The 72089-nt window shown below is 45.8% G+C and overlaps 1 long non-coding RNA gene across 1 annotated transcript; it reads right to left on the bottom strand.

The window, feature by feature from the left end:
- Positions 1–31380: 31380 nt before the first annotated feature.
- Positions 31381–58144, bottom strand: LOC126515280 (uncharacterized). The gene is made up of 2 exons (XR_007595811.1): positions 57888–58144; positions 31381–33276 (listed from the first exon to the last, which is right to left on the bottom strand). It is a non-coding gene; the product is annotated as an uncharacterized lncRNA (long non-coding RNA).
- Positions 58145–72089: the final 13945 nt, after the last annotated feature.

Genomic DNA, 72089 nt, shown 5'->3' with positions numbered 1-72089 from the left:
TTTAAAACATTGCCGCAGGGGTGGAGGGACAGCTTGTGGTGGAGCGCTTGCCCTGCGTGAGTGAGGCCCTCTGTCAGTCCTCCGTACTGCAAGACTGAACAGCAGAGCTTGCTACACGGCGTGTAAACTCTGCTTGCTTTTCACAACTTGGAGCGACCTGACAATAGGCATTCTGTGGCCGTGTCTGAGGTGGTGACATGCCTCCAGGGACTTCTTGCACAGTGGCGAGCCACCTTGGCATGCGGTAGCACCCTCATGTTCTTGACACCTGAGCTGGCAAAGCTCTTGGCCTGGGTCCTGGAGAACACAGAGACATGGCCATTGAGAAGGCAAAACCTGATGAAAATGGGGAATGAGGGGGAAGAGCGAACCCCCACAATAATCCAAAACACGGGTGTCCACTCACAGGACAGTGGTCAACAAACCTGCGTTCCTCATGTGTTCACATCTCCACAGCCAGACTTGGAAGCTTCCAGAAACCTGTGGAGAGGAGAGAGGCTGTCCTCAGGTCGAGGCTTCCAGGGCTCCCTTGGGATACCAGCAGTGGTGTTTTCAGTGGGGTCTGAGCCAGTCAGGTGTGGGCTCATGGCATCACCACGGGCAACACTCAGTGTGAGGAGTTACCATGACACCTTTAGGATTTTTAACTAATGTTTTCCGTAAAAGCCATTTCAAGAAAATATCAAATCAATATTCAATATTTTTTAATTTTATTTTTTCCCCACCATCTTTTCAGGTTTTGTTCTGGGAGCATTTCTGTCCCTTGTTGCAACATGTGTGAAGTGCTAACTGGGAAGGAAAAAATGAGGAGCAGAAAGAGGGAGCATTCAGCAAATTATCAGATGAACGGATCATTACTCCCAAGGCAGTATCTCCTGTCATTTCTGACCGCATGTCATTTTCATAGAGAGGCTCTTGGGAGCCAGTGTGGCTACCGGGGTCGTCGAGAGTGCCGAGCGTTGCCATGTGTTTAAGTCTGAGCCTTGGACTAACCCCCACATCAGCTTCGACTCTGCTCGAGAGAGTCCGAACCTCCTTGACGTGCCCTTGGGGGCTGTAACTTGAACAGATTATATTTAAGTTCGGTTTTGGAGAAGTTAGGTTACATATTGACTCCCAAGAACGCGAGTGCCCTTTCTCAGGTTTCCCTCTGGCTCGGAGAAACTGAGAGCAGCTGAGGCTATTTTTAGATATTACAGTTCACCGGAGACAGCGATCTACCGGGTCTGATGCCTCTTTTTATGACATCACCCCTGAAGCGCTGCATACTTGTATGCTTAGAAATGGCCTCTCGCTGTGCTGCGCACTATGAGGACCGTATCGTACCCCTCCGTTCCTCTGTAAATCACATGACGCCCCTTGTCTGACCTGGGGCCTCAGCTGTGGAGTGGATGTCACATGGTCTACCCTAGGCTCGTGAAAGTGGGAGGAGCTTATTCTAAGCCCCGCCCCCTGCACTGGAAGTCAGTCAGGAAGGTGGCTGGAGTGTAGGAATCACCCCAAATCCCTGTGCCTTCGGCTTTCTCCAACAGCTGGGCTCTCAGCAAGGCACGGTTTCCGCATGCCCAGTCATTACCGTGTGGATTCGCTCACAGAGCACAGAGCCAGCACGCTGTCCCATCTGTCCCCGGCTGGCACCATCCTCTCTGGGAGAGACCTCTGCTGTTGACCATTCATCCTCGAGCCTTCTTCTAACGGGAAGCAAAGAGCTCAGAGAATCAGCCTGAGCCTGTTGCCCATATGTTGGCAATATTTGAAAAAATTGGCAGCAGATTATTTTCCAATCAAAATCAAAGTCCACAGCCAAGGCTAAGGGATATGAGTGACAGACGCAAGGGCACTGTTGACTAATGACACTTAGAAAAGCGGACATGCCAGGTCATAAATTCGGAGTGGAAGTTCTGCAAAGTTGGCAAGAGTTGCTTTGATTTTCTATTCTTCCTCTTCCACATCCTCTTCTAGTCCTTCTCTCTTCTCCTGGGTATCAGACTACGGGATGACTCCATGTTCATTCCTCATCTCCTCCATTGCTACAGAACCCTCACTTTTAGCTGAGTTTTGTCTTGACCTTCACTGAATAAGTTGTGGCCATGAACAGGCTTAACGGGAGAGCACCTCTGGTATTTACCCTTGGTTGGGGTGGGTAGGGGGGCTTCTTGCCTTTCTTCCTCCTTTCCCTCTCCTCTGGTTAGAATGGGGAGGATGTGATGAGCTGTCTTGGGCCACAGAGATGAGAAAAACGCCCTACTGGGGTCAGAGCAGGGGTGGAAGAATCATGGGTCCCCAGTGCTGTGACATCTCTCTATCAGCCCAGGGCTATAGACACTCAGGGCACGTCGAAAAGAAACTCTAGCTTATGCCACTGCTGCATTGGGGTTCCTTGTTGTAACTGTCCTCATGGTCTATGCCCATTCCCCTCCTGGTCACCCATCCTCCTTCACCCCTCCTCCTTCTCCTGGTCACCCATCCTCCTTCACCCTCCTCCTCCTGCTCTCCTCCTGGTCACCCATCCTCCTTCACCCTCCTCCTCCTCCTGCTCTCCTCCTGGTCACCCATCCTCCTTCACCCTCCTCCTCCTGCTCTCCTCCTGGTCACCCATCTTCCTTCACCCCTCCTCCTCCTCCTGTTCCCTCCTCATTCTTTTCCTTCTCTGCTCTGAGATTGCACCATAGAGACCAGTGGCTTTCCAACTTTGATTTGAATAATAGGCCCTAAGATGGACCTTCTTAAAAAGCAGGTTCCAGGCCTTTCCTCTAAAGGTTGTGGCTTAGGGTATTTTAGGCGAGGTGCGAGGATTTGCATTTTTAGGAAGAGCCTCAGGTGACTTGGGCTGAGAAGCAGGGTTAGGATGCAGATTTCCCAACTTGCACTGAGCACTGGTTGCTGCACCTCAGTGGGGTCTGCAGGGCTGTATAGGTTGGACCTTTGTGGTACCTAAATAACTGCTCTGTTGACTGCTTCCTCCAGCTACCAGGTCTTGCAATAATTCAGGCAATGACAAGAGAAAACAACACTACCAAAGCATTCACTTAATACAGTGGAGAAAACAGACAGACGGCTTGACTACATTTTTCCTAATGGAGCCAGTTGCTTTTTTGATAGGTACATAGCACGAGAGGATTGATTCTTTTTGTTAGTTGTTTGGCTTTGGTTACTAACTCTCTATGGGATAGTCCTAGATTACCTGTGGTTTGTGGTTCACATCTATCTATCTATCTATCTATCTATCTATCTATCTATCTATCTATGATCTATCTATCATGTATCTACCTATCTATTATGTATGTCTGTATCTATCTATCTATCTATCTATCTATCTATCTATCTATCATCTATCTATCTATCTATCTATCTATCTATCATCTATCTATCTGTCTATCTATCTGTAGGTAGGGGTGTATGTATGATGTATGTGTGGGTGTGTCAGTGGTGGGCTGGTAGGGGAGGTAACACATGGCCCTCTGCATGCCTGTAAAGGTAAGAGGAAGGTGTCAGCTGCCCCATTTTGCTCTGTCACTTGTGACCGGCTCTATTCGCTGGAGCTGGAACTAGGCTGGTGGTCAGCAAGCTCCAGGAATGTTCCTGCCTCCACTCTCTACAGCTCTGGAGTTACTGGCACATACATGACCACACCTAGTTTATGGGTATATGCAAAATCTGCAAATTCAGGTCCTCATGTTTGTCCAGCCAGTGCTCTTCCCCGCTGAGCATCTGCTCAGCCCTCCTCAGCCTTTTAAACCATTCTTGAATGGGAGTTATGGTGAAATTCTGTGAATGGCATCTGTTCATTAAGACTACCCACGCCAGTTGGTACCTTATGTGACAAACTTTTGTAGGGTGGAGAGACCGAGGGATGAGAAGAGGACAAACTTGCATGGAGAGCAGATGGATAGACAGCCTGCTACCCAGCACGCTGAGGGAGACAGGATGGTCTGAGCCAGCCTGGGGTCTGAATGGAGGGACACAGGGTGGTGTCCTTTCATCTTTAGAATGAGTATCTTCTCTTTGGCCCGGGGGTTTATAGGCTGAGTCTTCAGCCTGGGTAATTCCTGTTTTGGGCAACTGTGCCGGTTGATGAGAAAGTTAAATAGGAAAGAATGATGTGGGTTGCCGAGGGCGGAGGGGACTTATTAGTGGCTCCAGTTTGTGCAGGGTTTGCCCATCCTGTGTGCTTGTTCAGAGATGGTGGCCATGATGGACACCCAGGCAGATGTTAGGCTCAGCATGTGCTTTGGAGCTGTGTAAATATGTAGGGGCAAGGGAAGCAGGAACTGAAGGACTCATAGCAAAAGGGTATTGGGTGAGAAGGGACAGAGGCACAGATGGTCTTGTTAGACAAACAACTGTCCCATGCTAGGGCTGCCGGGACTCCGACTGCCTTAGACTCGATATCTACATTTCTGAAAGATACTCCCCCCTCTGTGGAGTATTGTCACCACTGTCCCGGGGAGAGTGACACGGTCTTCTGGTCTTCTGTAATTGCTGTTTCCTTGGACACCTATGCTGTGTCCGCTGTGTCCTGAGCTGGAAAGTGCTGGGGTGGTGAGTGCCTTGATACATGGTTGTATTTTATTCTGCTTGTTTCCCGAAATGTAGGTCCCTGTGTCCCGTGCAAAGCATTCACACGATGATCCCCTGAGGGGAAGGACAGTTCAGTTGCTGTTTACTTACGGTCACTTCCTTCTTTCCACGATGGCCTCACGGTTGAGTTGTTTTAGCATTCATTTTCGTGAGTGTTTTACATATTTTTTCCTTTTTGAATTAATACAAAATAATCCGGAATGGAGTGATGGCTCAAAGGTCATCCGGGGTACTGTAGCAGACACGTGGCTGCAAACTCGAGAGTTCTGAGTGAATTAAGTGTGCTGGGATTGGCCCAGGCTGTGTAAGCAGAAGAGCTGCTGCTGCTCAGGTGTGAGGACCAGAGAGCAAGGATTCCAGTGGGGGGTCTCACAACTGCCTGTAGCTCCTGTCTCGAGGGATCTGATGCCCTCTTCTGTGCCCACACGTGCACATGCCGACATGTTACAAACACACAGATGTGTGCACATCAATAAATCCTAACTGCTCCGCGATGACATTTCAAGCGTATGTTCCTGTCTCTGTTCCTCCAGGTTCACACCCTTCGGGGGTAGGTTAAGCTTGGGTATCTTTCTCAAGAATGCTTTGTGGGCCTCCCCTTGTCATGGCCAATAGAATTTAAGACTTTGGAAACCCTCCCTCTTTTCACTTGTGACTGTTGACAAAACTGCCTTGGAAAGGCTGCTCCGGGAAAGGGTGAAATTAGCCAGCCTCTAGAGATGCTGATCTTGCCCAGTTGTTATCTGAAAGTGCCGAGACAAAACCCAAGAGCTGAGTCCGGGGCCAAGAACAAAAGCTGCTGTTTTCATTTGTGCTGAGCTTGGGTTTCGAAGCTGATTTTGTTTTTGTTGTAAATTGCTGGCAGCAGCTTGGCATCTGGTTCAGTGTATTTCTTACCCTTGCGTGATTATTCACGGTCCCTTAGAGAGGGATTTACCAACAAGTAGTTTCAAAAAAAAAAAAAAAACCCCAAACAAACCGGATGATCAATGAATAATCTTATTTTGAAAACTTGGCAGATAGACTTAGATTTCATTGTAAAACAACTCCTCAGAAAGAATTTGAAGACTGTGGATTCTATTTTGAGAAAACTTTGTATATTAGTGGCCTGGAGGCAGGAAAAAGCATCCTATTATGTAAATATTTTTGCATATTTTTGAGGCATTCTGGAGCTAATGTGGCATCTCCATCAAATTATGTTCTTAATTGGTCTGGATAAGGAAAACAGCTCACTTGTCTCTGAGTCACGGGATTTGGGAGTCAGTTCATTTACTGCCTGCTTTAGAGCCCTGCGGAGAGGTTTTTCTGCAGCCTGGGCCTGTCTCAGTGTAATCACTTCTGAGAATGAGGCCGTGGGTCTGCTCCGCAGCACCCCAGGTGACCTCTGGCCCTGTGCAGGACGACAACCCCTGCTTGGCACGGTAGCTGTGAGGACTGAGAAAGGAAGCACGAGTGGGGGAAAAGTACCTTCAGGGAGTACGGAAGAGCATCTACAGCCACCCTCAGTGTGAAGACAGGGGACAGGATCCCCTTCCAAGGAGCAGTGGCGCCCAGCACTGGGGGACGAGGTGGACTCCCTATGTGGCAGCTGTGGAAAGACCACAGCCGTGGTCTGTGGTGGTAGACAAAGCGGTCTACATCTGCACTGTGACTTGTTCAGTGTCTCTGTGACCATCTCCAGAGAGGAGCATAGGAAGCAAGAGCGTGTGGTTCAGCCCCATCCTGGAGCCCAACTCAAAGAGAGCTCAATAGGCCCCTCTTTATATCTGGCGGCCACGGAAGTGTCGGGTTAGCTTGTATCACAGATGAGCCACACACTGAGGGCCTGAAATGATTGTATTTCTGTTGCTGTGACAAATACCTGACCCCAAAATATCAACACAGAGGAGGAGGAGTTTATTGTGACTCACAGTTCACGGTTCCAGGTTATAGTTCATCTTTTGAGGAAGTTAAAGAAGGAATTCAGACAGCTGGTCATTCACATTTACAGCCAAGCAGAGAGACGCGAATCCACTCACACTGCCTGCTTCCTTCACTCTTCCACAGGTCAGGGCCCAGCCTCGGGAATGGTGTTACCCACAGTGGGCTGGATCAGTTCATAATCAAGACAATCCCGGATAGACATGCCAATAGGCCAACCTGATCTGGATAATTCCTCGATCGAGACTCGCTCTCAAGGTGGTTCTAGATTAACAAATGGCATTCAAAACCGACCATCAGAAGAAGGCCTGGTCGCACAGGGCCACTGGCACATTCTCTCACTGTCTCAAGTCTCTCTGAAGAAAGAAGGGCGATGGCTGTCACCCAGTGCTGCTACTTACATCAGAGTGACTTCACTACCACAAGATCTTGCCTTCTCAGATCCAGGAGACAAAACAATCAACATGGCACATGCTCTTGTGAACACAGTTCTCATTTCCAGAGGGAGTGGTTGTGGATCTATCTATTTTATTTGAAGTGCGGCCACTCTGAAGGGTCCAACTTAGTATGAACTAGTCAGGCACCCCTGTGATATTGTATCTAAGGCTAATGTCCGAGCAGATGTGAGCTCTCCTCCTCCGTGAGATTCTCTCAAGAATACAGGATCTCAGCACTGATATCTGGAGCTGAAGAGTCGCGTCTCTCTTTGCCCCAGACTGTGGTCAGACACAGCATGGCATGGTTCTTCACTGTCACATTTCTCCCAAAGTAGGCAGAGTCCAACAAAATAAAGAGGTAGTTAGCAGCAGGCCTCTCAACAATGGAAAGAAGCACGGGATGTTTTACCTAGGAAAGATAGGAAAGAAAGTTCTGGAGACAAGGTCTTAGTGAGCATCTCATGGGGAGCTGTCGTGTAAGTGGGAGCCACAGGTAGCAGAAATTAGTGTAAAAATGCAGGCATCGTGGTAGGCACCACCTCTGTGTAGTGTGGGTGTGAAGAAGCAAAGGAAGCTGTGGGTATAGAAAGGAAAGGGAAACTAAAAGCTCCAGCATTTCAAAGTGTGGCCTCTGTCTTTTCCTTTTTGTACTGCTGTAAGAGAATAACTCAAAGTGAACAGGTTATTAAAAACAACAATCGAGAATTACTTTTAGCCCAGGGTTCCAGAATTTCAAAAGTCCCCAAATCAAGGACACATCTGTGAAGGCCTTCTCGCTCCATCATCCCATGGCAGAAAGGCAGGGCGTGAGAACATGTGTCCATGTGAGGTGGTCTTTGACAGCGACATTAACCATCCCCCAGTATGGAGCCCTGAGACTTAAATACCTCTCAGTGTTCTTCTCAGGATGCTCCAAGTTCCTCCCTCCCTCCCTTCCTTCCTCCCTCTCTTTTTCCCTTCCCTCTCTCTCTCCCTCCCTCCCTCTCTCTTTCTCTCTCTCTCTTCCTTCCTTCCTTCCCTCCCTCCCCTCTCTCTCTCTCTTTCCCCTCCCTCTTTTTTTCTTCCTTCCTTCCTTCCTTCCTTCCTTCCTTCCTTCCTTCCTTCCTTCCTTCCTTCCCTCCCTCCCTCCTTCCCTCCCTCCCCCCTTTCTTTGCTGAAACTCAATATGTAGCGAGCCTACCCTGGAACTCACCATGTAGCCCAGGCTACCCTGTGACTCAAGCTTTTCCTACTGTAGGCTCCCAAGTGTGGGTTTGCAGGCCAGGGATGCCATGCCCTGCTAGGCCTGACACTTCCCGTCGACACTTCTCTTTCTGGCGCTCGTGACTGTTACCCAACTTGTGACTTTGCCTGTGCTGGGCCTCGGGTGAAAGGTGAGTTGCCAGGGCACTGAAGCCGTTGAAATGTCTTCTGAGAGTTCTCCGTGTCCAGATGGCAAAAGGCCAAGCTCTCACCGTATTCATATCTAATTAAAATGTAGAATTTCATGTCAGCAGTTGTAGCATCTTGGGATTCTGTAATTCATTTAACTTCACGAAATGAATGCTGTCAATCAGGATTCAGAGGGAGCAAGCAGATGCAATGGGACACGAAGTGGTTGCCAGGTGATTTGGAGCGTGCAATGGTGAAGCTTTTTCTGAAGAAGTTTAAGTCGTGCCGTTCGTGACTCTGTGGAACGAGTCAACCATCACTTCTCTCCAGCCCCTAGGGGCCCCATTGAGGTCATGATTATGCCCAGCCATTCCTTGTTAGACTATACACAGGGCACAAGATGAGATACAAATGAGACACATTTTGTACGCTTTGACTTCAGCTCAGTGCGGGTCTGAGTCTAGTGCTCATGTCTTGGGACATTCTCCTCGAGAGGCATGGGCTGCCCAAATCAGGAATGACCATTTATAGCGTAGACCTTTCATGGAGGCATGAGCAAGGTCAGACAGGACAGAGGACGGATGGATTCCTGGTGGCAGAGTCTCCTGTCACCAAGCATTCTTAGCAACACCTTGGACTGTTTGTTTATTGCAATATTTTATGGCTCAAACAGTCTTCTAGAACCTTCTTTAGAACCAGGAAACACAGCGTCTGTAAATCACACCAGTCTTCTTAGTCATCATATAGCACTTTGAAAGTCACAGTGTTCCAGTATCACTTCCTTTTGATCTTTGTAAAAAGGAGAATTGGTTTTAAAAAAGATATGAAGACAAGCCCTCATCACCAGCATGAACACATGTATTTACACAGAATCTTGCACAAAAGAACACATGGAAAATATTATAATTCTCCCTCTTCTAAAAATATTGACTTCATTAGTAAAATGGAGATTTTGTTTTTAGTTGCAAGAAAAAAAATAATCCTCTCAGCTGAAAATGGGAAAGAATTCACTAAGTTTGAATAGCTAAAAATATCTGCTGGGCCTTCGTCCCCATCTTTAGAGGAATTTACCTGATAGTGCTATTACAGGACATTCCGAAAGCGTGAACGTCCCTGGTTTTCCATAAAATCAAAGACTGTGCTTTGTCTGAGACAGGTAAGAACACAGTTCTGCTTTGAGTGCACGACCCTGCCCGGTAGGAGCCATGACACCGGGGTTTCGTGTGAAAGACGGAGAGAGAAAGCACGTCAGCATTCCCAGAAGAGTGACAGAATCCCGCACACCCTACATCTCCAGCACGATTGGAGTCCACGGTAAGCCGTGGCCGCAGAGGTAGACGTGATGCCCACTTACAGTCCTTACTGTTGGTCTTTCTTGGGCCCCAGCTTTTAGTTCATTACAGAATAACCCTTGGCTAATAACAGTGAACTGTTATGACAATTGTCGAAAGCCCACGCACTTGCTAACAGATAAGCCAAATGCTGCGCAGGGGAGAAGCTGCTCAGTTGTCCTAGGACAGCCAGGCCAAAGTTTGGCCAAGAGCACTTGGTCCCTTATGCATGTTGCTTATTAACTGCTGTGTGTGGGTATGTGGTCCTTTGGTGTGCCAGCCTCACACTCATGCAGAACATGGATGCTGAAAACACGCCCTTGGTGTAGAATGTTTTCAGACCACAAGCCTGAATTTCCAAGTTTCATGGCCTTCAAGGACCCCTAACAATTCCATTTTGGTATATAGCGAGTATTTTGACTACGCTGTGAGTTTCTGGAAAGGTAAATTAGACAGAGAAACAAATCCTTCGGTTCTCAGGAGTTTTACATGATCCGCACCAAGGGTCATGCTAACCCGAAAGACACCCTGTTCATGGGAAAAGCCCGGCCCATTTGCTTCAGTGTTATTTAGCTGTGTCTGAGAGTAGATTGGCCATGTGAACTCATTAAGGCCCACAATACCGTGGGTATCAGATTCTTACCCCACAGCTGCGGCTCAGTGCACATTGAACAATGGCTTTGGGCTGTTGGGCCGCGTGAATCATTCTGCCCCAAATGAAAGCCCGCATTGAGAAAGACGGTATTGCTTTGCTAACGTGGGCATCTACTGAGCACCCAATGCCACCCTTCCCTCTGATATGGTAATCCGTTATCTCGATCTGATTATGGAGGGTGAAGTTGCTGGGCACCTGATGGAAATTTTTAAGTCCTTTCACGCTGGGTTGGCTGTCTTTTCAGATCAATCTTCCGGCTAACGACAGCCAATACTTTCATATGTGATTACGGGCTCGTTCCATCTTTTCATAAGCAGAGACTCTTTGGAATCATATGTATTGATCTTTTTAATAGAAGTCAGGAAAAATAAAATTACTCTGGCTTCTTGCGGCAAAACGATGATAAATGAGAACCTAGAAACTTATGGGAGAAATTTTTCCTGCCCTGGATTATTTTAATCACTAAAAATGATGGTCTTTTTAATAATATTTGCTTTCCATTATGCTCATTTGCAGCCTAGCCAAAAGTGGTTTCTGTATTGCTCGTGTGACCGCACTGAGGCAGAGGCCACGGGTGTTCCCGTACCTGCTGGTGATGCAGGTACAATGGCCCCTAAAAGGGGGCAAGGAGCCAAGTTCATGGTCTCTGCAGTAATTTCAGGATGGGTTTCAGTATGAGACCTTTGGTGACCGAAAAAAAATGTGCTGTGCACTTCTTACTCCATTGTTCGAACGTCCCTTGATCACACTGTTGTCTTAGATTTGAGCTTTTGTTTCTCTAATCACTCCCCCTTTATGTCTCATTTGACCAAGTCTAATTACTTTCTGATTTTTTAATGCTTTTTGTAAGATAAGGCATAGATGATTCCTTCTCTGTGGCCTTGGTTACTCACTGTGTGTTCCTGGAAGCAGTAAGTGTTACCTTTCTGAGATTAGATGTCAAGCATGTTGGTTTGGGTTGTTGTTCTAACTATCTTTTCCCACAAAGCTGTGACCATAGGTCTCAGGTTGTCTCTTGTGTTGGATGATGGGGTTCTTGTTTTCCCCTGTGCAAGTGTGAGGACCAAGTTTAAGTCCAGAACTCAGATAAAGATGGTCATGGTAACAGTTCTGGAATCCCTGGCTCCTATAGGAGATGGGAGGAGGAGATGAGAGAGTCCCAGGAGGCTCCCAGGCTAGCCAGCTCACATGTACAGCAACAGACAAGGGATTCTGTCTCAAAGTAAGTGGAGAGTGAGGGCTGTCACTCCAGGTTCTCCTCTGACCTCCACACAAGCACTGTGGCATACATATGCCTTTGTTCATGAGCACGCATGCATACACACACACACACACACACACACAGTCTGTGTGCTCACTCTCACACGCTCCATCTGATTAGAGGAAAGACTGGATAGTTCTGTGGTGAACTAGACATAGGCATGAGTTCCCTTAAAACTGGCCAGTTGTGTGCTCATGTGTAAAAAGCAAAATATCAAGGGGAAATGGCTGAAGTACTAAGAAATAAATATTTGGGATATATATATCTAAAGTTGAGGTAAAATATACCTTTAACATGTATTTCTTTGGAAATTCGTTCACCATGAAGAATTTATTACAGTGTTCTTAACTATATCTGCTGTTGCATTTCAAGCCTAACCTCCCAACTCCACATCATAAAGATGTTTATTTCTTATGAAAACAAAGATGTGTATTGGTTTTCGTTCTTTGGAAGCTTGATAATAAAAAAAATTAGAAATTACAGATTCAACCCTTACAATATCTGTTCTCAGTTTGGGGCATTGGATGGGACAGTAGAATACCGAGCAATTGATAAAGCCATGTAAGCCCTGCGCTGCCCCAGGAGCCTTTCTGTGGCCTCCGTCAGCTCTGTGGCTTTTCTGAACCTCGGTCTTCCTATTAGGGAGTGCCAACTGGTCTTGGTCGTAGTGAGCATGGCAGGCCTTTGTAACAGTTTGGATAACGCGAAGCAGATGACTAAAACAGGATTAGCTAGGGGTAAGCAGTGAGGGGGAAGGCTTTGGCTCAACAGAATCAGGAGTTCTGGAGATAAGTCAGAGGACTGTTGTGTTGTAATTCATGTACCTTCCATAGGCCAGTCTGTGACTTCATCCTTTGTGGATACGATAGCCTCAGTAAGAAGACTCCAGAACCTTGGGCAGTGTGTCAGCCTGTTTGTAGGGCAAAGAACAGTGGAAAGCAGAACTTAGTATCTCACATCTCCATGTCCACAGTCAATAAACTAAAACACTCCTAAGGAAAAGTACCTTCCCCACCTGCCGTTTATCACTCATTAGACAGCTCCCGGCTGCTCAGTCCCTGTGAAATCTAATGGCGAGCTTTCTGTTTATCATCTATGGGAAGAGGCTCCTACGATCAGACTGCGTGAAGTTCCCTCAGTGGTGTGAAGTGTCTTTGGGTGTGAAGTGTCTTTGGGTGTGAAGTGTTGAGCCTGTGTGCGTGCAGATGATTGTATTGGATGACCTTGGGCACAGACGTGTGACGTATCCAGTCCTCCCATTCCTGAACCCAGTGAAAGAGGCAGAATCTGAAGGTGTAAATCGGATGCGTGGCCGCTGGCAAGAGAGGAACGACTCTAATTTGTTTGCCTCTGGAACTCGACGACTGCTAATTCTTCATGAGCCTGGCCACTGCCAAGCATCCATTGTGTGTTCTCTGATAGGGAATTCATATTGTTAAACTCTATGTGAACTCAAGGTATTAATGCACAGGGCTTACTAGCAAAAATGACTTTCAAATGTCAAATAAAATTAAATAACACGGCTTAATAAAATAAGCTTGTTTCCGAAAACCTGTTCTTCATATTTGTGAAGGAGTTATCTGTCCAGTTATTCAAGCCAAGATATTGCCAGCACAGGGAAAAGAGACACTCTTTTATCAATTATCAAGAGGGCCATTGATTTCACAAAGCCAATTAGAGCAGATCTGGAAGGACAAATAAACATTAGTTTTAGAAGCATTTCTTTTTAAGAAGCAATTCAGTTAACTAGAGTTAGTTACTAAATAAAAATAAGACATCTTGTTTGTACCCAGAGGCACACTTTGCCATGGGTCATGCTGGGAGGAAGCTCGCTTTCAGATACTGTCAGCTAAATGACTTCTCACAGACACCCTGCACGTGATTTGTCCATGAAGTATAGGTTCAGATTTCGTGGTCACTGAGAAACAATCTGGAACAGGCAAACATCCCATTGTTGACCAGATATTTGGTCGACAAAGAACAAATGGTCAAAAGCACAGGTCTGAGCCCTAGTCATCCTCTCTGGACGGTACTCGTGGCCTCTACTGCTCACTCCGTTGGCACAGATGTGAACCATCATTTCTCACAACTTCTTGTCCAGTGTTAAGTCCATCTGAGGAGCCTTTTCTGGTGGTCTCCAGAAGCAGAACACCTCCGACACAGCAATGAAGAACAGGCTATAAACAGGTGCGCAGGATCTGGGAACTACGGGACAGGCAGCTTGCTTCTGAAACCCGTTTGTTCCCACGTAGGTGTTTTAGGCAGGGCACACTAGGCTGCTTTCTGTTATTTGTAACAAAGCACTTGAGATAATTAACAAAGGAAGAGGAAAAGTTTCCTTTGATTACAGTTGATGTCTGCCCTGTTGCTTTGGGCCTGTGGCGAGGCTGTCCAGCATGGCGCGAGCGCGCTGTGGAGTTGAGTTGCTCCCCTTCTGGTTACTGGGAAGCAAAAGAGAGTGGGAGACCAGAGTCCCAGAATCCCCTTCAGGGGACTCTTTAGTGATCTATGACCCCTCACTAGGCTCTACTACATGAAGTAGTACCAAGCTGAGGCCCAAGCCTCAACACATGGGGCCTTTTGGGGAACATTCTAGATCTACTCTAAAGCAGAATTCTGGATGGCTTGGTAATGTGGGGGTGTTTGTTTCCTGGAGTCCTATTCCTCTTAAGCAATGCTCACTTGGCCTGTGATGCTGAAGAGAGAGTTTTCTTGGTAGGATGGTCCTAATGGTGACTCTAGCTAGGGCAGAACAGAATGGGCCCTGACAACCCATCTGTAATGAGGAGTGGCCCTAGTGTTCTGTCTTTGTTCAGAGCAGACTCCCTCAGAACTAGGTACCCTTAAGATTGCTATTGTGGGTGAAGACCTCAGTCTGTCCTCTTGGAGGCTGTGATAGCAACTTCAGGACAAAGACCCCACTGACAAAGATCTTTCTTATTGTCTTGTCATCTCCCACAGATCTCAAGTCGCTCTGTCTGCCGGAGCACCGCAAATGCCATAATCTCACTCGCCAGATGCACAAGGCTGACATGAATCTCACAGATTTTAATTTTAAGATGGTTAGATCTTCTCTTGCCTCATTTCAGATATGCTATAAAAAGGGATTCACCGGTGTTTGGTAAAGAGCCAGCACCAGCTGGGAATGCAAGAACAAATGTGGATAAACCTTAGTTTTCCAGTGGTTCCTCCCTTCAGCAGACTCTAGTTGCGCAGACATTGTTTCATACCCCTGTGATATGATCACATAAAACATGTCTGTGGCGTGTGAAACTGGGCATCCTGGGAATGAGTCTCCCCTTCTTTGAGTTCTAACTGAGCGCCGTCTCCCTCCTTCTCTCCAGCTCCTTCTAGAGCCCTGGCTGGTCTGGAACTCCCTTCTGTAGCTGGGGGGGGGGGGGCGGACCTTGAACTTCTGACCCCTTTTGCCACCTCCAGAAATGACAGGCAAACATATCCCTGGCCCCTGATATTTATTTTATGATGTTTTTATCTACTCAATCCAGAATTCAAGTTTCAATGACAGATTTGATTTTCAATCAAAAAATCTAATTAAACATGATTTTAATAATACTTGTATACATCAATAAGAGATGACCCTCTGTGCTGAGGCCCTGCCGTCTGCCCTGGCTGTCACAGGGAATAGAGAGCGCTCGGGTTGGCCGCCCTTCGTGTCTTACTCTTGTAGCTCTGGCAGAGAACTCAGATATGTACTTCCTGCCTTGGTGGCCTCAGTGACAGGACACTAAGGGTGACCAATGTCTAGGATGGACATGTTTCCATCCTAGAGCTGTCATCCGGGGACAGGCTTTAGGCTTCCGCAATGGTTTCTTGCATGTCCCCAGTTGACTGGATTAGGGCAGCTGCGAAAGCAGGGGTTGGCGCGAGGGTGACTGATGGACCACTCTGCTGCCCCAATCCTGCTCTTTCCCCTGGGTTTCCTTTTCTCTTCCCACTTCAGTGTTGCTTTCTCTGCCTGGGGCAGGGCCATCCCCCCACTTGTCAGTCATTTCTCATCGTTGTAACACACACGTAGAGAAGGCACAGGGGTTTATTTTGGCTCATGGTTCTGGAGGTTTGGTCCAGGGCCAGCTGGCTCCAGTGCTGTGGGCCTGGGGCCTGAGGCTGAGCAGTAGAGGCCAGAACATAGAGTAGAGAAAAACAGCCTCACAGTCGACAGGAGAGAGAGCGGGGCAGGGCAAGGGGTAGGGCTGCCAGCGATGCGCCTACAGTGACTGCATTCCTCCAATGAGGCCCCTTTATGAGAGTGTCCTTCATTTCTCTGCAGCATCAAAATCTTAACCTCTCAGCAGATGAACATGGCAGAAGGCTGATGGTCTATCTAGTTGTCTCTCAATGGTGGGGTCACCAGGTAGGGACCAAGTATTCAACACGTGAGTCTTTGAGGGACACTTCAAACCCAAACCATACCAGCCGTACTTCATGTCTTCACAATCTCTTGCTGGTTTTATAATCTTTATGCCCCAAGCTGTGTGTGTATGCCTATGTGCGCTTGTATGTATGTCTGTGTATGCGTGTATATGTGTGTAATGTATGTATGTATGTGTATATGAATGTGCAAATATGTATGCATTTATGCACACAGCATAGGTATCTTCATGACAATGTAAATAGACAATTTACTATTACTAATAAGAATAAAACAGTTGATATAACTCATTGAACTCACATCATGGCCATGGATATTTCTTTTCTTTTCTTTTCTTTTTTTTTTTTTTTTCCGAGACAGGGTTTCTCTGTAGCTTTGGTGCCTGTCCCGGAACTAGCTCTTGTAGACCAGGCTGGCCTCGAACTCACAGAGATCCGCCTGCCTCTGCCTCCCAAGTGCTGGGATTAAAGGCGTGCACCACCACCCGGCAGCCATGGGTATTTCATAGGCTCCGACATATGTGTTGTGAGGAATAGACTAGACTGGAGACGAGGGAACGCTGTGGGATCAGGGGTCAAAGGGCAAAGACAGAATGAGAGAGTGGTTTGTGTTCTCCCATCACCCATGTTGCCAATACAGCTGGGTGCTTGATTCTCTGCCTGTGACCCACAGACACAAACCAGACAGCTCACTTTCCTGAAGCATTTATGAACCAAGGGTTCCTGTGTTAGGAGCTTAGCCCCAGAGTGTCACTGTCTGAGGTGTGGGAATTGGCAGGGCCACTTGAATTTGGAAGAGATTAAGATAATTCTTGTTAACTTTGACTTATTCATATGTTAGCTGTTTCTTAAAGATTCCATTTTCATTTGGTGTGTGTGTGTGTGTGTGTGTGTGTGTGTGTGTGTGTACATGTCTGTGTGCAGTCTGTGTGCATGAGCCACTGTGCACCTATGGTGTTCAGAGGAAAATCCATGGGAATTGAATTCAGTGTGTGTGCATGTATATGTGTGTGTGTGTGTATGCGTGTCTGTGTGTGTCTGTGTATGTGTGTCTGTGTGTGCGTGTTTGTGCAGTCTGTGTGCATGAGCCACTGTGCACCTATGGTGTTCAGAGGAAAATCCATGGGAATTAAATTCAGTGTGTGTGCATGTATATGTGTGTGTGTGTGTGCGTGTCTGTGTGTGTGTGTATGTGTGTCTGTGTCTGTGAAGTCTGTGTGCATGAGCCACTGTGCACCTGTGATATTCAGAGGATAATCTATGGGAGTTGGATTCAGTTCTTTCCTCTCATCTTGTCTGTCCCAGAATAGAACTTGAGATGTCAGACTTGGTGGCAAGCCCCTTTACCAACTGAGCCTTCTTGCCTGCCCTCTGACTTATTTCTTAAGAGAGACCTATTATTAAAAAAGAAGCGAAGGGGCACCCTAGCCTCTTACTTCCCTCTGGCCTCTTACTTGGCTGCGTGAGCTTTCTTGGGGTTCCTTGCTGGAACAATGCCAGCTCTCGGAAAACTCAGACTGGACAGTCGTTGTATCTGGATTCTCTAAGCTAAGCCTGGGACACTGCTCTGTCCTCCATCTCATCAGAGGAAGGTCTCAGTTTCTTTCCTTAATGTTACAATGTTTCCTCCTGTCTCCCTCTCTGTCAGACATCCAAGGACTTCCTGGATTTCTTACTCTACATTTCCTTCTAGACTCCATGTGTCTATGTATGTATGTATGTATATATGTATATATGTATGTACACATGTATATATATGTATATGTATATATGTATGTATATATGTATATATGTATGTATGTATATATGTATGTATGTGTGTATGTATGTATGTATGTATGTATGTATTATTGGCTGATTGATTTAGGATGTGTGTACTTGTGTATGTGTGCCATACACAAGCATGGAGGTCAGGGGCAACTTGTGGGAGTTGGTTCTCTCCAACCATGGGATAGAAGGAATTGAATCCAGGTCCTCAGGCTTGGCAGAGCCTTTACCCTCCGAGTCAACTCACTGCACACCGACTATGTTATTGTCATGTAGAATGAGAACTGGAACTCACGCTGGCCTCTGCCTTTACTGGCATCCCTGAAATTCTCTCTGCCCCGCTATGTCTCCTTGCCCAGTACAACTCCCTCTTCTCGGTCCTGAGCGTAGCTCCATATTCCATCCGTTCCCCAGTCTCCAGCCTGCTCTGTGAGCATCCAGCCATGCCCCTGCCCCAGCGCATCAAGTCACCCACTCACCCAGTGTCATCTCCCCCATCCTAATGTCAGTGGCCTTTTAAAACCCAACCCTGGATTCCTCAGCTTTCCACCACTTAGTGGCTTCCTATTCCCTCCGTAACAGACACGAGGGAGGCTCACTTGAGGTCCTGGCTGCTTCCTTTGGCCCCGACTGCCTCTGATCCCACCGTGCTCTCCCAGGCACCATCCCTGTCATCCACGCCCCATTCCTCAGGGTTCCTTGTATGCCACCCTGTCTCCTGGACCTGCTTGCTTTCTGTCTCATCACCCTTCCTGTTTCAGCCGGATTCCAGGGACCAGCTTCGTCTCATCACACACACCTGTGGCTCCCTGGATTTATGCGTTGCACATTTTTCAATATTTGCCACTCCATTGCCCATGCTGCTCCCCGCCAACCCAGTCACGGGTTTTTGGTGGTGGGAGTGGCCAGGGCTAAGGTGCTCCCCACTCGGTGCTCCCCTCCCTCATCCTTCACAGTACGTGGGAACCAGAAACGTATTATCGGTTATTCACTGCCTGGATGATTCTCCTAAAGCTGCTGAATTGCCCATCTCAAGTTCAGTGTTCTTGGAGGATGCTAAGAAAATTCACCTTTGAGATGTAATTGTGGTGTGGCCGCGTCTCCTCCTCCCTCACCATGCCTGTTGAAGTGGCTCTTTGGGTCAACTACGGTGTTTTCTGAAGCAGCTACAGGACTGCCTGAGGCTTGCATTCCAACGATTTCCTCATGTCTCGAATGTTTCCTTCGAGCCAAGTCTGCGCCTCCATCCTGCAGGAGTGATTTCTCATCTGCTGCTTGTACTAGATAACACCGTATTAGTCTTGAACGAATGTGATGGATTTCTAGCCAAATCCATCATTGCAGGAGAAGGCAAAGCTGAGGATTTCAATCAAGGGGGGGAGAGAGATAAAGAGGCTGCGCAGACTTTATTTATGAGTTGTGTGCTCCCAGGGCTACAGCCTACAACGGCTCAAATAAAATAATGAGGCTATCATCTCTCTCCACGTCGGAATAGATCCAGGTCTGTCTTCTCTAGACAATAGAGACAGGAAATCCAATAAGCAAAAAGGCCTTTCTTATCAGATCCATCGGGAGGGAGGAATGTTCTAGTTAATGGCGCCACCAGCCACTTTGGCTTGAGCCAAAAGTAGAAGTCACTCTTGATCCCCCTACCTTTTCTCAAAGTCTGTATTTAAAAATGGCCTAAACCTCTCCTCTCTGCAGAGCCCTGTGAGCTTCCCTGGCTCCGCCTCGCTGATGAAGTTGCTTCCTTGTTTCCCTCCACAGCTTCTCTGGCCTCCAGAAAATGCACTCACTTCTCAGGAGCCAGAGATTTTTCAAAACTCAATCAGATTGTAGCACCCCGATGCTTAAAAACTTCCTAAAGTTTCCAGCAACTTACAAAAATTAGTCAGAATTTATTTTTTGACTTATAAGGCAAATGGCTTCTCTTGAGGGAGAGGGCCACACGGTGCCCTCTGGGAAGAGACAGCTCCCACTGGGACTTCTTTTTTGTGCCTCACCTTACTTCCCTTCAGAGGACTCTTTGTCACCTGACATTGTTCTGGGCATCTGCTTGTTTGTTTGTTTTCTGTTCCGCTCATTGGAATAGCAACTCCAAGTGTAGGAACTCCACAGATCTTGCCGACAGTCTGAAAAGGACACGCCCCCTTAGGGACTCGTGCTGGTTGCTTTGTCCCTAGCTGGTGGCCCTCTTTGGATGGGGTCTGGGACTTGGAGGGAATAGGTCACTGAAGGCCTGCTTGTGGATTTATTTTCAGTTATGAGTCCATCTGTGCATGTATGTGTGGGTGTGAGCATGTGAGTGCAATGCCCACAGAGGCCATAAGAGGGCATCAGATACCCCTGGAGCTGGGGTGTCAGGCAGTTTTGAGCCACTCAACATGGGTGCTGGGATCTCTGGTCTTCTGCGGGAACAGTGCATGCTCTAAACCATTGAACCATCTCTCCTGCTCGCTAGGACATGCCTTTGAAGACTATATCTGACCCCTGGCTGTTTCTTTGTCCTCTGTTTCCTGTCTACCACAGAGTGAAGAATTTCCTTCACCATGTGCACTCATTGTCATGGTGTTGGGAACCCTTGACCAAAGATGAATGTTTCTGTAAGCAATGGATACACCATTGACTGCTGCAGACCCGGCACCTGTAAGTACGAGCTGCAAAGTCAGGACTCTGAAATTTGCTTGTTCAATGGATGAATGACTTAGATCCAGCCTTCCTCATGTCCCTTCCCTGCAACTTCACTGAAAATCTCCCTAATCCAAAGGATGTGAGAATGGAACCACAGTGTTCCTGTGGCTGCTGCTTTCTTGTGGCTGCCATTGCTTTTGGAGGACTCGGAGGGGATGCCTCCTGTGTGCCTCGCCCCCATTGGTGTAGGAGGACCTGGAGAGGAAGCTTCCTGTGTCCCGCATTGGTGTAGGAGGACCCGGAGAGGAAGCTTCCTGTGTCCCCCATTGGTGTAGGAGGACCTGGAGAGGAAGCTTCCTGTGTCCCCCATTGGTGCAGAAGGACCCAGAGAGGATGCTTTCTGTGTCCCGTGCTGCAAATATGGAGCGAGGCTGGTCTTTCTAGTGTGACTCTGCCATCAGAGCAGACCTGAGCTCAGGCTCCTTCTGCTTGTTTCTGGCTGTGGATGGAGCTATTAGACAAATGTAAATGTTTCTCTGCTCCTCGGGACTGCCTCTTTAGTAAGCAGGGGTTACACTGACTCAGACCATGGGGACATAAGCCAGGGTTTTGCAAATGTGCATATTGAAAGGGTCCACAAGAAAGGTTTGACTTTTAGTGATAAAAATAGTGGATTTCTTTGTAGACAAGGTTACCAGGCTTCTGTTCAGTATTTGCGCGGTGTCATTTTTCTTTCTTTTTCCTCTCATGAATTATCTTGGTGGTCTAACATCGAGTCTTCTATTTTTTCCCAATGCCATTACCAACTGAAAATCTGCTTTTGTCATAGAGTGTCACATAGCCTGAAGTTCTGTGGTTTACACAGTGAATCTGGGGGATGGTGACTGTGACCAGCCTCAGTATTGGTTTCCTCCTGGGGAAACCATGGGTTGGGTCCACTCAGAGAGGAGTCTTTGGCAGGAGGGATCCTCACAGAGAGACCTTGGGTTGTAAACAACAACAATGGAGGTGGCGGTGATTGGAGCAGAATATGAGTCACAGCTTCCCTCAGCCCACGGGGGTCACCCTTCATGGTTTCTCCTGGAGCAGAGCTGGCCAGGCCTCTATGTGTCTTTATGATGAGCCAGGGGGAGCATGCTACAGGCTGTGGAGACATCAGTGCACACACCAATAGGCAGCCGCTCAGGGCCACACACAGCCAGTCTTTTACGGAAGGGGTCTCCCCAGAGCATCATTGCCTCAGGGCCACACGCAGCCAGTCCTTCACGGAAGGGGTCTCCCTAGAGCCTCATTGCCACGTCCACCACAAACAAGCTGCTGCCCGTCTCACCGTGCCTCAAGGAGACAGAAACTTCTATTGATTGGGAGAGACGAGGGCAAAGGCATTTATTGAATGTGTACCACGTGCCTCATTAAATACTTCCTTCCTGCAGGCACAGCAGCCTTTCAGCACCCCACCGTCTCATGTAAGAGGAGGGGGCAGCTGGCTTTCCCCAGCGCAGTTAAAAAACGTGGTGCGATAGCTCAGTGAAGGGTGGATTTGGCGTTAAATCCCATGCTGTTTTAATATAAAACCTGCATGCCTTTTTAAACCTCCCTTTTTTCTTCTTTTCACGTCTGTGTGTATGTTTACACGTATGTGGGCGCATGTGTATATGTGTGTGCATGTGTGTGTGTGTGTGCATAGGTGTGAGTGTGCATGTGTGTAGGCCTGAGCGATGTGAAGACTTTTCCTTCTTCTCCACCTTATTTGGGAGGATCGGACTCTCTCAGTCAAAAGAGGATTCACTGTCTTGTCTTCATGATCCACTTTGGTCGGGAGAATCACATGTCTCTGGCTTCCAAGGCTGGATTGCCGTAGTTGCCAGTCCCAGCCAGCATTTACATGGATTTTTGGAATCAGATCCTCTTTTTTGGCAAGCACTTTAGTCTCTGAGCATCTCCTTAGGGAAGAATCTAGTTTCTTGTCTGTTGTACCCAAATGCCATCAGCTTCTCTAGTAGAGTTTGATGAACTCTCTTTGTAAAAGGCCAAATTGTAAATATTTTTGACTTCATGGGTAGGGCTGGTTAGTTTTTATTGTTGATTTGATTCAACCTAGACTTCTCTGGGAATAAGGAACCTCAACCGAAGAACAGCCTTCAGCAGATTGACCCCATGACCTAGTCTGTGAGGAATTATCTTGATTGACGACTGATGTGGGAGGGCCCAGCCCACTTCAGGCAGCGCTATCCCTAGGCAGTTGGGTGTGCACTGTGTAAGACAGCTTGCATAGCAGGAACCTGGGAACAAGCCAGCTCGCTTCTCTCTTCCACGGTTTCCTCTCTAGTGGAGTGGGATGAAATCAACCCTTCCTCTCTGTGCTATGGTTGCAGTGTTATCAGAGCAGCTGAAAAGGGAAGCAGAGCAGCGGGTCACATGATCTTGGTCCCAGTCACTCAGCTCTGCCTTCATGAAGCTGAGGATGTCTTAACCTGCCACCACATGGGATTGCTGGCTCCTAACTGAGACTTCATAAAAACATGTGTCTGGTTGGGCTTGGCCCATACACTACCCTAGGATGTTGCGTTGAGAAACTGGGGTTGTCTTTCCATCTTCTGTTGAATTCTAACATCTCCTGTTCTCTGCAGGAGAGTTGCCATGCCCATTCCTCCAGAGTGCAGCTGTTTTATTGAAAATGTAACTGCCTCTGATGAAGAGAAACCTGAGGTGGGGCAGGAGGGGCACTTGGGAGCAGTGGAATTGAGAAGCCACGGGCTAGTTTATTGACCATGGACACACTTTCCTTCCCAAGCTGCAGCTTTCTTATTTGTTAAAAAGAACAGTGTTTATTGCTTCACAGTTTGTTATAAAAGCAAAATGAAGTGCGATGCAGTAATGCATCCAAAACACGCTTCAGTGTTTGAACAAGTGCGTGTTTGTGCTAATTGGTTTATTAAACATGCTCCCCGCGGGATTGCAGGGGAGAGCAGTGTCTCGGAAAGAGATGTTGTGTGGGTGAGGGTGAGGGCACAAGCAGGTGGACAGGGAGCTCCCTGGGATAAAGTACTTACTTTGTCTGCTGTTTAATATACGCTATGTCTAACCAGTCAAGGGCAGCTCTTGCTAAAGACAAAGATGCATCCGTTAGCCTTTGCTACAGAACAAGCAACTTCACAATTGAATGACCTAAACCAATATTCAAGTATTTAGCTCATTGTCCTGTTAGGTGTCTCTGTTGGTCTGATACGGGATTGGCGAACATTACCTCCGTACTTTTGAGTATGTGGTCATTTGGTGGGTTGGCCTATTGCTGTCAGGTGTTGGATCCTTTTATCCATATGATTGGTGAGGTGGTTGGTGGGGACCGTCTTCTGCCCCCAATTGGGATTTTGTTTCACCGTTCTCTAAGAACAGAGTGGGCAGATATCGTGGAGTCTAGACAGGAAGAGCTTTATTGTAATTGATGATTGATAATATTAAAGGGGACATAACAATAGCAAAGATTTTAATGAGACAGGTTCAAACTCTCCCTAAGACTCTCTGAGAGCCCATAAGGCCCCGAAAAGCATTGCAGTTCAAAGCTCTGACAGAGTGTTGAGATGCCAAGAAAGCGGGCAGACAGGAAAGCAGGCAGCTGGAAAATGCTGGACAGTGGATTTCTGGCCACAGCCAACATGTTAGTGTCAGAGGGAGACAAGAATCAGTCCCCTTGACCTATAGTCACTGGTGGAGAAAGCCCAACCTGAGGCAGAAGCCCTCATGCCCAAGGGCCTTCCGTCTCCAGTGACTCATCTCCAGAGAGTCTCGAAGGACTTTGTTGTCTCGCCACCTTCTCTTGTATGCTAATGTCCCCTGGGCTCTGAAGCCCAAATGTATATGGTGCCAGCTAACTGACCAAATGTGGACATGCAGATAGGGTGAAGATTAGGACCACTGAGGGATGAGTGGGCAGTCCTGGCTGGAAAGGTGAAGAACTCTGAGGTCACCAAAGCTTGCCAAAAGCTCGCAGTCCGTCTCTGCAGCTACCTAACACTGAGATGTTTTTGTCAGTCGCCTGGCTCTGCCACTTCTCCACTGCGTTCAGTTCGGGAACATCTGTTTCTCTCCTGGCTGCTGCTCAGGATGCAGCCGTCTGCTTTGGGGGATCAAGCCTGCTGACTGTCAGAAAATGATCAGAGAGCCCCATTGAGTCTCTACAGTCCCCTAACCATGGGGTGGTTGTGACAAAGGTGTCTCATTGTCAGTTGGCTGGTGTGTGTATGTGTGTCTGTGCTTGCGTGCGTGCGTGTGTGCGTGTGTGTGTGTGTGTGTGTGTGTGTGTGAGCGTTTGCATGGTGACAAGATTCTTAAAGCTGCAAGTGGGAGTTTACAAGATCTCTAAAGGACTAGAATACCCATAAACAAATCCCCAAACCCTGCTTTCCACTAATCCCTCATGCTCCCATATGGAATGTGCTGGGGCCCCCTCCAGGGAGATGCAGAGTTTAGCATGGGAATTCTGCAACATGCTGGTCATTCCTAACAGCCAGGAGGGGGTGCACGGGAGAGGATATCCCTTCTCCTACCCCTTTAAAAAGCAGCCCATCCACGGATTAGTACAGCTCTCACCCTCACCCATCCATGGATCAGTACAGCTCTCACCCTTCACCCATCCACGGATTAGTACAGCTCTCACCCTTCATCTAAGAAGCTTCTGCAGCAGTCAGAGATCATTTGCAGAAAGCTACAACTGGTCAAAATACAGAGAAAAAGTGGCTGTGTGGTTCCTGGTCCCAAATGATGTTTCTACAACACAACTTTTATTCTTAAAATTAGGGAACATGGCAGAAAGGTGGGACATAGATTGTAAGAGCCAGAGGACCAGATTTTACTGGGAGATTGTGCCTTCTGTCTAAGACAGGGAAGCTGCACTCATGAAAATCAACTTTGTGGTTGTCTAAAATAAGACCTGAATAGTGACCACACCAGTTGATATGCCACCATGTATGGGGACAGTCTCAAAAGACCCCACCTCTAGATGAAGAGCTACAGGCAATTCATGACTTCTGAGGGAGGGACAATTAGTTTACCCCCGGAATGAGACCCCCTAACTATGTATCCAGTCTTGAGTGGTCAGTCCCAAAATCATAGACATATGTGTAAACTAAATGGAACACATTGGGTTGTATGTATGTGTGTATGTATGCAGGTGTCCTAGGGTTTCCATTGCTGTGAAAAGACACCGTGACCACTGTTACTCTTATAAGGAAAACACTCAATTGAGGTGGCTCCCTTACAGTTTTAGAGGTTCAGTCCATTACAGTCACAGAGGGGACATGGCGACACGCAGGCAGGTGTGGTGCTGGAGAAGTAGCTAAGAGTCCTACATCTTGTAGGCAACAGAAAGTCGACCTTGACACTGGGCAGTATCCTGAGCATAGGAACCCTCAAAGCCTACCCCCACAGTGACACACTTCCTCCAACAAGGCCATAACCATTTCAACAAAGCCACACCTCTAAATGGTGTCACTCTCTATGAGATCATGGGGGCCAATTGCATTCAAACTACCATTGTCTGTCTGTCTGTCTGTATTATGTATGTATGTAACAAAAATAATTAAAGAAAAAGAAGCCATGAATTTGAGAGAGAATGGAAGGACATAGAGAGAGAAGAAGGAGGAAGGAGATGATACAAGTACAGTGCACATACATGATTTTAAAACATTTTTAAAATGCAGGGGCAGCCCTCAAGGCACTTGGAGGATGTGTTCGCTTGAGTGCTTGCTTTGCTTTTGCTCAGGCACGTTTCCTTTACCTACTAAATGGGCGATGACATTTTCCTTGATGGAAAGTGTATTAGGTAATAGTATTTATCCTACGTACTTGTCAACAACAGTGTCCCTGTCTAAGAAGTGGTCATGAGTCCTCTCACGCTCTGCTCGCTGGGGCTTGGTCACGGCATTCTCCGCCTCTCTGAGTGGACGCGGGGCTCCTGAAACCACTCTTTGTGTTGCTGGCTGACTGTTAGCCACGTGGTCCAGAAAGCATGTTTTCCACATCCTGGTAAGGAAATCCTCTGTCAAGAGCAGCAGACTTCCCCTGCTCTCCTCCACCTCGGTTCCTGCCAGGAAGGTCTAAATAGGCCCTCTGTAGTCAGCTTCTTTTCTGTATTCCACACCATAGCTCAGCTACGGACACTGAGCCAGAAAAGTTAGCTTCTGCCCGGAGACCACAGGACCCACAGAACAGAGAGCTGTTTTAGGGTGGAGCGCCCAGGCCCAGCCTCCTGCAGACACTTGGTGTCTGGGGAAATGTCCCCCTCCTCCTCCCGCTTCTCCTAATCACTCGAATAACTGTGCGTGTATATATTTTCTCAAATCTTCAGCTCCATTTTCTTTCTGTGCCAATGACCTTCTGAGGCAAGAGGCTTAGCCAACGTGCTGAAGTTTACACGGAATCCATTACATGCTACCGAAGTGATGTTTGGAAGCAAGGGCCTTATCCAAACTAACTCCTTGTCCAAGATAAATCTTTTTGTCACCGTAAATAGATGCCATTGCCCTGGGGAGTGGGCAGGGAAACTCTGTGCTACTGCTGCTGTTAGCTGATGGGTTGTAACTCAGTAAACACACAGCATGTCAGATGATTTGAGGTTTCTATGAGTTACCATTTCCGTTCCCATCCGCTTTTTCCGTTCACTTCTGTGCCTCCCATTTGTGGCTTCTCTGCTTCTTGGGGGCATCCTTGGTGTTACCTTTCTATTTGGTGGTGACAATGGGGGGTTGTGATGGGTTGGGAGAGGTTGTGGCAGACATTGCTGTGTCTTAGGTCCTCTCCGTCTGCACAGTCTCTCTCTGATTCTTGCCTCCTGGGAGGGTTTCAATTCTTTGTTACCCTTACGAGATGCACTTCTATAGTCTGACTCTGCCTAACGTACTGAGTGAGGCTATTCAGATGGCCTGAATCGATCAGGAGCTAAGCTTGACTTCCATGTGAGTAGGGCCAGGAAGCCCTATGGTCTCACTGAGCTTCCCTATAGACTCCGCACAGGCTTGAGACTAGGCAGGTCTGCGGCTGCTCTCAATGCTGCCATCCCTACATCCGCTCTGGTCTGCTGTGTATCTCTGGGGCACATAGTGTGTGATTCTGAGCCGTTGTTCTGGGCTACCTACGGGCACTCATGGGTATGTGTAACCAGAAAAGGGAACCAGGTCATCGAAACGTGCCTCATGTTTTCCTGGAAAATAAATTCCAAGCCAAAGCGATGTAGAGTTTAAAACCGAAGAGGAGACACAGAAAGTGGTATTGTGATCTGCCCCTGGACTTCCCTCCAGTAGGGTCTGGATGGAGGCCTCCCATACTACCTCCACCTTGGTTTAAGACGTATTTTTAATTGTGTGTGTGCTGGGGGTGTCTGCAGACTGTAGAGGCCAAGTGTCAGCTCCTCCTTGTGCTGGAGCTACAGGCGTCCGATGTAAGTGTTAGGAACTGAGCTCAGGTTCTCCGCGAGAGCAGTGTGTGCTCTTCACTGCTGAACTGTCTTGGCAGCCCATTCCTATCAGTTTAGAGGCATACTCTGCACAGGTGCACACCTGTATGCACACGCAACTCAAGGCTGCTGTATTATTAATCGCATCCATTCTTTCAATCCCCGCAGCTGCCTTTGGGGCATCATGACATTCATTGCTCTGAGTTCTAGCTTGGGCAGTTGGAACACACTCCTAGGAGCCCCAGTCCCACCATGCTGCCCCCTCTCAGTTTGCTATTTTATTCAAGCTCTAATAGCAAGGGGAAGAGTGTTGAGAAGTTTCCAGACCCTCCACCCCGCTGTATTCCCTGACCTGTCTCAGCAGCCGTGACCATGAAGCAGAGGTCACAGTGGGAGGATCAGGGGACTTCTCACTTCTCTGTCAGTGCTTGGCTGAAGCATCACCCTTCACTTTCTCCCTGGACCTTAAAAACAGCTATGCTGGTTCACCCTAATACAGACTCCTGTGTGCTAACACGGAGAGCCTATTAGTAAGCTCTTGCCTACTCCTGCTTCCCCTCCTCTGTCTGTGTCTTCCAGGAAATACCGGCCTTTACTGGCCTTTTCTTGTTTTCCTGCTGGTCTCTGTTTGCTCTGGTTCTTCCTGTTTGCAGTGCCATACCTGAGCAACCACTTTCTAAATTAGCTAACTTGTCTCTGGAGCTGTCTCCTGGGGCAGTAAAAGCTGCACCTCTGACACCCCATGTCACAGAGACCACATCAGTCATTTGACACACATATGCTGCGCACATATGCATGCAAACACATGTATGTTGTTGATGTAAGAAACACAGCTCCCACCTCAAAGGGGTAAGCGATGGTTTATTCTAGAGCCAAATACTCGTGAGTGTGGCTGGGGAACACATCAATTTCCCCCAATACCATGATCTTTCTGACATGTAGTTTTGTTAAGTTTTGAGTGTCAGACTGAAGAAAGTCACAGGTGGAACCATCAAGTAGGCGGGTCCAGCAAAGCAGGGAATGTCTGCTAGAGACCTTAGATGCTAAAAACGTTCTTAGCTTCTGGGATGGTGGAAGCTAGGAGGTCTGCATTCCAAAGGATTTACTTACTAGTCACAAGGATGTTGTACCACACACAGAGGTGAGCAAAAACTGGCTATTGGGGGAAGGGTAAACAGAGCTCGAGATAATTTGGCCCTAGACTTGGAACATTCTAACCGTTAAACACATCATTGAAATTCTAATCTGCCAGTCAGCCCTTGTTTATTGCCAGAGCTTCTTTCCAGAAGCTTCCATTCACGTATGTGTGAGGTGTTTCTATATATATCTTCAGTATAAATCCTCACTCCTGTGTGATTTTTATATTTAGAGTGGAACACATGAAAATAGCTCAAGAACATGTTCACAGCCATTTCCTCATTTAGAAGGACTCAGAGCATCCTGCTCACCTGGAGGGATTCTGTTTGCTCCAGCTCAGGGTACCACCTTTGTTGGGCAGACTCCAAAAGAGAGGATTTACTGACACAGCCTTGATAGGGATGATGGAAGAAAAATGCTTGGTACCAACCTTCAAACTGCTGAAAATCGAGGCTCCCTGGGGGGGGGGGGTAGAGATTTGGTTTGACCTCAGCGCAGCCCTGTGCATGGAATTCCTGACCTAGGGCAGATGCGTAGTATGTACTGGCTGGAGAATGGTTGACAGGCAGTGAATTGGACTGGGTGGGCTATGGGTGAGGCATGTACTGGAATTCCGAGACGAGGAGAACGATGATTGCTTATAGGTTTTGTTGTGCATGGTGAATACACCCTTCCTGGTAATTTTAGATGCAAAGAAAGATCTTTGAAGCTTTGAGCTGATGTGTTATTGAACAGGGTGGCATCCTGTGGGTCCCTCAGAGGGCTGCCTTGCTTCTTTTCCACTCACACGCTGAGATGGAGCACATGCCGGAAACTGGTTTTCCTTGCCTTTGGTGCCATTTCTATCCAGCCATGCATGCATGCGCTCAAGCGTTTGCAGTGGATCACAAGGGAGGCTGATGGGAAGCTTGCTATGATTCTGTATATGGGAATTGTAAGTGGTGATAATTCAACTCAGTGCACATCAGGCAAAGAAGGAATCTGTTAAACAGATGGTGGGCTGCCTCATGCTGCCAAGGGGCAAGAGTAGGACCGAGTCCTGGACATGACTCTTGGCATGACTTCTTCTTCACATTGTTTTATCCCCCTCCCTCCTTGGACTGGATCCTTCTTGTAGCTTCTAGGCGCCACTTCAGGAAATGAGACGGAGTAGGTCCTCTTTTTTGGTTTCACATCTCCCAGGGAGTTATTCTGAATATCCAGGACCATGGCTATGGAAGGGATCATATTGTATTTCATGGAATGGAGAAGGGCAGGGATGCCCTGAGAGCAGAGGCCAGTCCCCATGGGGAGGTGCTGAGCTGATGCAGCAGGGACCAGTCCCCATGGGGAGATGCTGAGCTGATGCAGCAGGGACCAGTCCCCATGGGGAGGTGCTGAGCTGATGCAGCAGGGACCAGTCCCCATGGGGAGGTGCTGAGCTGATGCAGCAGGGACCAGTCCCCATGGGGAGGTGCTGAGCTGATGCAGCAGGGACCAGTCCCCATGGGGAGGTGCTGAGCTGATGCAGCAGGCAGGGTCCCCTTCAGTGAAAGCATTCAGTATCACAGTGGCCCAGCTGTGCACCTGCTTGCTGCCGGTCCTTGAAGGGTTGTCTTCCTAGAGGGATGAAGGAAGGCTCAGGTGCTGTAGACAACTGATTATTTTGGACATTGGCTCTTGATAGTTGCTCTGAGGATGATGGCTGCTCAGATTGGAACAAATGAATGCAGAGTGTTGGGAGTTGCAATCGGCACCGTGTAGGTGTTCTAGAAGGCAAAAGAATGTCACCAGGAAAGACTCAAGGTCTACGATTTGTAAAACTGATGTGTGAGGGCAGAATAGTTTTATTCTTGAGTTTAGGGAAAGGAATGGGAATGAAGATATCGAAGCTACTTTAGGCTCTGAAGAAGTCATTGGAGTGACAAGTGGGCAGAGGTACATAGAGAAACCCCTCTTCAGATGACAGAGAAACCACACTTTACCTCCTACGCATGTTTCCAGCTCTGCTATGGTGGTTGACACTGTTGTCAGCGTGCCGGGATTTGCAATTGCCTAGGAGACAGAATTCCCAGGTTGTCTGTGAGAAACTTCCTGACTGAGGTGGTTAGGCCGATTGAGGTGGAAAGATCCACCCCTAATCTTTGGATCTTTCAACAAAAGTCTGTATAAGCTTTAGATATGATTTTAAAATAAAATAAAGTGGTCTTTCCTTATCTCCAACATTAGTGAAGAACCAGCAAGTGCTGCAAATTGTGTGCTTACTCGGCGCCATGGTCACACTCACGATAGTTCCCCACATGTGAGGAACTCATGATGGCTGAGCTAGCAGCCCACGCTGACAGCCACACCCATGCCAGCATGGATTCCTTGGTTCAGCTCTTCCCACAGACACAGACGCTAAGCTTCTTCCCGCTCCTTCTGTTCATCCTGTACTCAAATTCTCTACAATCTTTTGAACGAATGCCATGTACCTTATGCTACTATTTATTTCAATATCAACTTAAATGGTGAGAGATTTAAGAAATTCAATGGGAAAACAAGCCAGATATTCTAATAAATACACAGTAGATAATTATGTGTGATTATAAGATTTCAATGGAAGATAATGATCACACGTCTTGTCCATTGTGGTGTACAGACACCGCACAGAGTAACCAATATGCTCACCAATGCTTCACTTTTAATTCTTTGAGAATTACGTGAATGCATACAAAGTACTTTGATCATATCCACCACCCTCATCCCCCTCCAACTGCTCCCAGATTCCACCCCAAGACCCGTTTCTAACTTCACGTCTTCCTTTCTCACGATTCACTCAGTCACGAATTAGTGCTTCTCAGATGTGTATAGATGTATCTTCTAGCGCGTGGTTGACCTACCAGAGGGCACAGCCCTGCAGAAAATGGATTTCCCACCTTCTAGTAGCTATCAACTGTCTGTCAATAGCTCCCCAGGCTCTGGCTGTTGTAATCTTTCCATTCCCTTTCCCGCCATGTTCTTGAGACTTGGGAGCAAAGGGTGTGGTATAGAAACCCCATTTACAGGCTGGCGTTCCACAGACACATACTCTCTTCATTTCGGCCAGTTGTCTATCTCTGTATTAACTGCTATCCACTGTGGAAAGAGGCCTGCTCTCACCCCAAGTATAAAGATAAGAATTTAGGAAGCAGTTTGATACTCTGTCTATGTACAAAGAAATAGTAATAGGGTCTCCCCCAGGGACTTTGAGTCCCTAGCCACACTTTCTGATGTGGAAGGTCCTTCTGGATCCTTATTTGGCAATGGTTGAAAATAACACATGGAGAAACCACAGTGACCATTCCACTGTGGCCATTCTCCATTTATTCTGTTCAGGAATAGGAGCTCTACCATTTCAGAGGAACTATGCCTGCTTAGCTGGACACCGGATTTCTCAGGTTCCCTTGCAGCTATGGCTCAGAGAACATCCAGGGTAATGGGATATGGGAGTTAGAGGTGCCCGGTTCCTGCGTGTACTTAAACAGTTTTTAGTTGATTGTCGTTGTTTTTTGTTATTTCTGCTTTTGATATTGCAGGAGAAAACTTTGACCTTTCCCTGACCCTGGGGAGTGAGTGAACACGTGCATACATGGGATCTTGACACTTCCCTCCTGGTGCTGGGAGATTCTTCACATCTGCCAGGCTCCGCAGGGAGCTCCCTGAAAAATCTGAGTCACATTTACCTCCCCAGCCTGGAGGAGCAGTCAGAATTCCTGGCAGATCACGGGGTATTATAAATGTTTACAGAAGAGATGGAGGAATTAGAAGCACCTTAGAGACAATATCACACTGGCCATGTTGAGTAGTCTCCTCTAAGAAGTTGCAAAGATCACAGGAAGTGTCAACATTGTTGATAGCACTTGAGAATAACCACGTTTTCATGATCCTCCACACACACACAGACCAGCTGTCTAACTCCAAACGGCACGTCCTGTGTTGGTCCACTACACAGTTACTGGTGGTGTTTACATTAAAAGGGACATGGCAACACTTTCGAATACCGTGGCCATCTTTTCACGAACGTAGCCTTGGAATAGAGGCTACCTGTACATATTCCTTTAAACAAAGTCAGCTGGGTTGTGACTGGGGAGAAAATGTAATATTTATGATGGCGGCCTCGTGTGTGGAATCGTTATGAGAGGAGCATTTTGGAGCATTTCTGGTAGCACAGTTTGTCCGAGCTACACTAGACACCGCGGAGAGCCCTGGATCCACCAGGCACGTTCCGAATTGTTCGGCTTTCCCTCTGTTTGGCTGCTGGGCTCTGCAGACCTTCCGAGACATTCTCCATCAACTGCTGTTTGTGTGATAGATATAAGCTGGGAAAGCCACTCACTCTGCTGGGCCTGGTGGAAAAAGAAACGAGATTCTTGTGTGAGGGTGTCCCATGATGAAAACACATTTTACAACTTTTCCTTTCCGGCGTGCCTTTTATGTAAACAACAAAACACACTGAATCCATTTTTCAAACAAACTTACCAAACCCGAAAACACAGCCGACCTTTAACAGTGGGTAGCATGAACTATTGGGGTTACAAAGAAGGTTTTAACTATTGAAACTCGTTGGCAACCTGAAAAATGAGTTTTCCTTCCTTCCGAACGGTTAAAAATAGCTCTATAAACTCTTAACTCCGTGTGGTGGTGAGCTCAGCATTAATCACCTCTATGGCATCTTACATTTAGGACACGGATAAATCCACGGGCCCCAATCAACCACTTTCCTGAGGAAATTGGCCAAATCCCACCTGGAGGGAGGGGGATGAATCCCAACAGCCTTGCCATTCAGACAAATCTCTTTTCAAGTACCCTTAAAGCTTTTTTTCATACTCCAGCGAAGACAGCCGCACAGGAAACAATAATAGTTTAATCTCTTGAAAAATTTCCTTCCTGCATTGCAGCCCTCAGACAGGTAGTGAGAGCGAGCCAAGGAAAATGAAGAGAGCCCCTGCCAAGCGCTGGCTGCTACTTGGCTTCTCCTTCCTGCTCTCGCATAGGAGCCTCCACGCTCCCCCAGAGAGGCTCTGCCGTGGCCCCAGTGGCTCTGCTGCTATCTGCCTTGACCCTCTCTGACCCTGGGAAAGAAAGAGACAAGGGAAGCAGCCGTTGACTCATTCCATGACTGGGCGTCTTTAAGCCGCCCGCCATTCTTCTGGAGCTTCCTAGTGCTTCCTTCTAGGGGAAGACACATTTTATCTGGGAAAACACACGCAACTCTCAGGGAAGTGCAGAGCCTGTGGGTGGGTCTTCGGGAAACTGTGTCTGGGCTTGCTCAGAAGCCCATGTGCCTCATTGCTGAGCAAGTCTTCCCAAGGCTGCAGGGAGGGTAATAAGGCTCCAAGGAACCTGAACAATTTTGAGATTTGTGGGCTAGACAGGACCCATATTCAGGAAGTCCACTGGCTTTACCCTGGCCAGCCAGCTCAGAATGCCAGCCTGTCGTGACGTTCAGTAACCCACAGAGGATCTCGTTAGGCCATTATACATAATAACTCTTGGGAATTAGCTTGCAGTTCTCATGCATGGCTCAAGCTGTGTGTAATTTACTTCAGATGAGCTGTTTCCAACCAGCAAGATCACCAGAATGGGCATGTTGACCGCTGGCCCCTCCTCCTCTGTGCTCTGTGTGTGTGTGCGTTCACACGTGTACACATGGAAGCCAGAGGTGAGATGGATACCGCCCTCTCAGCTCCCACCTACTGTTTTTGAGACAGAGTTCCTCATGGAACCAGGAGCCCCCAACTTTCTCTAGACTGGCTGTCCAGTGAGCCCCAGGACGCCTGTGTCTACCTCTCTGGTGCCAGGACTGCAGGCAGGCATTGCCACAGCCAGCTTTCACATGGGTGTTGGGGACTGGAACACAGGTCTTGTGTTTGTGTGCGAGCGCTTCGCTTCCTTAGCCTACTGTGAGTCCTTGACTCACCGGCTAGAATTTTTGCTCTCTGTGCTCCCCAGGGAACACCTCTGTCTAAACGCACCCCTGAGTCCTGGCTCTCAATCACTCCCTTTTATCCAGCCTTGTTTCTGGTTTTCCTCTTGGCTTGGCCATTTTAGGAGTCACTGGCAGGGTCTGGGCAAAAAGAACTGCATTTTTATCTCCTGTCTATTTCCCCCACCCATATTTGTGACTTGAAATAAAAAAAATCCTCTCATTATAGAGAATAGAACATTGTCTAATCTCTCAAATAAATAGAGAGGAGGTAAAAGGGTTTGTTAGCCAAACTGCTGGTTGGCACAAAAAAAAAAAAGTGAACAAATTTAGTTATCATAAAAATAGCCTCTTCAAGCCACCCACCGTGTCTAGGAATTCATTGGACGCATTCCCATGTTTTCGGGCCAAGCAAGAAGTACACGAAATAGAAGCTGTTTTCAACTCATTTTCCCTTCATCACTGAGGATAACTGAAGGCAAACGCTGTAAGATTCTCCTTAGACAAGCGTCTGGGCCAGCCAAGGGCTGTTACCTCAACTGCCAAGTAAGAAACTCAGCAGTCTGCAGGAATGCAGTACCCAAGGAGAGACCTGTGTAGTGAGAGTCAGTAAAGACCAACAGACAAGGACAGGATGACCATCATACTGCTAGTTACCATAGCAACATGTTGTGAGGGACATTTTGCCAGCAATATGGGGGTGTTCAACATTAGTGCCACTCACATCACATGACGTTCTCAGAGGTGTGCGAACTCATGGTTTCTAAAAATAAACAAACAAACAAACAAAGGGAATAGTCTTACGTAACGAGTCTTTCTCGGTTATTCCATGATGTGGGAGTGATTTCTTATTAATAAAGAAACTGCCTAGGCCCCTTGATAAGGCCCACCCTTAGGTGGGTGGAGAAAAGAGGAGAATTCTGGGAGAAGGAGGCTTGGTGGAAAAGTCGCCATGATGCTCCCACTCCAGACAGACGCAGGTTAAGATCCTCTCTGGTAAGCCAGCTCATGGGCTACACAGAATATTAGAAATGGGTTAGAACAATATGTAAGTGCTAGCCAATAAGAAACTAAAACTAGCCGGGCCAGGCAGTGTTTAATAGAATACAGTTTCCGTGTAATTATTTCTGGGTATAAACTAGCCATGCGGGCGGCTGGGTGCCGGGGACGCAGCCCTGCCGCTCCTATTATTTCAACAATTCCAGGTAGCTCCCACATAACGACAGAGAGACTTGTTATTAATTATGAAAGTTCAGCCTTAGTTTAGGCTTGTCCCGCTAGCTCTTGTATCTTAAATTGACCCATTTATATTAACCTATGTCCTATCATGGAGCGTTACTTTCTCCCACCTTGTCCGTATTTCCTCTCCATCTAGGGGGTGACTCTGCCCTTCTTCCCAGAGTCCTCTCTGTCCTTGGAAGTCCCACTTAACCTCTTCCTAGCTATCAGCCATTCAACTTTTTATTATGCCAATCACAGCAATATATTTTCACACAGTGTACAAATATTTCACACTATTATGCTATATTAATTGAAAATTATTGAGTGTAGTAATTTTTTTCTAATTTACCTGTTTCTTACAGACAAATACACAAAGGTGTATATCTGATTAGTGGAATAGAGTGGAGCTAATTCTACTTTGATAATGTTTTATAATACCTAAGATGTTCTTTATGCAGCGTAGTGATTTAAGCATCTCTGGTAAGTGACAAAAGAAGTCTTATGTTTTTAGGTATTGGGTTTCTGCAATTATTTCTGTCGTGTCTGTATTTGTCAGTGTTCTAAGGGACAGAGGTGACAGAATGAATATGTGGTAAGAACGGGTCACTGGGCAGGTTTTGGAGAGGTGGTCTGTGCTGCCCAGGAAGGCTGTCTTCACAATGGGGAGTGGAAATCCCACAAGCTTCCCAGTCTATAAGTTTGGTGCCTCTAGAAGAGCTTTTACAGGAAACTTGAAAAAGCTGGGTTGTGACACCAGTGAAAGATGGCCAACAGCCACAGTGGGGTAGAGGAGCACAAGCCAGAGGTGACCTTGTGAGGGAGACACGCGTGGGCAGGGCGCCTTCATGGGTCCCACGGTTGAAAGGCCTGCTCACAGTTGCCGAAAGTCTTCCAGTGTCAGCGAAACTGACCAAGAAATGCCCTTACAGCTGTGCCTGGAGGCTGTAAGGCCATGGGGTCGACTCCAGATGTTGCCACGTTGGTGATCCTGATGAACGATCTCAGCACATCTGTACTCCTTGAATTCTGTGTAATTAGTTTAGTGACCTTTCTTAAAATGGGCTTTCTGCTCAGTTGCAAATCTTCAAGGGTCTTTCTGTGGAAGCGTCTGCGTTCTGTTTCTCCCAGGGTGCCCTGCTTCATCAGAACATGGTTCTGGGTGGCGTTTCCCTTGACATCCATGTTCATAGAGAGGGACCCACCACAGAGGTGAGTGGACGCGCCTCACGCGGTCCTCTCTGTGACTGTGTGTAGAAGAGCAGGCCCTTTCCCTGCCTACTGTGTGGCACGGACACGGGCGGGAAGGGGCCCTTCTACACTTCTCCAGTAGTCTACCCACAAACTTCTGTTACCCCAAGTGAACCTCCCTTCTACTCAGTGATATTTTCCTGTTCACCACCAACTCCCAGCCCTAGCTGCTGTTTGCCTCTTGCGGCCACTGACTTCACATCTCCTAGATTCTGCCTTTGTCCCCAACACACCAATGGGGGCCCACCCTCTGCTCATTCTGTACATCCTTCGCCACCACATTTACACCTACAAGGGAACTTTCGTCTTTTATCTTTTCTGTCTCCCCAGGGCACAGATCCCTTCCCATTGGCTACTGTGCTAACAAGGATGGAACTGAAACCTGCCCGGTTTAGTTTCTAGTTCCCTGAGCTGCCGAGTGTGTTTATTCTAATCATAGCGGAATCCCTACTATGATCATGCCCTCATTAGTTCTGATGGCCTTATTTAACTTTAGACACCAGAAACCCAGCTTCTTCAGCGTGCGTGGGGCCACGGGACTCAGGGTGGCCCTTTCTGATGACTTTCTGTCTGTCTGTCAGGCCGCGGGCCTGAAGATTCTCGGGCAGAGCTTCGCAGACACGGTGCCGCACAGATTGCTAGGGCAGTCCAGTTTAGGAAGTTGCCGCCTTCTTATTCTTACGTGAAATCCCTTTAGAGGAGGAAGGACAGAGAGGAGGTGGGCATAAAAAAGAGAGAGAAGGAATTATGGGGAAGAGAGCAAGGGAGTAATATTTGGCTATATTCTTTAAGATTTTGTGCTATTTATTTGCAGCGAATGCCTTTTTTTTTTCTGGGCAAATGAGTCATATTTTTTAACTTGAAAAAGAAGGAATCAGTGTTTGAAGAGAGAGTGTATCCAAAGAAAGGAAAACGAGACTCCTGTTGACTTGCTTCTGCTGCTGGTGTGCTCTGAGTAGGAAGATGCCGGGAACCAAGCAGGTCTGGGATAAGCTGCACCAACCTGTGAGTCTCTAAAGATAAGGCTGAGCATTAGCAACAGCTTCGAATGGTGGTGTCTTCAAATAGTGAAAATACCAAACAGAGGCCGGAAGTGATTTCCTTAGAGACTAACTGACTGATGACCCAAATAAAATCTGCAATAAACAGGATGTGATTGGCTGTCCAGGAGGGCGGAGTCAGCACTGCACAATCCCTGCCTCTCTGCCCACTCTCTTCTTGAGTGCCTCTAGCCATGGTCAGATAAGTCCTGTTATGCCTGGCTGAACTTCAGGAAGGTTCCGTGACCTGATGAATAAACAAGGTGTGGTGGGAACCAGAACTAGACTCTGAAGGGGTGAGGCCCACCTTAGCACTCAGAAGCCGGCTCAGCTTACAGGATGCCCGGCCCAGTTCAGGGCCTAGCGGTGTGTCAGTGCTTGGTTTGTTTCAGGCCAAAGTGTGCGTGACTCAGGGAAAGCTCACTTACCTTGTGGCCCTCTCCTGACTGACTTTCCTGATTTCGTTGTAGAAGTGGGGGACTGGCTTAGAGGAGCCAGGTGACTAACTTCCTGGGGACACGGGGCATCCTAGTCTGATTTGTGCTGATCTCGGTTGGCATAGGGCAGGATGGGGGAGTGAGCAGCTACCCTGCACAGGTGGGCATGGACCACCATCCTCTGGTTTCCTTTCCTCCCACCGTGATCTAGGCTTCTGAGCATGTATTCATCAAACCCATTTTCTGTCAGTCACAGGAGACATTGTATCTCCCTGTATCTCATCCTCCATCAGCAGGGTATGCTCCAAAGAGAGCTGCAAGGGACCAGATGATGGTGGAGCAACCAGGATGGGGCTAGACATGTTCTTAGAACCACTGTGTGGAGTGTTCCTTTCTGATGAGCATTTGATCAGGCACAAGCGGGGCCTAGGCCATCTGCAGGGTAGACTATGGGATTTAGGTCTGTTTGAGGCAGCAGTGACATTGATCAAAACAAAGACTTTGACTTCCCAGCGCCCATGTAGCCTTATTGCTGTGATTGCTCTGCCTTAGCCTCCTCAGATATCGTATGATATTGCAGGTACGTAGGCCATGGGGGATATAGCAGGTGAAGCCTTTAGCATCATGCCTGGGTCTCGGTGAAATCTTGATTCTTGCTAACATTTCTAGCATACGCAGCAATGCTGGTACCGCAACAGCAGTCAGGACGTTTTTATCGGTTGATTTTACTCTTCGTCAATTTCATACATGGATAGAATGCATTCTGGTCACTCTCCCCTCCTTCTCTCTCATCTCCTCACAGTCCATGGCAATGTCTCTTCCCCCTCCCTACCCCACCCTTCCCAGAACCATGACTATTGGTTTCCCTTTAGTGACCCCTTTAGTTTGATCAGGTCCGTCTGTTGTGGACTGGGTGGAAACTGACCACTAGGGCCTGGCGGGGCCAACAGTGCTGTCCATAAGCAAGGCAATGACTCCTGGATCTGTGAATGACCAGCAGTCTTCAGTCAAGGCTAGGTCCCTGAGTCCTTTCTTCTCAAGCTTGCTGCTTATAAGTCTGTTCTGGTGAAGACCGAGTTCAGGCATCTGAAGCTGCAACGCCCCCTCCTCCCCTTCCTTCCTCTCTGTCCTCCTCTCCCTCTCTCTCTCCCCATCTCCCCCCATCTCATCTCACAGGCCTGCTTCCTAACTCCTACTGGCTCTTACGTTCCTTCTGCCCTTTCTGCAGTGTTCTCAAGCCTTACAGGGACTGATACAGCTGTGTTGCTCAGGGCTGTTTGATAACTATCGTCTGTTCCTACCAGAGACCACCCCTGTTTCTGCTCTAGGGATTCCTTTGAGAAGGAAGCAGCCCATAAGGGAAATGACTACTCAGTCTAAGAAAGAGCACATTGATTTCCTGATTCATAAGGAGGGAAATGGAATTCTATTTTTTTTCCGTTTGAGATAGGGTCTTGCTCTGCTGTCCACGCTGGCCTAAAAATCTGGATTCCCCTTTACGTGGCCTTCAGAGTAGCTGGGACCACAGGTGTGTATCACCCAGAAAGCTTCTTGATGAGCACTCAGGGGAAGTCCCAGCTAAACCCACAGAACCAGTCTGTGACCCTGCCACGGCAGCAATTGTGTGCAAGGAAGCAGGACATTTCCTATTGTTCTGGGAGCCGGATGCCATTATTCACAGTGGATTTAGAGGAGAGAGATCGTCTCAGGTTGTGAAGAAATTTTTGAAACTCTAATCTTTCCATCTCATTTGGGAGGAGTGTTGACAAAGGACAAGAACAAAGGATGGGAGGGCACGGCCATCAAAGTTGAGCCGTGGCTCCGGGTAGCTCTGACATTGTTGTGGGGGTTTACCTTACCAAACTGAGGTCTGAGAGTCTGAAGAAAATCTCTGTTGCAGTGGCCGTGACATCCGTGCTAAGGAACTGGGTATATTAGAACCATCTTAGCAGACATTTTATGATAGGTGTCCAGGTCCTAGAAGGGTGCTGATGGGAAGCAGCGTGTGTTACTAGGGGTTACAGGCTCTGGATTCAGACCACCAGCAGCTGATGTGTGTACGAGTCACCAGACCCTGAATGTGTTTAGTTATTCTGTAACAGGAAAGTGTGTTGTGTGGGTGTGAGGGGGGCACAAGAAGGAAGACACGGTCTTTCAAGTTTACTATGACTTCATCAAATCCATGCTGGAGATGAGACGAGCTGAAGTCAGGGGTATCTGAAAAATAGAGTGAAAGGAGAGATGGAAGGTCATCGGGGTGTGTGTGCCTGTGCCTGTGTGTCTATGTGTGTGTGTGTGACTGTGTATGTGTTTGTGCAAGTCTTTCTCTGTATGTATGTTTGTCTATGTGTGTCTGTGTCTCTGTGTTTGTGCAGCTCTCCCTTCCTGTGTCTCTGTGTGTGTCTCTGTGTGTTTGTTTCTCTCTCTCTGTATATGTATGTTTGTCTATGTGTGTCTGTGTGTGTGCATCTCTCTCTCTCTCTCTCTCTCTCTCTCTCTCTCTCTGTGTGTGTGTGTGTGTGTGTGTGTGTGTGTGTGTGTGTGTGTGTGGTGGGTAGTCCCTCCATGACCTTTCAGGATTTCTTGACTCCATTCTCAGTTAATTTATAATGAGTGGAAGTATGATAAAAAAAAAAAAACACGTACACTCGCACACACGTCCCCTGTGGGGAGCCAGCACTTTGTTCCCCTCTTCTGAATGAGTGGAGCCCATGGTCAAACATGCTTTTAGGGAATACACATCTGAGAACCGGGACAAAGAAAAACAGCAGGAAAATGAGCTGGTGTGTTGGCATACAAAAGGTTCCACGATAAGCCGGGATGGAGTTTAACAGAGGTTTGTTTTTTAGGAGATGAGCTCACAGAAAGAGTAGTGATCTGCAGTCCTCTGCATGAACTGGGAATTGGAACTGAATCCAGCAGCCAGAAGGCCTGAGCAGGTTTTTCTCTGCGTGTATAGCACATTAGACGGCACCCAAAGTGGTCTGGTGTCTTAAAGGCTATTGGCTGAAGGGGTTCCCACAGGACCTCCCCTTTTGTCTAAATAAGAGAGTTCTAAGCCTCATAGAAAACTTCATACAATAAGAACACATGTCAAGTATTGTCCAGGAAGAAGAAGAGGAAAATACATACACAAAATTTAGAATTATAGCCAGCATAAACAACATTAAAAGTTTCAATAGTTATCCTATCCTAAGGAGTCTAAGTCTTGTATTAAAAATGGCTTGGTTAAGCCATGAGAAGAAAGTAACTTTGACTATCTAGTCTTCAACCCCATCAAAGACCTGAAAAAGGAGATAATATTACTTGAGTTAAAAGGAAGTTCAAGCAATTTCCAAAAAGTACAAGAAATGACAGAGACAACTGGCTGCCTGGGCAATCACCCAAAGTCTCATTTGCAATGTTGAAACCACCAACTTTGGCTAAGGCTTAGAGTATCTGACATAGTATTCTTCAGAGGAAGGAAGATTTGAAAAACCATCTTATCCTGTCCTGGTAAAGTTTAGCAGTCTATTTTCTTGTATCCTGCTTGTCTAGTCTGGACACTGTGCATTTTGTCAGTAGTTGAGGCAAGGGTAGTTCTTTACTCAAAGGCCAGTTTTGCCAAGAAGAAAACAAGCTCCAAGTGGAGTGTCTTCAGTGCTTAACATTCTCTCAGGAATAAATTGGTGCTGCCAGGAGCAATCGTGTCTCACATCAATAGAATTCTAAGTTATTTAAATGCCATATTCTACAGTTCTTTGAAGTGGTTGAAGATTATCTATGTATGAAGAATACAATCTCTATGCATTTAAAGAACCTGATTAGTCTAACTTTAAGTATGACAAACATGGATGACTATTGACCTGTAGTTCTTAATGCCTATATAGCTTAAAGCCTAAGACTTCATATTAAAAAATTAAGCAGTCTTTACACAAATCTGCAGCAAGTGAGGACAATGACCACAAATGTAAACAATATATAAACATCTTGATCAGAGGTAGAAATGTATAGTGCAATAAGATAAATATATCCTAAAATTTCATCAGTATACAAAATATCTTAAGCAGAGGGAGAAACATGCATGCATGTACATGATAAAATAACTTTGCGTAGGTGCACAAATATTGTAAACAGAAATAGGAACATATTCAATATGACAAGTATAACTTGAGTTTATATCAATATACAAGAATCTATACCAATGTAAATTGTCTATAAATAATAGATCTCAAGTATTCTCACTATTACTCACTATCATTATTATCCCATCCCATCCATTCCTTTTTTTCCAATAGAGATCTCTAAGTCTATTTCATTCCACCCCCAACCTTATACCAATTATAGCCAACCCCTAATAATGTTCCTAGCCCAGAAGACAAGCTTTGTTGGGAGAGGGAGCATGGTTTTCTAGAATTACTTTTAGCTGTCATGGGGGCAATGTTATTTCTATGGGATTCTGTAAAAACTAAAATAATGGTTATGTTTCAAGATTACTGTCTGGTATAATTGCAAATAGTCTCTGAGCAGTTGGTAGGGATTTTCCTGAGGTTCTTATTTGAAGTTCTGGCCAGAACATCTTGTAAGAAGTTGCACCATCTCAACTAGCTAAGTCAGAATCATCTTGAGCCGTTTGTAACCTAACACTGATTTTAAAGTGGTGATATCATCATAATGACATCATAACAACCAGGTGGAGTCGCTATTGTGGGGCCCCATCTTCTTGGAAACTTCAAAGATTACTGCAGGAAAATTTATTGTTCATTGTGGAAAACTTAAACATTATTCATATAGGCATATTCAATGAAAAGTACAATAGAGACAAAAAATAGGTATGGGGAGAAGTAAAATATTTTGAAAGCAGAGTTTTGGTAATAGTAGTCACTAAATTTTATCTTCCTTCTGTCCCATAATAGGTTGCTCTTGACATGAGACAGAAGCCCTGAATTTTTTTTAACAACATGTTTGGACTTAGAGAAGGATAGCCACTGTCCAATTTCAAAGCCAGCTTTGATTTTTAAGTGAGTCATGACTACATACTGAGAAGCACGGGATATGTATGTTTAGGTAGTGAAATTGGTATCATAAGTCAGACTTCTCTTTGCTTGATAATTCTTTATGGATAGCTATCTTTTCTACTTTAGGCATCTAGATGTCCAATGTCTCTTGGCTTTTTGAAGATGGGTGTTTTCCTGCAAAGACAAGAGCAGAACCCTGCCCCAGCCCTTATAAGGTTTCCTTACAACCTGTAGGATTGTCATTTTTGTGGATGAGCTGTCATTTCTCTTTATCAGGAGGTTTCTCTGTTTCAAACCATATCTTAATTAATTTTGATGGTATCTATAGCTTTTCTTCTCCTGTGGAAACAAGAACAAAACCCCTTCTCCAATATAGCACTTCTCCTGGTTTCCATTGTGAGGTCAATATATCCTTGAAATACACCAGCTGTTTTAATTCAGACATTTTTTTCTATTATCCAATGTCTCTCTGCAGCTGTTGTTCCTTTCTCATTAGTAGTTAATAAAGCATTATGCAATCTAATCCTGGGGGTATTTTTCATCCCTTTCTGTTTGTTTAACATATCCTTTATAGTTCAATCTGATCTTTCTATAACTGCCTTACTTATAGGATTGTGTGGGATACCTGGAATATGCTTTATATTATAACAAACAAAAAACTGTTGATTTTCTTAGAGCTATATCTGTCTTTATTTGTGCAGGTATACCTATGATGGCCATAACTTCTAGTAAAAGTCTGATTACTGAATCAGCCTTTTCTGAGCTCAAAGCATTTGCTTATTAAAAACCTGAATAGGTGTCAGTGGTGTGGTGTACATATTTTAATTTTTCAAATTCTGCAAAGTGGAACCTATCCATCTGCCAGATTTCATTCATTTGTGTACCCCTTGGATTACTTCCTGCAGGTAGTGGTATTTAGTTATATACAGAACAGACAAGGGAGCAACTGCTGAGGGAGTAGGCCAGAGCCTGAGACCTTTACGGGTCCAAGTGTGAGTCAGGGATCTCCAAGGGAGTAGACCTGAACCAGAGGCCTCTGCATGTCAGGGCCCAAGCTAGGAACACCTACAGAAAGAGGCAGTGAACTTTACAGGAGCAAGTACAAGGGAGTGACCGCTGAGGGAACAAGCCTGAACCAGAGGCCTCTGCAGGACCAGGTGTAAATTAGTGACCTCTGAGGTAGCAGGTCTGAACCAGCAACCTCCACTGGAACAGGCCTGAGCCAGCGACCTCTGCCAGAGCAGGCCCAAGGCAGCAACCACAGCAGAAACAGCCTCAAACAAGTGACCGCCATGGGAGCAGGCCTGAAAGACCATCAATATTGCAGAGCAACCCCTGGGAATGCTGAGCAACCTCTAGGAAAATTGAGTGACCAACAGGGTGACTGGAACTGTGGACCTGACTGTACCATGAGAAGCAACCATCTGAGCCTTGGGTTCACTAGCACCTGGAAGATTGATCACCAGAGAAACAGACAGTCCCAACTCCACCAATCAGAGGAAAAAAATGGGTGGACATGGTAAGAATGCATGCAACACCACAAAGAGCAACACAACACCAATAAAAACTAGCGGCCCCACAACAACAAGACTTGAACAACCAAATATAGATGAAGCAGAAGAAAATGACTTAAAATATCTTTAGAAGAATGTATGAGGCCCTTAAAGAGGAAATGAAAAATTCCCTCAAAGAAATAAAGGAAATCAACAAATCCCTAAAAATAAACCAAGAAAAAACAATAAAACATATAAAAGAAACTATTCAAGACTTGAAAGCTGAAATAGAGATAATAAAACCCAAGCCAAGGGAATTATAGAAACAGAAATTATGAGAAAACAATCAAGAAGCACAAATGCAAACATAAACAGAAGAATACCATAGATGGAAGAGAGAATCTCAAGTGCTGAAGATACATAGAGGAAATAGACTCATCAATAAAGAAAATATTAAATCTAACAAAATCATAGAAGAAAACTTTCCCACCTAGAAAAAGATATGCCTATAAAGATACAAGAAGCTTACAGAACACCAAATAGACTGGATCAAGAAAAAAGCCACCTTGCCACATTATAATCAAAACACTAAACATACAGAATAAAGAAAACATATTAAGAGCTTCAAAAGAGAAAGGCCAAGTAACATATAAAAGCAGACCTATTAGAATTATACCTGACTTCTCAATGGAAAGAGTGAAAGCCAGAGAGTCCTGGACAAGCAAAATGCAGACATTATGAGACCATGAATACCAGCCCAGAGTATCATACCCAGCAAAACTTTCAATAACCATAGATGGACAAAACAAGATATTCCATGACAGAACCAAATTCAACCAATACCTAGCCACAAATCCAGCCCTACACAAGGTGCTAGAAGGAAAACTCCAACCCAAGGAAGTTGGCTACACCAACAAAAACACAGACAATTGATGATCTCATTACAGCAAATCCCAAAGAAGGGGAAAACACAAAAATTAGTATCACCAAAAATGAAAAATAAATTAACAGGAAATGGCAATCACTGGTCATTAATATCCCTTAATATAAATGGACTCAACCTACCTATAAAGACACAGGCTAGGGGCTGGAGAGATGGCTCAGTGGTTAAGAGCACTGCCTGCTCTTCCAAAGGTCCTGAGTTCAATGCCCAGCAACCCATATGGTGGCTCACAACGAGGTCTAGTGCCCTCTTCTGGCCTGCAGACATACACACAGACAGAATATTGTATACATAATAAATAAATATTAAAAAAAGAAGACACAGGCTAACAGATTGGATACAAAAACAGACTCCATCCTTCTGCTGCATACAAGAAATACATCTCAAACTCAAAGACAAGTATCACCTCAGAGTAAAGGGTTGGGAAATTTTTTTCCAGTCAAATGGACCTTAGAAACAAGCTGATAAAGAAAAACATATAGGCATCCTCCTGAATATTAACCTTCATCAGGCGATGAAAGGAGACAGAGACAGAGACCCACATTGGAGCACCGGACTGAAATCTCAAGGTCCAAATCAGGAGCAAATGGAGAGAGAGCACGAGCAAGAAACTCAGGACCGCAAGGGGTGCACCCACACACTGAGACAATGGGGATGTTCTATCAGGAACTCACCAAGGCCAGCTGGCCTGGGTCTGAAAAAGCATGGGATAAAACCGGACTCGTTGAACATAGTGGACAATGAGGACTACTGAGAACTCAAGAACAATGACACTGGGTTTTGATCCTACTGCATGTACACTGGGTTTTGATCCTACTGCACGTACTAGGCAGTTTGGATGCTCACCTTACTAGACCTGGATGGATGTGGGTGGTCCTTGGACTTCCCACAGGGCAGGGAAACCTGATTGCTCTTTGGGCTGATGAGGGAGGGGGACTTGGGCAGGGGAGGGAGAGGGAAATGGGAGGCGGTGGCCGGGAGGAGGCAGAAATCTTTAATAAATAAATTTAAAAATAAAAAAATAAATAAATAAAAATAAAAAAGAAACAAGCTGATGTAGCTATCCTAATATCTAACAAAATAGGCTTCAAACTAAAATAAATCAAAAGGGATAAAGAAGGACATTTCATATTAATCACAGGAAAAACCCATCAAGAGGAAATCTCAATATTGAAATCTATGCCCCCAAATGTAAAAAAATCTATGCCCTCATATGTAAAAGAAACAACTTTAAAGCTTAAGCCACACATTAAATCCCATAAATAATAGTGGAAGACTTCAACACCCCACTCTTAGCACTGGACAGATTAGTCAGACAGAAGATTAACAGAGAAATGAGGAAACTAACATATTATGAGTCAAATAGACTTAACAGACATCTATAGAACATGCCATCTAAACACAAAAGAATATACCTTCTTCTCAGCACCCCTGGAACCTTCTCAAAAATTGAGCACATACTAGGTAGCAAAGCAAACCTCAACAGATACAAAAAAAAAAAAAAAATTGGAATAACACCATGTATCTTATCGGATCACCATGGCTTAAAATTAGAATTCAATAGCAACACTAATTCCAGAAAGCTCCAAAACACATGGAAATTAAATAATGCCCACCTGAATCATCAATGGGTCAAGGAAGAAATAAAGGAAGAATTTAAAGACTTTCTAAAATTTAATGAAAATGACCACACAACATAGCCAAATTTATGGGACACAATGAAATCAGTGTTGAGGGGAAAGTTCATAACACTAAATGCCTACATAAAGAAGCTAAAAAAAAATCCCACACCAGTGAGTTAACAGGACATTTGAAAACTCTAGAACAAAAAGAAGCAATCACACCCAGGGGAACTAGATGGCAGGAAATAATCAAACTGAGAGCTGAAATCAACAAAATAGAAGCAAAGAAAAACAATGCAAAGAATTAATGAGACAAAGAGTTGGTTCTTCAAGAAAATCAACAAAACAGACAAACCTTTATCCAAACTAGTCAAAAGCCAGAGAGAGAATATCCAAGTTAACAAAATTAAAAATGAAAAGGGGGACATAACAACAGACATGGAAGAAATCCAAAGAATCATTAGATCATATTTCAAAAACCTGTACTGCACAAAATTGGAAAACTTAAAGGAAATAGACAGTTTTTTGGATAAATATCACTTACCAAAGTTAAATCAAGACCAGATAAGCAAACTAAATAGACCTATAACTGCTAAAGAAATAGAAACAGTCATCAAAAGTTTTCCAACTGAAAAAAAGCCTAAGATCAGATGGTTTCATCTCAGAATTCTACAATATTTTCAAAGAAGAATTAATACAATATTCCTCAAATTGTTCCACACAATAGAAACAGAAGGAACATTGCCAAACTCTTTTTATGAGGCTTCAGGTACCCTAATACCCAAACCACATAGTCATTACTAAGAAAGAGAATTACAGACAAATCTCAGTCATAAACATGAATGCAAAAATACTTAATAAAATACTGGCAAATTGAATCCAAGGACACATCAGAAACATCATCCACCATGATCAAGTATACTTCATCCCAGAGATGCAGGGATTGTTCAGCATATAAAATTGGTCAATGTAATCCACCATATAAAGAAACTGAAAATTAAAAACCACATATTAATCTCATTAGATGCTAAAAAAAGCCTTCAACAATATACAACATCCCTTTATGATAAATGTCTTGGAGAGACATGGGAGACCACTTCCTAAAATATAACCCCAGGAGCACAGACACTGAGAGAAGCAATTAGTAAATGGGACCGCCTATAACTAAAAATCTTCTATAAGGCAAAGGACAGTCAAAAAAACAAAATGACAGCCTACAGAATGGCAAAAGATCTTCACCAACCCCACAGCAGACAGAGGGCTGATTTCCAAAATATACAAAGAACTTAAGAAATTGGTCATCATCAAAAGAACAAACAATCCAGTTTAAAAACAATAAAGTACAGACCTAAACAGTTAGCTCTCAACAGAGGAATCTAAAATGGCTGAAAGACACTTAAGGAAATGTTCAACATCCTTAGTCATCAGAGAAATGCAAATCAAAACAACTCTGAGATTTCATCTTACACGTGTAAGAATGGCCAAGATCAAAAGCACGGATGACAACTTATGCTGGCGGAAGAATGGATAAGGAAAATATTGTACATTTATAGAATGGAGTACTACACAACACAAAAAATAATGACATCTTGAGATTTGCAGGCAAATGGATGGATCTAGAAAACATCATATTGAGTGAGGTAACTCAGGCCCAGAAAGACAAATATCATATGTACTCACTCATCAGTATCTTTTAGACATAAAGCAAAGAAAACCAGCCTACAATTCACAATCCCATGAACCTAGACAACAATGAGGACCCTAAGAGAGACCTACATGGATCTAATCTACATGGAAAGTAGAAAAAGACAAGATCTCTTGAGTAAATTGGGAGCATAAGAATCATGTGAAAAGGTAGAAGGGGAGGGGAGAGGAAAAGAGGGGAACAGAGAAAAATGTATAACTCAATAAAATCAATTAAAAACTTAAAAAAGAAGTAGGACATCTTATAATCCCCTTAGCTTGTTGCCAGGACATAGTAAAGTCATTTTTTAACTTTTGCTATTAACATGATGATGTTTTTATGAATTTCGGAAGCCTTCCATATATTTTCAATCAATAATTGATCATTTTCTGCATTACCTTGTGCTAGAGAACCTGGCAGACCCGTATGGAGTTAGATGTGTGTTATGTGTATGGGACAAAGCTTATTCCTAATTATATCTTGAACCTGAATAAATTATGAAGTCAATTCTGTATCATCTGGTTTAAATCCACAGGTTTCAATGTGCAAAACAACTCTTTTTGCATTTTGTGAATCAGTAACTAAATCGAGAGGTTCTTTAAAATCTCTTAGAACCATGAGAATAGCATATAATTCTGTCTTTTGTACAGAATTATGAGGGCTTTCTTCCACTTTACTTAAATCTTCTGATTTGTAGCCTGGCTTTCCTGATTATAGACTAGAATTATAGAACGTAGGTCCTCCAGTTCTTGGTGTGTCATGTATAATGTGAGGAAGGATCCAAATAGCTCTCTTTTAAGGTTAATTCTATCGCTTTGGGGTAGTTGCTATTAATCTCTCCACAAATATTAGTACAAGCTCTTTGCCACAGTTCATTGTCTTCCCATAATATTTTATTTTCACCATTAGTAAAATGTACTATAACTTCTGCTAGGTCTATTCCTGCTAATTGATGAAGTCTCAATTGTTCTTTTATAATTAATTCAGAGACATTCTCCACATAAGATTTTAATTTTTTACTTGGTTTATGTGGTAAAAAGATCCATACTATGAAAATATCTTCTTCTGCATTAAAATTCCCGTATGAGAACTTCTAGAAGGCAATATATTTAAATGTAGTTAAGATTTGGATCCACATGATTCACATATGCCTCCTGTAACTTCTCTTCAATCAAAATCAATTCTTTCTCAGCTTCAGCTGTTAATTCCCTGGGACTGTTTAAGTCTTTGTCACCATCTAAGGTTTTGTTTAAATGAATTATTTGATCAGGTATTGTCCCAGAAGTGGCCTGTAGATTGGAAATGTCTCCTAACAATCTTCGTAAGTCATTAAGAGTTTGCAATCAATCTTTCCTAATTTGCACTTTTTGTTTTGCAATTTTCTCTAAACCTATTTTATGACCTAGATAATTGATAGAATCTCCTCTTTGTCTGTTTGCAGCAGCAATTTGTAATCCACATTTAAGCAAAACTTCTATTATTTCTTCAAATATTCTTTCTAAAGTATCCACATTTGAATCAGATGGCAAAATGTCAAGCATGTAATGCTAGATTATAGATTCAAGAAATTGCTTACTTATCATTTCCAAAGGCTGAATTACAAATAATTGGCACAGGGTCAGGCTATTTAACATTCCCTGTGGGAGGATCCTCCATTGCTATTTTTTATTAGGCTGAGAATTATTATAAGAAGGTACTGTGAAGGCAAATTTTTCTGTCTTTTTCTTGTATAGGTATAATGAAGAAACAATCTTTTATATCAATAACTGTAAGAGGCCATCCTTTAGGTAATATGGAAGGCAAAGGAACTCCAGATTGTAGAGTGCCCATTGGATGAATTACCTTATTAACAACTCTTAGATCTGTCACTACTCTCTATTTTCCAGACTTTTTTTAAAACAACAAATACAGGAGAATTCCAAGGGCTGGTTGATTCTTCAGTATGGTGAGCCTCTAGTTGCTCCTGTACCAGATGTTCTAAAGCCTGCAGTTTCTCTTTAGTTAATGGCCATTGTTTAACCCTTATAGTTTTATTTGAGTTAACCATTTAAAAGGTAGCAGCATTGGTACCTCTGGAAGTTTGCTATTGTTTTGTGTTTTTGTACAGCCTAAATGGTTTATAATATCCTTCCAAGAAATATGAGTTTCTGGGACTGCAGGAATGTTAATCTGGGTATTCCATTGCCGCAGCAGGTCATGGCCCCATGCATTCACTGCAATTATTAGCCACATACGGCCTCAGACTTCCTCTTTGTCCTTCTGGCCCTATGCATTCAACCCATCTCGTGCTTTGTTTTACTTGAGATAGGGTTCCAATTCCTAGGAATTGAACACCTGACTCCTTAAGAGGCCAATTTGGACACCAAGATTATGGAGTAATGATACTCACACTGGTGTTTGAACCTTGAGCATGGTGAATACCCTGAAAACATAAGAGAATTCTAGAATTACATATCCTATGGAGACAGGATAGAATCTGGGTCTTTTTGAAAAGGGTGTCTTTGACATTTGCTGATGGATATGGGTGGAGAGGTCATGCTGGGACAGGGAGCTAGGGTAGAACATGCTCTGCCTCCCTAAAGTGCAGAGAATCTAAGTTCCTTCACCATAGAGTTTAACCCTGGTGTGCCTAGTGTGGCTGGGAGCTTGTCTTACAGCTCATTTACTCATGCAATCAGAAAGGAACAGCATGTCCTGGAATCCCTGTTGCTATTTATAGGTGTATTCAGCTCTCAAGACTGGCAGACGTTGGATATTTGCCTGCACTCCAATGTGGCTGTTTCCTAAGGTGGCTCCACTCTGGAGTTCAAAGCATCATCAGCTGAGGAGACATCTCCTTTGTCACTTCCTTGCCTATCAGTTCTCAGCAGCTCCAATGTCTTGTGCAAGTCAGACCTGATATAGACTCAGCTAACCATAGCCACCAAACGTGTTGCAGGGGGCCGCTAGTTAGTTCTCAGCCACTTAACCTTGAAATAATCACACAGAAACTGTATTAATTAAATAACTGTTTGACCCATTAGTTCTAGTTTCTTATTGGCTAACTCTTACATATTAATTTAATCCATTTCTATTAATCTGTGTACCACCACGTGGCTGTGACTTACTGGCTAAAGTTTCGGTGTCTGTCTCCAGTGGAGCTACACGGCTTCCCTCTGACTCCACCTCCTTTCTCCCAGCATTCAGCTTAGTTTTCCCTGCCTAGCTCTGTTCCCCTATAGCTCTGCTATAGGCCCAAAGCAGTTCCTTTATTTATCAAAGGTAATCACAGCATATAGAGGGGAAATCCCACTTCACAAACTGTCCTTTGTGACTTATGCAATTTTCTCAGATTATTTTATAACCAACGTGACATGAAATTGGTACCTGGAATGCAGGTCCATATTTTCCTTAATGCACAATATAAATGAGGTTAGAGGTGTTAGAGATGAGCCTTTACGTGGTCCTACAAGCCACTGGAGACTAGCCACCATCTAATGTTTAACCATCTCTAAAACCTCGCAGGCTTTCTGTATATATGCCAGGCAGAGCCCTGAGCTAACAACAGCAACATAAATCAGGAAACACGATGCCTCCGTTCATTTCCAGAGCAGCAACTCCCTGTTTTCAACCTGGACAATTCACCAAAGAGGAACAGGTGTGGTTCCTTCAATGGCAGGTGCGGTGGGCCTTTATCAGCCCATCAGTTTGCTTTCCTGCGGTGACTCAGACAGGTGGTAGTAATGAAACCACCTTAGTCTCATGAAGTGACATCTTGTGTTTAGGTAATCACGACAGCTTTGACCAACAAACTCTACACTTATCAGTAAATGCAAATTAAATTACAAATTATTCACATGTTGATCCACAATGTTAATGATATGTGTATGTATTATTATAAGATTGACATTTTAGGTAAAAATTGGTTATGGATGACTAATTTCATGTTTTATAGCTTAAAATACCTACAACATGATTGCATTTTTCATTATCAAACATCAATAATGTATCATTGTACCATTCTATTAACTATGTCACAAGTAATAAAGTCTACACTAGAATGCCTGGCAAGCTTATTTGTAGAGCAGTCAAGCCAATGTAGTTCTTTTCCTATTGTGTATATAATGTGTGTTTTATGCTTTGGGGGAATTTGGAATATAGCTTGCTATAGACTATGTTGAATTTCTCCTGAAATTATTCAATGAATATACACAAGTACCAGCGTGACTGTCTGCGGACTGTCAGGAGGCTATTGAGCTTAGTGAAGCGGTAAGGACGGGATCCTGAGGTGATGGTTGGTGTCTTTATGAGGAGGAAGAGGAAAGGAGAGTCCCTTTATGGGTGTATCCTGAAGAAAGAACACACAAATGCACAGCAAGAGATTGAAACTTCATACCTCAGGAAAAGATCCCTCACCAAGAATCAAACCCTGCTGGAATGTCTCCTTGGATCCCAACCCACAGAGCTACAAGAAATGACTGTGGTTCAAGTCCATAATATTTGGTTAGACAGCTCAAACTGAGCAAGACGTGGTGACAGGAAGACATCACGGCTGCTGTAACATCTGAGCAGGCTGAGATGCTGGTATGAGCTTCCCGTTGGAGCACAGAGCGTAGGTTGGGGTGTTTGGTAGTCCGTAAGCAGTCTGGTTGTGTCATGTGTCAGTTCCTTTCTGGTTGCCATGACTAAACACCTGGCTGAAGATACTGCAGGCAGGAAGGTTGTACGGTGGCTGAGCTACAGTCTGTCACAACGAGAACATCATGGCAGCAGAAACACAGGGTGGCTCCCCAGAGTACTCCTGCAGTCAGGAAGCAGATGAAGCCCTGTGCTCAGCTCACCTTCTCCTTTCTATGTGGACTGGGACCCCAGCCCACATTCAGAGTGGATCTTCCCTGCTCACTTAAACCTTTAAGAAAACACATCATAGACACACCCAGAGATATGTTTCATGGTAAGTCTAAATCCAGTCTAGGTGACAGTGAAGGTTTCCCACCGGGGCACCACCAGTGTTGACTGACAATACAGCCAAAGCCAGACCTTCACCAACACTGTGTGCTCCTTAGGAACATAAGTTAGCTCCCGCTGTTATCCAAACAACTCTACTTATGGAATCTACCAGAAAACAGCACCAGCCTGCAGTGTTTGTATTCAGAAAGAGAGCAGAAAAAACTGGGTCACCAGGAACAGAGATTCTGGTTTGTTCCAAATCCATCTGTCCAGCCCAGCCCTCCCCGCAGGTTCATAGTGTAGGTAGTAGAGACATAATGAAGGTTTTTAAACAACTATGGAGCACCAGTAGAAGGCATTCTTCACCACGGATTAAAGGGAAGAAAATGTCATAAGACGCCGTTCAAGTGTGATGTTGGAGAGGAAGTGACAGGGACAGTGAGACAGCCTAGGTGATCTTATGCAACCCCTCGGGCAGGATCTGCTACCTCTCAAATGACCTGAGGGACCTAAGATGGTTCTCAGGCTTGCTTGATTCTCTTGCAGAGAAGAGGCAAAGAATTTGACCTCAGGTAGTTGTGTGTGTGTATTCCACTCAAGATGACAGGAATCTGCACTAACTTTTCCCCCTCAAGATTAATCAGTGGTGTGGTCTGGAGAGATAGATGGCTAAGTGGGAAAAATGTAGGCCACGCAGGCATGAGGACTTCAGTTCAGGTCCCCAGAACTTGTGAAATGTCAGGTGGGTAGGTGTGGTAGCCTGCCTGTGATTCTAGTACCTAGACAGAGAGACAGGAACCATCAGACCTGGTTAGCTAGACCAACCATACTGATTAGCTCTTGTTCTAGTGAAGAGATTCCACCTCAAAGAATAAGGTGTAGAGAGACAGGAAAGACTCCCCACATCAATGTCTGGACTTCACACATGCTCAAGTGTGCATAGACACCTGCACACAGATATGCACACACAAACAGACACACAGACCTGCACTCACAGAGACTAGTCAGTACAATGTGAGAAAACTTGGGGTGGGGTCATGCAGACATTCACTCAAACACGTAAGAATATGTCAACTGAAAGTGGGGTGTCAGGTGTAGGAATTAAAGGTTGTGTTTGCAAAGTTTTTATTTTTAAGTGTTCAATGGATTCTGTTTAATAAAATTTCATATTTATCCCAAAGCCCAGAGCCCAGCTTGGCTTTAACTGTAAAGTTAATGCAGGCTATAGTTGCCAGAGAAGGAAATCTCAAATAGCATGTCTGTGGGGTTGCCTTAATTGTTAATTGGTATAAGAGGGTCTAACCCACCATAAGTGGCCCCACTCCCTGGACCTTCAAGCCTGTTTTGTGAAGTCTGAGTCTATTGGCTTTCTCTGATAGGCTCCTGAGTGAATGTATTGCACAGTCTGAAGTAGGTCCTGTAGAGCTTGCAATCTCTCAGTGCTTGTGTGTTCATATGTGGATGTCAGTATGTGTACAGGCATACAGGTGTGTATAGGTGTGTGGTGTGGGTGTTTATCTCCTGCAGGTGGCTACATGGCTTCTCTTTGATTCTGCCTACTCTCTCTCTCTATCTCTTTCAGCCTGGCTTTCCTCTGTTAAGCCATTGGCTAGATGCAGTGTCTTTATTAACCAATGACAATAAAACATATTCTCAGCATACATCACCTCCCACATCACCTTTGTATGTGGGTTCCAGGGACAGAACTCGTGTCCTCTGACTTGCCTGGCAAGCACTACCTGACTGAGCCATGAACCCAGCCCTGTCAATCACACACTGCTCACTGTTCTCCCATTGCAGCTGGAGTTCTGGCGTCTTATTGTGTCAGGGGACAGAAGGGTCCATGAAGCCTCCTCTGATGACACCCAAGTCATGTTGAAAGAGCGTCCTTCTCCATCTCCTCATGGGAGGCAAAGGCTATTAATTACACTGAGTGACAGACTCTCCGTGGTGTATGATTGACACAGGATGAATCTTTGTTACTGACTGCAGATAGTAGAATTGCGATGCTTATGTAGAGCCAGGTGGGGAGGATGTGCCTGTGACCAGGCAGTGTGCATGCGGTTGGTATGCGGTGGGCGTGTGATAGACATGCAGTGAAAATGTGGTGGGCATGCGGTGGGCATGTAGTGAGCATGTGGTGGGCATGTAGTGAGCATGTGGTGGGCATGTGGTGGGCATGTGGTGGGCATGTGGTGGGCATGTGGTAGACATGCTGTGAGTATGTGATTGACATGTAGTAGGCATGTGGTAGACATGCAGTGGACATGTGGTGGGCGTGCAGGGGCATTCAGTGGGCATGCAGTGGGCACGTGTTATCTTCTTCGACCTCTGCCTGAGAAGCTGCAGGAGACAGAACAGGCATTATCTTGCTACATTCCTTTCCTAAATACAGCGTCTGTCTACTTTGCTTGTTCAGTGCTGGCACAGGGACAGCCTGTCTTTTTATATTAGCTTAGTTCTGTAAGGAAACAGTCTTTTAGGAGGAAATAGTTGGAAAATTCGGGCAAGGATCCATTTTTAAAGTTGCAGCTGAATGATTGCTTTCTTATTGTGCGACGTCGGGCTACAAAAACCATCCATTTCTGTACACATGTTTCTCTTTTCCTTTCTTAGCTTTGTGTTTTCATACCGCTTAAAACATACATATGGGCCAGAAGGAAAACAGTTTCAAAGGGCTGGTTTTCAAGGACTCCTAAAAATAGCACCTATTGCCAAACACGCAGCCCCCCAATATGTAAATGGACAAAAGGGGTGCAATGAAAAGCATATGTTGCTCACATTTCACTTAGAAAAACAGGAGTCGGAGGCTTGGCCTCCCGGCCCTGGTGCTGCTGCAGCTGTGGTTTCCACTCAGCCTCAATCCGAGCCTCCAGCACCCACTCTCCGCATAGCTCACGTCTATCTTTTAACCAAGGCTGTAAAAAGCTACCAGGAATAGCTTCATTCTCCAAATGGGACTGAGCTGTTTCATCACCAGTCTGGGATTTGACACGAACCTTTCAAACAATTATCAATGCTCAGAAGGGATCAAGCACCCACAGTGCCTGGGCCTGTGTGGCTGCCTCGCAGGCCCAGGGCGAAGGAGTGGGCTGGGAAGGGAGTCCAGGGTGGTTGAAATAAGAAGATATTTATTGTCTGCCTTCTGCGGCAATGAGGAATCACCTCACATTCTTCCTAGAAATAAAACAGAGAGTGTACGAGCATTCATGAGATCCAAAGCACTCCACGGTGGGGAGGTTTAGCTTAGACTGCCTTCCATGGCTGTCCCGGTACGGAACATGTCGTCTCGTCTACTCCTACAATTTAGAAAAGGCGTCCTGTACGAAAACCCCATGAGAATGCCAGCCTCTCAGGTACCTCCTTTTATTTCCTGAGAAAATATATTATTTGTCCTCTCGTCAGAGGTCCACAAACCTGGACGAGTGAGCGCGTCTGTGCAGGGACAGCTTCCTCGGGGCTGAAGTTCGGATCCCCTGGCGACCTCTCCTGGTCCAGCAGGCTGTGGAACTGGGTTGGTCCCGAGTGAGTTGTCTTGCTTTCAGCTATGGAGTTGTCTTGCTTTCTCAGCTCTGGTTAAATTTTGTGTTCTGTAGCTTAGTGTTTCCATGATGGGCCGTGGAAAAAGAACCGTGGAGAACGTTTCGCCTTTGCTGTTAAAAGTTGTGACCTTTGCTCACATTTGCCAGAGAAAGTGCTTATAGCACCAATTAACATGAATTATTAACTCCCAGATTAATAATTGATTAGAAAGCCAAAGGCCCTGGCTACTGCCCCATCATGCTATTGAGAGAGGAACAAAGGAAACAATTTAGATACAATTAGAAGTTCAGGCAGGGCTTGGGATAGTAATGACACTTTGGCTTTTTAAAGGATTGTTTTTTTTTTTCCTCTCCTGCCACGCGGCTGGAGAGTCAAAGTCACTAATAATTCATAGACTGACTCATGTGGATGCTGCCTTTAAAGGTTTCATTTAACAAATATTTATGTACCTCTTTCTTTGCGTTAACTTCCACTTGCAATAGTTGCTCATATGGGATCTTCATCATCATCATTCATAGGTGTGCGCACATGTGTGTGCACCAGTGGTCAATCTCAGGTGTTTCTCAAGAGCCCCGTACCTTGTTTGGTAAAGGCGGGGTCTACCGTTGGCCTGGAGCTCACTAAGCTAAGGTAGCAGCAAACCTCTGGCTCTGCCTCCTCTGTCCTGGGGTATACACACGTGCCACCACACCCAGATTTTTGTCGTGGGTCCTCATGCCTGCAGGACAAGTACATTACCGACTGAGACACATGAACCAAGTCCACAGGGGGATTCTTTTAGTGAATCTTCGCAGCCTTGTATGGTAGACACCGTGATTATCGTCCTCCAGGAATGGACGAGGGCAGGAAGGGCAGGGGCGCCACACAGAAAGATACTTGGTGACCAGCTGTCTCACTGTGCCGCAAATGCTCTAAGACATTGTCATTAACGGAGTAGCTTGAGCATCAGAATTTTTCTCTCTTGTGGCTGGAGGCGTAAGTCTAAGCTCAGAGCCAGGTATGGTGGCACACACCCGTAATCCTAGCACTTGGGAGACGGAGGCAGGAAAATTAGGAGTTCAGATCAAACTCAGTTGTATAGTGAGCTCGATGCTAGCCTGTGATACAGAAAACACTATGTCAAACATTCACAAACACACACACACACACACAAGCTCACAAATACACTTGCAATCACGCAAACTCACAAACACACACACACAAACACACACAAACTCACACATACAAACTCACAAATTCATACACACAAACTCACAAAAACATACAAACTCACACATACAAGCACACACACACAAACTCACACATACAAACTCACAAATTCATACACACAAACTCACAAACACATACAAACTCACAAACACATACAAACTCACACATACAAGCACACACACACACACACACACACACACACACACACACAGTCAGGATTTCAGCCGCACTGATTCCTCTAGAGCACTGGGAGAAGGAACCTGTTCCAGGCTTGCCTCTTGGAATCTGGTGCAGCTGGCAGTCTCACTGTAACAGGGTTTGGCTTGTAGGCTATTGTAACCATCTCCATTAGTCTTCACATGGTCACCTCCTCATGGGAGGGCCTGTGTCTGAGCACCCCCTTTTAAAAGTAGCCAGTCATATCAGATTAGGCTCCCCCCTAGTAACCTTATTGAAACTTGGTCAGCACTGTGAAGAGTTTGTCTGAGGCACTGGAGATTAAGACACCAACTTGTGGATGCTGGAGATGGAGGGATGGATACAACCCACAGCATGGACAGAACCAAGTCTCAAGCCTGGGTCCCTATTCATCACCACCAAGCCACATTGTATTCATCTTTGGTCCCTCTGAATATATAAAGCTTATTAGAAAGAGTTGAATGAAACACCTTATCAGTTTGTACCCAAGAACTGTCCTTACCTTGTGTGTACCCTGGAGACAGTGTCTGGGTGACTGACCTTCTAGGCAGGCTCTGCCTTCCTGGGAGGAGGGGGCTGGTTATAGCTGGACGGCCTCTGAAAGCACTGAGCAGGGGCTGCAGTTCGGGAATCTCAACATTCCTTTAGCTCCATTTGCCTGACTTCTTTTTCTCTGAATCCATACATTCGGGATGATGATGATGAGAGAGAGAGAGAGAGAGAGAGAGAGAGAGAGAGAGAGAGAGAGAGAGAGAGAGAGAGAGATATCCTTCCCACCCTTCAGATTCTTAGAACCATAATTAGGGAATGTTATTGTTACATTTTTCTGCTACTTTGTAAACCTACCTGGCATCATATATACACAGAAAATTTGAGACAGGGTCTCACACTGTCTTCAAGTTGACCTGAAACTCTGTCTCCATTTCTGAGTGCCACAGTTCAAGCATGACCACCACACCTGGCTTCCCTGGTACTCTACACCAAAAAGAGAGAACACTTGCTCTGGCATTTTTAACTTGCAGAAGAATCCCTGCTTGAGACTCCTTGTCCCTTCTTGGAAAAAAAGAAAATAAAAGAGCAGAAATCAGGTGAGCAGGAACAGTGGGGCAGGGAAGGGCTCATCACCACCCATCACCATGTGTAGGCGAAACCCCATGGGCTAAGGTTTTAGGAGGTCTTGCCTTGCTTCGGTAAATGCCACTTTTAAAGAAGAGCAATAGCACACTTGATGTTGGTGATTCTAAGGATGAAGCCGACAGCGGAGGTTCACAGACTCCATGTTTCTTTCCTTCATCGCTCACAGTGACAGCAGCGTGGAGTTCATGGCCAAGGTTAGGTTCTCAGAGCTACCTTTGGGTCTCTACATTCATATTTTTTTTAGGGATTCTCCTTTCTTTGTGTGCATAATCTTTACAGTATTTCTGTGAAGTTTAAGTATAAGATTAAATTCTTCATATTTCTTTTCCTTTGATGGAAAAACTGTAGTAGAACCCACACAAGGAGAGAGCCAGGTGGGCAGTGCAATCCTCTATTTGAATGAATTGTCTGTCAGGTTGGGCCTGGTTAGAGGTTTGCTCACTTCTGAAAGCAGAAGTCCCAGAGTCCTTTCTAGATGGACTCTGAGAGGTCAGAGGACACGCAGAGCTAACTTAGAGGTACCATGGAGACCAGGGCTCGGCTTGGGTCTGTTTGTCCTGTTGATCTCTAGAGATTACCATTGTTTAGGCATTTCTGAGTCCTGTTTTGAAGTAACCGGCTGCCATGCCCCGCCCCCCTCTCTCAGGGCTGCTCTCTTTTGGGCCACGACAAATATGAATTCCTTCGGTATCTAACAAAGACATCGTAGGCTGCAAAACTAGCAGCGATCTCTGTTTTCTGTTCAGTGTGACTTTGCAGTTCTGTTTGGAAAGCCTGCTCCCCTGCTCTTGTTTATAGGTAGCCTGTGACTTCACCTGGCTAGCGTGTAGCAGTAGAAGTGATGGTGTCCATTTCTGAGCCTAGAATGAGGGCCCAAAGGGTCTGTGTTCTTTACTCTTCCTCAAAACCCTGCCTAGATGCCTTGTGAACAAGACCAGCGTAGTTACCTACGCCAATGTCCTTCTGAATCTTCCGAGTTACAGAAGTGAGCCGCTACCCCTGAACTAGGACTCAGTTCTCTCCTGGGACAATGCAGAAATCTCTTTGCCAGACAGTGACATTCCCTTTGGCCTCAAGGTCCCTCGGTGGAGTTATGTGATGGAGTGTCTCAACCGAGGATGTCTCAAGCGGATCACTAAGCGAAGGAAGGAGCCATGAGGTCCAGGGCAGCATGGACCCACCAGGCCCGGGAGCATGCTCAGCCCTGGTCCTGAGAGTTCTGCATCCCAGGTCTCTGGGTAGACTGTCTGGGAGAAAGTGGACCCACGTGGGGTGTTCTACAGAGACTGGGGTACTCGGCAAGGATCTGGTGATGCTGTGACAGCATGATACTGTCAATCATCACTGTCTGTCACCTTCTGGTCGATTCTTCCCGAATGTTGGTCGACTGGGGCAAAGACTCTTGAAATGAGGCATTTGGATGCCATTGACCTGGAGACTGTGAAATCTGTAAGACTCGAAGCCTGACTCCTCAGCCTACGCTGCCGCCTGCTGTGCTCCTCGGTCCCCTCTTTACCTCCTGCCGTCTGCATTTATAGTCTTACCCCCCTTGCTCCTCCTGCATGGTTTACGCCTACAGAGTCTAGCCTTATTCAGGTCCACCTTGCCCCTTCCTTTTTGTTTCCCGTCTTTTCAGGATGGTCTAACTGAACCTAGACCGGGCTTGCACTCGGTGTACAGTTAAGAACAATCCTGAACTCCTGATCCTCCTGCCTTCTCTCGGATGCCTTGGTTGGGGACGATGAGCACCACATGGCTCATCTGGGCCCTCCTCTTCCTCTTTCCTTTGTTAACAGTGGTGGCAACAAAAGAAGAAGGAACCCAGTCGACACTTCTGGTCAGTATGCAATGGTGTAAAAGCCTTACTGTGTTCAAAAAGATTTTTATTTAAAATTTTAATTACTGTGTTATCTAGGTGTGTCTGAAGATAGTTTGTGTATTTAAGTGAAGGTCATGGAGGTCGGATGAGGGCACTTCATCCCCAGACCTGGAGTTACACATGATTATGAGCTACTATGTGGGTGCTGGGAACCGAACCCAGGTCCTCTGCAGGAGGAGCAAGTGCTCTTAATCACTGAGCCATCTCTCCTGCCCTAAGAGGGCCGTATTCTCTTGCTTCTATAATTCATTATAGGGAGGCATTTCTCTCTGCTTATGGTGTTCAGAACAACAATTTTCCATCTCACTAAAGATGTCCACACCTTAATCCCAGAACCCACAGATACTGTGTATTATGTGAGGTTCTGCTGGGTATCTGAGTGAGACCTCTCTCATCTCATGGACCTTCACATAGAAAAGTCCAGAGGGACAAATGAGAACATGGCTTACTCCTCTCTTTAAAGATGGAAGAGGCCGTGAGCCAAGGGATGCTGCAGTGGGCATTTGGCACTGACAGGCACTTGGTGCCTCTGGGTCCACTGAGTGAGGCTTGTGGTGGGTGAACCAGCTCAGCGTCTGTCCCCACAGGTTGTCCCTGCGTTGCCACCCTCAGTCACAGTTTCCGACAAGTCCTCTCCGGTTGTGGATCTGGGGCTGACTGGAAATGCGGAGGACTTGAGGGAGGGGAGCAGCAAAGATGATCAAAATACATCGGTAGGAAATTCTCAAAGAACGAATAAAAGTTTCAAAAATTATTCTAAAAACAATTGAAAGATCCCGAGAGAGCTAGCACGGGACGGGCGCCCTCCTGAGAGAGGTCCACAGCCAATCCCTGCCTCGCAGCCCAGAGACAACCAAATCTGCTTCTGGCCTGCAGAGCCATGAAGAAACGGTGCGGTGTAAGTCCCTTGGTGTGTCCTCTTCCAGTACGCCCGGCAGAACACAGGCTGGGGCTTCTGAAGCTTCTATCATTTCCTGACTGGTGTGCCCCCTGCATCATGAAGGCTGACAAGAAGGCGAGCCCCGCGGGCCACCTTTCTGTCTGTGAGGGAGGTTAAGCGTCAAGGCTGCCACCTTTCTGAGCCGTTCTTGTGACTCCAAGGCCAAGAGGGGATGGAGAAACCCAGCAGCCCCACCCAGGGATGGAGGTCATGGAGGAGCCATTTATTACAGCCTGGAGTTTCTGAGAAGAGGAATTAAACTCACCTAATCTCATTTCCTCCGATGACAAGTCATGCTCACAGGGCCCCAACTTCTGGAAAGTGCGATGCCTCCGTGTGTTTCTGCAGAGATAAACGAGGTTAAGGAAGAGGTTATGAATGGGGCCTGTGCCTGGAGACTGTGACTCAGTGACTCTGCCTGTGTCCCTCCCTGTAAGTGGACCCCAGCCCTCCTGGGGGATGGTCTCTCCTGCTGATTCGGCCTCAGCAGCCCTGCAGGCAGAGGGTATTAAAGCATGCATTTCCTTCTGGAAGCCGTAGCTAGTGGGAGCCAAGACACGCTTTTAAAATGCATTCTTGCGCAGCGACGTAGCTTAGTGGTGGAATGCTTGCCTTGCACAAGTGAGGCCTTGGGTTTGATTTGTAGCTCCAAAAAGAAAAGGATGAAAAAAGAAATCAGTGTTAAGTGTGCACAAGTGATGTGTTACCTCCTTAGGTGAAAGGTTTTGTCTGTATGTCTGGCCTCTTCCACTGGTGTCTGATGCTGACCTGGCCTGTGGAGTTTGCCGGCAGATGACTCAGCTGTGTCTCACTTTGACTCTTTAGAGAGAGTCGTTCTCTGTCAAACATCAGAGGGTTTGGAGAGGGCTCCGTTTCCATTCATGAAGGTCCCTGGGGTCTCCTGTTGCCTCCTTCCCCGTGAGGGCTAACACTGCAGTTCAAGGCTGGACACATCTTCACAAGAGGTATCCAGGGCGATTACCCTAGACAATTGTGGGGACCCTAGGTCAGATCAGAGAGGAATGAGGTCAAAGGGCACTCCCTTGAGAGAGCTAGAAACCACTATCCTCTGGTAGATTAATAGGGAACAAGGGTAAAAGGTCAAGGCAAGACAAGCTCCTCTGGATACCAGGTCCTAAGGAGAGTCAGATAGGAAGGGTACTGCCAAGGTTAAGGTCAAGCAGCTGGTGTCAGGCATGTGAAGCCGTTCGCAAAGCAGGCGGCTTAGGCTCAGCTCTGAAGCTGATGATCTAAAGAGACCCAAGGAGCCCTGGTCCCTAAGGACGCATCTGCAGTTCACACTCACATGTTTGGAGTGTAAAGAACAGAGCCTTGAGTGATGTAACATTTGGGAAGAGCCAGGAGATGAGAGATTTAAACTCCTGCCTCTGTACACACACACACACACACACACACACACACACACACACACACACACGGCTCTATGCAAGAGTTGCTTTGGGTGATGGGGACAGTAGACACAGCTGTCACTGGATGGAACTCAGTTAGCTCTCGGGAAGGCTAACTGCAGGAGGAGGAGGACTCTGGAGCTATTCTGTGTGTGTGTTGGTGGGGGGGGGATGGTGCTCCATCCATGCCTCCAAGTTTACTCAAGTCCCTATGGGGTCCTGGGAAGTCACCCCTCCCCAGTGTGCCTCAGTCTACCCATGTTTAGAATAGTAGACAGTGATTGCAAGTTCAGGGTAAATGTGGCCATCAGAGTTTGGGATGGTTTACAGGTGACTTTATAAAGCTGTGGTTTTGGTGTTCAGGAGGAAGGAGACATCAACACTGACTCCAGCTGCAGTAGGACCATGGACTCAGACATGGTCCTCAGGAACAGGACAGACCCGAACATCACCATGGCTTCGGGTGGAAATGCCAGAAACCATGTGCAAGTCCATGACCTGTGTTCCTGCTGACTGTAAAGGGCAAAGAAGCACCTTTGTAATGGTACTGATGACTGTGGATTGTGGACAGTTGAGAAGGGACAAAGGAGACCTCTGTGAAAACAAGTACTCCACTCCACCCGCAAAGAGAGAAAGCCTAGAGAGAAAGCCATTGAAGAGAACTCTTAGGAATTGTGAAAAGGATGCTGAAGTATAGCTCTTCATAACCACCAGGACTTTGACCATGCTCTAGGGAGTATATGGGCAAAACAAATTGGACTTGTTTTTTTTCTTCTTCTTTCTTTTCCTTTTTCTGTAGGGGGAGGCGGTCCTAAAGGTGGGGAGGACCTGGGAGGACTGAGAAGTGAGTGTGTTTGGGCTTCATGATGTGAAATACTGAAATAATCAATAAAAATATTATGAAAAAATAATGCAAATGCCTAATACATACTTAAAAATTAAAAAGGAAGGAGACAGAAATTGGGGAGGAAAAAGTCAAGACTGCTTAAATGTTATCTTGTTCCCTGTCGAGAGTTCTGAATTAGTTCAGTGAAAATACTCCTGCACAGAGATTTTTTTTTAAAACTATTTTGTTGAATTTTGGACACTGTAGAAAACCACAAGGTAGTGTTTGTGTTTTCATGACATTTATCTTTATTCTCTCTCTCTCTCTCTCTCTCTCTCTCTCTCTCTCTCTCTCTCTGTGTGTGTGTGTGTGCATTTGTATGTTTCGTCTGCACGTATGTCTGTGTGCCACATACCTCCCTGGTGCTTGGAGATGCCAAAAGATGGCTTCAGATATCTCAGAACTGGAGTTACGGATGGTTGTGAGCTACTAATAGGGATATTGGGAGTTGAACCTGGTCCTCAGGAAGAACAGCAGTATTCTTAGCTGCTGAGTCAGCTCTCCAGTCCTTCGTACGTAGTAGTTCTTCAAATCTGTTTCTCAGATAACGGAGGCTAGAGGCCCTGACACACAGACCCTGAACTTACATCCCGACAACCCCGATTCCAGTCTCTGGAAACCCCAGTCTTGGCGTTGGCCGCAGCCCTCCTTCTGCTATCAAGAAATGCTTGAAAACTGCACCACTGTGCAATATGCTTTAACCACGGGCTCCAAAACCACAAAACCCATCACGGTGGCTGGCAGAGCAGATGCTCCGGGAGAGGATGTCTTTGAAAGACCAAGACAAACATTAAATTAATCAACCAATGCTCTGGGGGTGGAAATGGTCACTAATTTCAAATTCTTCATCTCTGGAAAAATCAATTATTATTATGTTTATTGATGTTGTATTTGTCACTCTTTTCAGCCATTTCCCCCCATGACATGGGTTAAAATAAGAACATTGTTATAAAAGAGATTAGGCATGTTCGATTCCGTCCCTGGACTTTCTACCTGGGTTTGGGAGACAGATTAACTGCTGTAGGCAAAGGCTCAGCTTGCATCTCTTTGCTCTTCTGTCTGGTGACTGTTTTGGCCTCTGTAAGATTTTGAATATCTAGTTAAGTACCAGTTAATGCCTGTTAGTCCCCGGGCAGGGTTCTGGAGGGGTAGATATGAAGTGAATACTCTCTTGTGGCAAGTTGGGGCTTGGACTTTGTTTCCTTACCCCCAAAAGATCCTCAGAACCATTGCTTCACTCTAAGGTAAAGCTCTCCAGGCTCCGAGAGGGGCTTTCCTGCTGATGTGTTTAATCGCTTAAGTGGCCTTGACTCACAGGAAGCAGTCAGAGCTGTGTGTGCATTGTTCCAGGTCTAATTCCCCGCTCCCTGTTGCATGACTCTTGTCCTTTTGAAACACTTGGTGATTTGGTGTTCCCACAGCAGTGATCCAGACATGTTTGGCAATAATAGCACCACACAGGCCATTATCTCATTTGGTTGCCTGTCTATTTGCATGCATATATAATATATGAAAATATGCAAACCGTAGTAAAATGTATGGCCTAAGTATAGCATCAGATAAATTATTGTGAAGTCGGGGTCACTGGTCCATTATGTTCACTAACTGGGGGAATTCTCTTTAAAGTGTATCTGTAAAATCACATATATAAATATATGTGTTTAGCAAGGCACCATGGAAATTTTGTATAGACTGCACCCTGTAAGTATACCATGTAGCAAGTACACCGTACTGTAAAACATTTAATATATCACAAATAAATGTTTCCTAATAAAACCCTCAGATGATAAGTGTATTTATAAATCCTTACTCGATTAGATGTTTACAAAGTCAAAACTACTTACTGCCATGCATTTGAGCAACACAGATGCTTATATCAATATATTAAATGTAACAATATCAACATAAAAATCATCCCCAATCCTCCCTCCATTTTGCTCACAGGTGGGCACTGGTTTCCAGTGTCTGATGAGTTCTTGTCTTAATTTTTTTTGTTGCCTGGGCAGCAGGAAAACAAGGCCCGTGTGTTAGCTGCTTTAACATGACTGCAGTCCAGTTCCTGGGGATTGTGTCAGAGGACTGTATTTTGTTCCATGAACTTGGACAAGATGTCATGATGGTGAGGACAGTGGCAGGGAAGGGTTTGAACCATACAGTACACAGAAAAAAGACAGCCAGAAGGGGACTGGGGCCATAGTGAAGGCTCTAGGACACACCCCCAGGGCTCTACTCCATCTGTCCAGCTCCCACCACTTGAAGATTCTAGCACTTCTTGTAACACTGCCACCAAGTGGGGACCAACCGCTGAACACATTTGGCTGTGAGGCCATCCCAGCTCGTATTCCCACCATAACAGCGTCTAGACAGAGTAGACATCCTCCCGCTTCAATTTCTCTTCCTTTAATGATTCCTATTATCCCATATTACGAATGCACTGGAATTTATTGGCCAATTATTTGTTGGCAGCATCTTATGATATTACCCGTTTGTTGGATGTTCATTCTTGTATTAACCTCTAAACAGATTCTGAATGGGCAAGAATTGGTGTCGGTAGGCATGTATCCTTGTAAGTGAAGTTCTGTGATTGGCCATGGAAACTTTCAATATAGAGGGGTCAAGGCAGGAATTGGCATGGACTGAAGTGAGCTTCATTACTATCTAGAAGAGATAGCGATGCTGAAGATTTGAATCAGGACCGCCACAGTGTGTTCCAGTTCTACTTATTTTGGAAATAATGGGTGGGTGCATTGACTCTGTGGAATCCCACCATGGTTTTCATATGGGGTTCAGTGAACTTACTCATAATGTGGCCAGGGAGTGAATGAGAGAAAGAGGAAGATACAGAGACTAGAGTTTTCCCAAGATCTGTCCCAACTAACCTATAGTCCTCCCGGGAAATCCATGTCTTAAAGAGCCTTCCCCTTGTTAATAGTGCCCAGCTGGGGACCAAGGTTTTAGTGTTATTATATGTGGACCTTGGCAGACAGCTAAGGTTCAGAATGACAGCAGGTAGGGAGCCAGGAAAGAAGAGATTCTAGAATTATATTCCATTGGCAATTAAGTAGGGCTGAGAATTGGTAGTAAAGAAGATAATAATTTCTAATTACAGTTAAAGCTATGGTCTTGGAAATTCAGTGGTGGCACAACCTGGCCAGGGACAGGACAGAGCTGCAAAGTGCTCAATACTGGCCAATGAAAGCTGACTGTTCATTTTAGGGACAGGTGGGATCTTGGGAGTAAATCCCACTTGGAGTGGAGGCAGGGGATTGAGAAGTAGGGTTATGATTTCTTCCTCCATCCAAGGCAACTCTTCTTCATCTTGAGACTTCCCTTCTCTTCGAGGTGGCCAGGTGATGAGGGGGTAAAGGCTTTCCAGCTAACTGCACAGTCTTTGCCATGGTAATTGGTGGCTTTTAGGAAACAGAATTGATAAGGGCTGGAAAGAATCAGTACAGAAATATAGGGGGCACAGGAGTAAGAGGTGAAGGGCGTCTGTTAGAGGTGGAGCCATGGGCTTGCCCAGCCTAGTGCAAGTCTCCATGGGAAATGTACCTACCATCTTTGACTAGGGTTGGACTGAAGAAGGTGAACCAAGGAGCATGGAGGAGAGGGAAGAAGAGAACACAGATTGGGGACCCTTCTCTCTTCGCCTTTCTGTTCGAACCTACATTGCAGGTAGAATCCCAGCCCCCCTTCCTCCCCTCACTCAGGGAAGACCACTAGCCTCACACTGAGCCTCAGCCCTGGAAGGATTGTACACGGTGATGACACAACGCTCCTCTCTGACTGAGGCATTTTCCGGTGACCCTGCCTGAGCTGGGCCTTGGTGCTCTCCTCCTCAGACCGACAAGCTACACGCCTAGCCATTGGTGGACTGTTCAACTTAATACATCTACTAACCCAACAGTACTATGATGCTTCCCAATTTTTTTGTAGAAAATAAAAAAGATGTAGAAATAATCCATCAGGGAAGTCATGGCAGGAAGAGTCCATGTCTAGGTTCAGCCTGAACTGTATTACAAGCTCTGGGCCCGCTCGGTGCGCTCATGTCAGAAAACAAAAATCAAATCGTGATGTAATCCTGTGGTAGAACGCTTGCTTATTTTGAAAGTGCCTGGGACTGACCTCTACTATCACAGCAAATGGGCAATCTTTTGTCTGACGTACCAGGGGCTCCAGCGGTGTCCCACAGCTGGCCAAACGGTGGACAGTGAAAGAAGCACATTCCCCCTCTCTGTACATTGCAGAAAACCACCAAGATTGCAGAATCCAGGCTCTGTTCAGCCAGGAGTGCAAGGTTCAGTGTCCAGGGTGTGAAACTTCTGCAGGTAGGTCTGACAAATTGTTGGGGAGGTGGGGATTAGAGAAGCCGTTAGCTGGCCTGACAAGCGTCCTGACCTCGGTGTTGCATATACACAGGAGGGTGGGCCTGCTCTCTCAAATTATCCGGCAATATTATAAATGTCAAAATCTCTAAAACCTTGGTTTGTGATTCACCTTTCCATAAGCAGAACACAGAGAAGCCTGGTTGGGTCATGATGTGAGCTTACTACATCCTGAAGCCATTTCAGCACTTACCAACCAATTAGAAGGACACGTCTTAAAAGATTGCTCAAACTCATGAAAAAGTTTTTTATACGGGCCTCAGTTTCAACTTTTCTTCAAGGACTTAAAACACATGTGTCTTAGTTATCTCGGCGCCATAGCATTCCCTGAGAACAACGGATGTTGTGATTGATTTCTGAGCGGTTAGAACAGGAGCTATCTAGTAACTGATTGTTGTCTTGGGAGGGCTTCATGTTGCTGCCCAGGCTCACCTTGGCTGTGCGACTCTGCCTCTGCCTCCAGAGCACTGGCATTACCCGAATGACCACTCTGGAGAGTAACTTTGCTTTTCGGGGGTTGGGGGGCACTGAAGAGATCCTAGACAAGGCGTTGGTGTTATCATAAACAGAGTGGTGAATTCACGGCAACTGCAGTTACCCGCACAAGATACCCACAAGATCATGCGTGTTAAATATTCCAGCACTGAGCAGGGAGAGGCTCCAAGCACCCCACCCACAGCAGAGGCACTAGCGAGAGCTGGTGGTTACTGAGAGGAGTTGGCCATTGATGTGTTGCCCGTGCCTCAATGGATAACCCCACCACCACACACACAAACACACACACACACACACACACACACACACAAATACACACGGACAACACTAATAGGACTTAGTGAGTTATTAAAATAACAGACATGGAGTTGGGCAGGCCATGGGGGGTGTTGTTGTGGGGGAGGTGTGGGGAGGGAACTAGATGTACAAAGACTTTGCTGATTTGCGCTACGACCTGGGTCTTTTTATTTATTCCACTTTCCAGAAGGGTTAGGTCAGTTTTCATGAGTGCGTATACTGGTGTGGTTGTTATCCTTATCGCTGTTTTGCTAGCCGTTCCAAACAGGAGAGGATTATGGGAATCCTGCATTTGAGGAGTCGAGAGTTAAGAAGCAAAAGTGCTCCAGTCATAATAGATTTATCTCCTGTAAGTTTATTATTTTGGGGACAGTGACACTATCAGAAGATTGACAGTCCTCTGATTCCATTTGTCCCGCAGCTGCACATTGGTGACCAGCCAGCTTGGCAGTGAGTTGGCAATGTTTAATAAGATTGTCCTCCGTGATTGAAACAAATGGCCCTCCTTTTGTCATCAGAGATGGAACCCCTATGCATTTGTTTTAGTGATACAAGATCTGACATCATTAATAATCCCAGGCTTGCAACTTGCGCTTGTTGAATACAATAGATGAATGAAAAATTTAATTTTTTAGTAGATCATAAGAGATGTGCCAATATATCAAAATTAATTTAGGCTGACTGTCTTTGAGGTGGGAGACATTCCATTGTTTCTGCTTTGGTCAGGCTGGCTCACGTGTGCGTGCCGACTTCATCCTGGGGGTGGGGGAGCAGCTGTGGGGTGAAGTTAGAGTGGTTTTTCCTTGTTGCTCCTCTCTTTCTCCAACCATCCGAATCTGCATCAGCTCCTAAAGACGAATTGCAAACCCTACTTTCAGGTTCTTCTGCTGCACCACACGTGAGAAGCACTGTCTTTTGTTTGATTGTCTGGAATCTTCCTTCCCAGGGCTGTAGCATGGCTTGCTGTGGGAATGTGCCTCAACTGTCTCTCTCAGATCCAGCATTTAAATCTTGGGCTTTTCACGGGTTCGGTGTTGTGTGGCACCGCTAAGAGCTCATCTGTCCTTGACCTTGAAGAGAGAATCATCTTCACAAGGTCAGACAGACAGCATGTTTGAACACTCTGCTCTTCGGTCCCTATCAATCAATGTAGTTGGGGTTCACAGACACATGTGATGCCTCCAGAAGTTTTTATTGCACAGGATTGTTTTGGCTATCCTGGGTTTTTTGCTTTTCCATAT

This window comes from Alexandromys fortis, unplaced genomic scaffold, assembly GCF_014885135.2.
Source record: "Alexandromys fortis isolate MF-2015 unplaced genomic scaffold, M_Fortis_MF-2015_v1.1 scaffold_162, whole genome shotgun sequence".
Lineage (NCBI taxonomy): Eukaryota > Metazoa > Chordata > Mammalia > Rodentia > Cricetidae > Alexandromys > Alexandromys fortis.
Note: the sequence above shows the minus strand (reverse complement) of the source record. Positions and strands in the feature narration are given on the sequence as shown.